Source organism: Chaetodon trifascialis, chromosome 9, assembly GCF_039877785.1.
Source record: "Chaetodon trifascialis isolate fChaTrf1 chromosome 9, fChaTrf1.hap1, whole genome shotgun sequence".
NCBI lineage: Eukaryota > Metazoa > Chordata > Actinopteri > Chaetodontiformes > Chaetodontidae > Chaetodon > Chaetodon trifascialis.
In genome coordinates, this window is record NC_092064.1 from 27170107 (window position 1) to 27241988 (window position 71882).

The following is a 71882-nucleotide window of genomic DNA, read 5'->3' on the forward strand; positions in this document are numbered from 1 at the left end:
GACCATCGCGACGGGCCAAGTGGCTGGAAACTCTAAAGATGGAAAGGTACTGTGGAAACCACGCTGACATCCTCACAGAGCGTCTCTGTTTCGCTGACTGCTGCACACTGACAGTTTACTTTAAAGCAGGAATTAAAAAGGCTAATAGCACAACATTTACGTTTTAATGGCTGTAAACAGGAAGAAAACAACAGTTAAACTCTTTCACCAGTTCCTCTTTTTACCTCATCCCACATTTTTGCTTCTGCATATGAAGTGAGTTTGTTGGACGCGCTGCTTCTTTGTGTGTCTCTTCAGCTGCTGTCTCCTCATGTTCGCGTTTGGGACTCTGTGAGCCTCAACACGCTCCATGTGATCGGCATGGGAGTGTTCGACAGAGCGGTCACCTGCGTGGCTTTCTCCAAGTCGGTAAGCCGAGTTTCACATCCTGCAGAGTTTCAGAGTTCGGTTAATAGATTTCGTCTTTTTGCTTGATGGAGATCGAACTCTTTGCTTCTCTCTCAGAACGGCGGCACCTTCCTCTGCGCTGTGGACGATGCCAACGATCACATCCTGTCGGTCTGGAACTGGCAGAAGGAGAAGCAGCTGGCTGACGTCAAGGTACCCTGACCCCACGACCCTCCGGTGCTGATGCTGCTCGTACAGCTGTGTATGAATGAATCGGGTAGAGACACGTGTCTCCTGTCTCTGCAGTGCTCCAATGACTCTGTGCTGGCTGCTGTCTTTCATCCCATGGATCCCAACCTGATCGTCACTTGTGGCAAATCTCACATCAACTTCTGGACCATGGAGGGCAACACTCTCACCAAGAAGCAGGGCCTGTTCGAGGTACAGCCGCTTCAAACACGCACCACGCTACCCTCCAGAGAAAATACTCTGCATGTTATTTCATAAATCCCACAATCTCTCTCTTTCTAGAAACACGAGAAGCCAAAGTACGTGTTGTGTGTGGCATTTGCTGAGAATGGAGACGCCATCACAGGAGACTCCAGTGGAAACGTCTACGTCTGGGCCAAAGGTAGAAAATAAATAAATCTAAACCTGAATCTCTAAATAAACACTGAGAGACTGCTTCACTGAAGTGTGGACGTGTTAGCGCAGCAACAATAATGTACAGCTTTCATTTGATCCATCAGAGACAGGCTGTCCTCTGTTTGAGTCTCACTTCCTGTTTGCTCTGATTGACAGGCGGTAATCGCATCACTCAGCAGGTGTCGGGGGCCCACGAGGGCGGGATTTTCTCCGTGTGTGTTCTGAAGGATGGCACCATGGTGTCTGGAGGAGGGAAGGACCGCAAGGTGGTGCTGTGGGGCCACGACTACAGGAAACAGGCAGAGATGGAGGTGAGACAAGTGGAGTGTCCTGTGAGCAGTAAAGGACAAGTTCCTTTCTGTCCCGTCAATCCCTGCAGGGTCCATTAGAGGAGGACACAGATAAAAACCCACCAACTGTTAAAAACACATTTACAGCTGCAGTAACTGAGTTTTGTAAGTCTGAACAGCTTTGAGCTCTGTCTTGAGAGTGTGTGAGATGCTTTAACAGGAACACACAAGCTTTCTTTCAGTCTGTGCTGCGTGTGTGTGTGTGTGGGTGTGGGTGTGTGTGTGTGTGTGTGTGTGTGTGTGTGTGTGTGTGTGTGTTCAGGTGGGCGAGTCCTTCGGTCCTGTTCGGGCTCTGGCTGAAGGCAAACCTGGAGAACTCTTCGTAGGAACCACCAAGAACGCCATCATCAGAGCTGCCTTCCCCGACACGTTAACTCCTATTGTACAGGTATACACACACGCACACACACGCACACACACGCATGTTTCTGGTTTAAGACGAGCACGTCATTTTGTTGCGAATACCTCGTGCGCACATCAGCCGCAGGTGTGTTAAATAAGATGTGTTTCAGGGTCACACAGATGAGCTGTGGGGTCTGGACATCCATCCCTCCATGGAGCAGTTTGTCACCTGCTCCCAGGACAGACAGGTTCACCTCTGGGACACCAACTCCCATCAGCCCCTCTGGAGCAAGACCATCGAGGTGACTGGTCTTGAACGTTAACTGTGATTAACATCAGGATGTGAAGCACCGGCAAAAGATTTTGCAATTCAGTCGTTAATAATACAAGTCGTAAATTAGATTAAGTAATCTGTCTTCTCTGCTCCGTCCTGCGCTCCAGGATCCAGGGAGGTCTGCCGGTTTCCATCCCAGCGGGGCCGTTCTGGCTGTGGGGACCATGACTGGAAGGTTGGTCTCTCTTTAGATTTATAGGCTGAAAACATGCAAACGTTCTTCGACTTGTTTTGTCGTTTCTGCTCGATTTAAGAGACATAATCTTGACTTCGGTGAACTTGTGTCGAGCATTTTTCACGGATTTCTGACGTGTGTGTGCTGCAGGTGGTTGGTGCTGGACACCGACACGCGCGATCTTGTTTCTATGCACACGGACGGCAATGAGATCATTTCCAACGTCAAGTACTCTCCAGGTAAAACGTCACCTGTTCACTCACAGGCAGAGAGCAGCTGCAGCTGTATTACTGTCTTAACTCCAGGCTCCTTGTGCCTTCAGACGGTAACTTCCTGGCTGTTGCTTCCCATGACAACTTTGTTTACATCTACGCTGTGACGGAGAATGGGCGAAAGTACAGCCGAGTGGGGAAATGTACTGTGAGTATGCGTTCCTCAAATAACCACCTCCTTTCACAGTTCATGAGCATCTGGAATAAAACTGTCATGCTCTCTCTTTTCCCCAGGGCCACTCCAGCTTCGTCACCCATCTGGACTGGTCAGCAGACAGCCAGTACCTCGTCACCAACTCAGGAGACTACGAGATCCTCTTCTGTAGGTCCTCCTTCTCCTCTCTGTCCAGCTTACTCTTTAATTTAGTCAAAATATGAATTCCTGCTCAAATATTTAAACTTGGCTCGCTGTTTCAAGACAAAATGTGACTTGTTGCACACATCACAGAGCTTGATGCCATTTTTTGTCCTTGCAGGGGAGGCATCCAGTGGTAAACATGTGACCAACATGGACACAGTGCGCAACCTGGAGTGGGCCACCTCCACCTGCACTCTGGGCTTCAACACCTTCGGTACGTTGATAAAAGTCCTGCAGTGACGTTTGCATCATCTCTGCCATTTCACATCCGACGCCTCCGCAAAACCTGCAGAAGTCCGTCTTTCTGTGCATCCACCCACAGCTGCTTGGAAATCAGTTTTTGTCTCCTCCTCTGCGCTCTGACTTTTCAGTTCTGTTGGTGGAGAAACGTCCAGATTGACCTTTGATCAAACCGCCGCGCAGCGTTTCACATGTTGATGCATCCTGACACAGAACATGAAGTGAATCTGAATGTTCGACTGCTGTCTCAACCTTTGACTGACTCTCACGCTGTTGCTCTGTGCATGTGTGTGTGTGTGCGTGCGTCTAACTCTCTCTCTCAGGAATTTGGCCAGACGGAGCAGACGGCACAGACATCAACGCTGTGTGCAGGTCACATGACGGCTCCCTGCTGGCCTCTGCTGATGACTTTGGCAAAGTGCACTTGTTCTCCTTCCCCTGCTCTCAACCAAGGGTCAGTCATGTCACACACAGCACATCAGCGTCAGCGTCAACAGCTCACCGCTTGTCTGCTTTTTGAACTTTGCCCTGCTCTGCACACTCTCAGAGCCCAGCAGCCACTCACGCCGTCATTAAGTGCTAACGAACACTGAAACATAATGAAAGCTCAGCAGAAAAAGAAAAGAGCCGCACGGCTTTCGTTGTGGACCTATGATGTTTTACCAGGTGTTTATTTTGTGCTCACAAACACTCAGGTTTAGGTTTACAGGTTCAAGCTTTCAGCCAGAGCCATTTAAACTGCAGCTGTAAACTTAATTGTCCGTTGAGACAAGCTGGCTGTCATTAGCGCAGAAGCTGTAAATACTTAAGTTGATTTTGTTTTCAATTTTCTCAGAATGAAACACACATTCTGTGACTCAAGAGCAAGTTACAGTTGATTATGTCTATAATTACTGCGTTTCACTTCCTCCCTCTGCCCTGCTCACATGTACAGGCTCCGAGCCACGAGTACGGTGGCCACAGCAGTCACGTGACCAATGTTGCCTTCCTGCACGATGACGGTCACCTGATCTCCACCGGCGGGAAAGACACCAGCATCCTGCAGTGGGTGGTCGCCTAGGCGTCGCATGCCATCCTCCCCTCTGATCCCCACAGTCAGGGACCGTTGTCCCCTCTGACCCCCACCTTTTCACTGTTTTATCCTCCTGCCACCAGGGGGCAGCATCTCCTCTGTGCCTACTGGAAATAAATTTAAAAAAACCACACACATAAACGCAACATGACCGACCCGCTGATGTCAGATGAGATGAGTATCCTTGTAATAAATGACATATTATTTAGTGTCCTGCTGTTTGTAATAGAATGTAGAGAAAATGACTTGTTGCCATGCAGGAAGTGAATCCTAACAGGTCCCAAAAAATCCAACTACTGCAACACTAACCCAGCTGGAAGCTGCAGGTGGTGACCACACAGTAAACCTGTGGTTTTAGCGTTAGTACTAACTGTGCCTAAACTGTGTTTCTCTAACCCCCTTTAATGGGAATTCCACCTATTTTAAAGGACAAATGTGTCAGAAAGTTCCTTAAATACAAATCTGTGCTGCATACTTTACAGTTTTGAGTGCATGTAGTTATAGTGAGTTAGATTTATATTTTAGGGTTTAACGTTGGACTTTTTCCTCCCATTTCAAGCAGCTACTGGCGTCCCTTCATTTCAGTAAAGAGTGACAGTGTAACTGATTACACATCTGAAATACTTTCATATCATTCTGAATGCATGGAAGCCAATGGATTCTTGAAAATGAAGAAAAAAATAAACTGAAGTTTCTTTAAACCAGCGGCGAAATGCTGAGCTGATGTAAAGTGTTCATTATTAGAAATATCAGGTAAAATGTAACTCTGCGCCCCTGATTAGCCAGAAGTGACAGATAAAGCTTCGAAGTGGAGCAGGGATGTAGAAAAACAGAATGTAACCTCGTCAAGATGCGAGTCAGTGTTCCTCCATCAGCTTCAGGCTTTAAGACTTTGTTTGGACAAACTAACAGACGCTCACAGGAGGACTGTCAGAATCCCTAAAATGGGTGGTGTTCCCCTCCATCCAACCCCACTGCCTTGTCAGCTTCCACTTTTCCTGATTTCCAAGCTCTTAAAGTGCGGATTGTTTGTAAGTGTTACAGGCTGTTGCTGGAGACTCTGAACGGTACAAAGTGGCTGTTTCGCCTCTCATTTCGCCCCCTCCCTCCCTCCTGGGCTCCTGATTGTACTGCTACTACTACTGTAACTCTGCTGAGAGGGCACTAGATGGCATTACAGTGCAAGAGAATGAGCATGACTGAGGCCGCCCTCCTCCTGTAGATGCTGTGTATGTCGCAAAGGTCTATAAAGTAAATATATGTATTATGCAGTATATCCGAGTGGCTGTGTTATTTAAGAATTAACTGTAATGATGGATGTTATATTATTCTCGTGGCACTTTTAGCGATGACAGAGGGTACTGTAGGCTGCCGTGCTGTGGAAGTGAGCTTGAGCTGTGCTTTGCCTTCTGTTTTGTTAATAAAGTTTTTACCCAGGTACCACTCAGCGGAGGCTCTTTTTCTTTTTTTAAATTGGTGGGAAAAGGTACAAAAAACAGGTGCCCTCCCCCGTGAGGGGAGGATGTTGTGGTGACAGTTGTGTGATCTATTGACAGTCAATACGTGTGCGATGGTCAGTTTGTGGCCAAAGGTTGCTGGTTGAAATACCCAGGTCGCTCAGGGTAGTCTGGGTGGGTGCGTGGTAAACAGAGGCGACCTGCAGCAGGAGGCTGGTGCTGTGAAGACCCCGCCTGTGACGCCTCCTCTCTGTTTCCATTAATAAGCAGCTAAAAAACCTTTTCACCTGCCTTCTAAAGACCAACAGAGAAATCTACAGAAACCAGAGACGACACGGATAAAAATGCTTTCTGAATAGATCAGCTGACTTTTCAGTGTGTCATAGTGTTTGAACAGGACTATAGATGAGAAAAGCACAAATGACACACGTCTGAGGGCGAGCAGCAGCGGGATCCAACCGTCTGAGAGCCGAGTGTCTTATTTTTCTTGAATATAAGAATACAAACACAATGAGTTACCATAAAGAGACATAACCTCAAGTCAATAAATCTACAAAACCTACAATTTTAAAAGTTCACTATTCATTCAAATTCATCGTTTTCTGGAGACGGCAGCATGCAAACGAACATTTCACCTGCTAAAAGATACTTGTGCCTCTGGTTTGCACAAATCAACAAAAGTGCTCATAAATCAAAAGATGAACATAAGCTGCTGTATTATATCATGTTTTATATCATGTGTGTTACACTTAGAGCTGTAACTCAAACTGCTCTCTCTACATTCAAACCGTAGTTACGCTTTTGTCTTTGGAGGGAGAAGGAGACGAGGAGACTGAGGTCAAAGGCAAAGAGGAAGTTTCCAGTGTTTATCCAATGTTCAACAGGCTTAGAGCAAGGTTAGGTCACGCTGACCTGTTGACTGTCAACAGGTCAGGGTGAGGGGCTGGAGACCCCGGGGCTCCTCACAATAAACTAAAACATGAATGCCAAAGGTGGTCAGGGGGTTTGTAGAAGGTCTGATCCACTACAGCTTGAACAGGATCTTAAATGCATCACGTTTTGGGTGCATTTAAAGAGTCTCGTCGCATTATCAGCTGCTCAGTGGAAAGAAAAACAGTATGAAATGACACCTAAAACAGTAAATAAGAAAAATCTGCTGTGATAAAATAAACTCCAGGTTAGGTTAGGGCTTCAGGTTATCTTATTTCTCTGATAAGGTCCATTTCAAACTTCCACTTTTCCCATTTCTTTCTGTATTTCGAGGCAGGAAATACAAACATGTCCGAGCAGCTTTTGTGAGCTTTATGGGATGTACTGACAACACGAACAGTACAAAAACAAAAGGACTTTCATACAGCCCCAAGGCAGAGCCCAAGACACATGATACCCTACACTTAAACACAATAAACATTGACCTTTAGGACGAGGGTGACACAGAGGACAGAGACACGGCTTCCGACAAGGACACTAGCTCTTTTCAGAGATGGAGGATAGCTATATCATTAGTGTTTTGGCACTTAGAGGGTGACTGTAGTTTGTTTGTCTATCTATCCTGAAGGGCAGGGTCATGCACAGTGCATGGATCTTATCATCCTCTGTCTGTCTGTTTAAATGAATTATTATCATTTAATTATAGCAAAAAGAGAAGGACAGTAAGAAGGCCTACATTTACTCAAGGAGTGCTCTGAAGCACAATTTCCAGGTAGGTTATGATCTCCAAAAGGCATAAAGTTCAAGATGAAACACCCTCTTCAAAGCATTATGTTTGTTTGTAGCAGAAGTCTGGGAGACCAAGAAACGTCCTGAGAGAAGGAGGATCGAGCAGACCCTGAAGTGGTGGTGTGCAGCCACACCTGCACAAATATGAGCTGAGAAAACTTTCCTGCGTCCTGACCCCAAAATTCATCAGATGTTTGCAAAGGATCATCTAAACAAGCCTGATGCATTTTGGAAACAAGTTCTGTTGACTGATGAGGTTAAAATACACAATGACCAAAGGCATGTTTGGAGAAGACAGAGTGCACAACGTCACAAGACGGTCACCTCTCCAACTGCCGAGCACGGGGTGGGTCCATCAGTCTGTGGGCTTGTGCTGCAGCCGGTGGCACCGGGAACATTTCACTGGCAGAGCAGCAAATTATGCAATCAAGCATCACAGCGTCTGTAAAAAAAAAAAGATGGAAATACGATGGCTTCTTCAACAGCATGATGATACCAAATGCACCTAAAAATCCACGATGGACCACCTCAATAGGCACACGCTGAAGGTTTTGCAGTGGCCCTCACAGTCCCCCGACCGAAGCATCATCTAAAATATGTGGACAGAAGTCAAAAGAGCAAGAATCTCATAGACCTAGAAGCCTTTTGAAAGGAAAAAATGGGCGAAAATCGAAAGAACTGAAAGACAAAAAAGCCTTTACAAGCAGGTCACTTTGAGGAAGGACTCAAACCAAAGCAGCTGTGAAAAACATCGAACAGGCGAGCAGCTAGCGCATGGTCAGTTAAAATGGCACCATTAATTATGAATCAACAATCACAACTAGCTTGAAGCTAGCGTGCATTTCCATGGAGGGCAGGGTTAACTCACCTGTGCAGAAAGTCGCTATGGTTTGGTTTGTGTCCCAGCAGGAGTTTTACAGTTTCACTTCCACTATCTTTGCTTCTTCTAGAGCGCAACCAGTTAACTCAGCGGTGGCAGCAGCACATTCCACAGCGTCCTGAGCTTTCATGCAGAATATCATCTATGGGAGATTTATTGCAAGCAAACATTTGTCCACACTCCCCTCAGATACCAAACAGCTATGAATGGATACAAACACATTGTCTAAAACTGTTTCCAAGCTCGCGTCCAGTCACATATAACACATCACTGTTTGAGGCTAGTTTTCCTTCAGAGAACATGAAGGCAAGAGCTTCTCAGAATTCATGGTGCTCTGCATGTCTGTCACCAAGAGAAGGGTAATGCCATATGATTTTGGTTATGATCATAAAATATAGCAGATTAATACCTGCACTTTTCTTTGGTAAGACCTTTCAACACATTTGTTTCATCAGGTTTTGAAGCAAATACATCTTGATGAATAAATGCAAACGCTGCCTGCTGCAATAAGCATTCAGCCTTCATACACGGCCCTCGCTCGACCATGCGAACAACCAGAGTCACGAGATTTCAGCCGTTGGTAGCTGAGGGCTGGAGGCTGTGTGGCTGCAGCTCACTGTGGCACCAGGTGAAAGAAGAAGCTCGATTCCCTGGCAAACACTGAAGAAGGGGACTCAACAGTGAAATGGATTCAATGCAAATAAGTCAAGACGTGTGCTGTAGCTTATTGATTTTCTCTGAAATAGAGCAGTCTGCTCTGGTTGGCGTTTTCCTCACTGAGACAACAAGATGATGGAGTGGGCCACATATTAGAGGAGAGTAATGCAGCCGTGCTGTAAGTTTCTCTCTGCTGGGACCGATGAAGTAATAATATATTTGGCATAATTCAGCTCAGTGGACGGGAGCAGACTGATGGGTAGACCAAGCAGCAGACACTGAAGATCTCAATCTTTTCAAAAGTATTGATCCGAACAAATGTGAGATGAATAAGTGTCACTCCTGCTACATTAAAATGATCAATTGTTCAAACAAAAAGGCTGTTTGGAATTTATACAGCGTCAATGAGGCGTTCGCGTTACCCATCCTCATCTCGTCTGCGAGTGAGTTGAGTTTCTCCTGAGGAGGGACGAGCCATGAGAGCAGAGAATAGCTCGAGATGTTCTCAGAGACACTTCATCAGAAAACGCAGTGTGGAATATTCTGACAGTCTGGGGTCCCGACCACAAAATGCACAACCCTGAGGCTGCCACACACACACACACACACACACACACACACACACACACACACACACACACACACACACACACACACACACTTTTTTACTCTGGGACTGAAACAATGGAAGGACGCATGCTGTGATGGTAACTACAGGTTTCACTTTAGGACAGCGACACAGAAAATCTGAATCACAGCGCAGATACACAAATTATTTGTCCCTTTCATTTAAATTACCAGCTATGTTTATAATGCAGGGAATTAAGGAAAATCTATCTGACTTGAATTTTCATCTCAAGCACCAAATCTTTCGTCGTGTTTTGAAGGAGGTGTGTTACAGTAGCACCTCACGCGCTGAACCTCGGCATCACACATCAGTTCATCATCTGTGCATGTGCTGCGGTTTCGTTAATACACCGCAGCATCTGCCAAGATGTTGTGTTTGGATTAATGCAAACACCAATTAATATTCCGGACACAGTTCCATAACAACACGAGGCACAGGATGAGCGAGAGAGGAGTCAGAGTGATTAAATGAAAGCTCGAGTTTAAGAAAGTTTAAAAAACTACACTATGATGCATCAAAGTGCAGGCGAGCTTTCTTAAAGCTGTGAGACATAAAAACACTTGATCACTGTGTGAAAAGATGTGATTCAATGTATCAAAACAACCCTTTTTATGGACATTTCAGATACTTTAGTTATCAACAAGATCATTTAAATTTCACTTCCATATAGTATAAATATATTTCATGGAGACCCAAGAAGAATGAGCTGTTTCAGCAAACGCCCTAAAATGACATTTTCAAGGCCTCGAGCAGACACAGTAATGAGGGAAAAGAGGAAGATGAGGTCTGCAGACAGTTGGAGGGATGCATGAAACCACAGCCTTTTCTCTCCTGGACTTGATGTGCATAAGTAAACTGAATAAAACAGAATTAAATTAATTGTTTTTGTACTGCTTAAAGTATGAGCTTTAACACTGGGGATGCATGGGAAAACTGTGAAGTCGAGCTGTAGCGTAGAAGCTGTCGTGTTGGCAAACAAGTTCAACTGTTCGCAGCTTTATTTGGGAGAATTCAGCCTCACTGCATGAGAGCAGGGAAAAAACAGAAAGAGAACAGGATGAAAAGCCAGAAAGAGGGAGTGGAGGAGAGGAAGAGCTCAGGAAGAAGGTCAAGAATGCAGATCGTGTCTAACAGTCTATTCTCCGCACCACCAGGGCGTCTGAGCTGCTGCCGACGGCCCGTTGAGCAACGTGTTGATGTATGGGGTGTTGCTGAATAACAGCGGTTTGTCAGATAGTCGTCCTGCAGAGCGGAAAAAACATGCGTGAGAATCGCTTCATGTCCAGTATGTTTCCACTGCCTGCTGTTAAGAAACAGAGCACTCTGTTACTCCTGCAGAGGAACTGCTCTGTCCAGCTGTAGAAATGCATGCAGGTGCAGACACATTTGCAATGTTTAACCTTCGAGCTTTGGATCTATACTGTGGTTGTTTTGATTGTCAACGGAAAATCACTCACAAGCACCCAGAAAAACCTCAACACAACACACGTTTCAACATGATGTGATAAGTCGGTCGGGGCAGCGGTTCATCCCTAATGGCTTCCAGGAGGTCAGACCTCCTTGAACTCGAGCAGTGTGAACCTAAACAAACTAAAGGCAAAAATATAACTGAGTAAACTTCTCCAGCAAACTGTTTGCACCGACACAGCTTCACACAGTGTCACAGAGACCAGCACTGACCAGCGTGGTCTGAGTTCAACAGACGAGCTGGTGGCTCTGTGACACTGCACTTAAATACGGTGGCACCTCGAGCTGAATACTAACATCCTGGCAACAGCAATGCTAACAAGCAGATGCTAAACGGGTATAAAGTTTATCATGTTTGGCATCTTAACTTAGCCTGTGTGCATGCTAGCATTTACTGATTACTGCTAAGCATAAAGTACAGCTGAGGGTGACGGGAGTGTAATCTGTTTTGCAGGTATTTGCAGGGTCAGTTTAGTAATTGAACCACATTTTATGACAATTGCTCCAGAAGTCATTGAGAGCCTGGACCAAACTGGCGGACGGACGGAGCGACCAACCAACCGGCTGTAAGCTGCATACTGTGGTTTACACACCTTGTAGTGTAGTAGTCCTGGGCTGTTGATGACTATGAGGATCATTCCAGGCTCCCCCGCCTCACACACAGTCTACCTGGTCTCCCTGAAAAAATGCTGTGCAGCCCAGCAATGAAGATGAAGCTGCGTCTTTCATCTCTGAGTTAGACACCGTCTGTCTCAACAGAGCTGGCTCAGGGCGATGGGTGTGGACACGTCCATGTGGACAGAGCTATTCATGGTCCAGTTCTGTCATAATGTGTCGCAAACCGCCCTCTGAGGAGTCTAATAAAGGTCTGAGTTTTTGAGGATCTCCCTATTTGGTTTCTACTAATTTGGTATAGTAGTGTCTAAATATAGTATATTTTGGGTCTAATGAGGCATTACATGTGGTGTGTAATTACAGAATAATTTAGCTGTATGGCAGTTTGTTTGCAAAATTTCTGATGTCAAATGGTAGTCCCAGCTGGTTCTCCAGGTTTGGGTGAGTCAGTCTCGCGCTGAGCTCAGTAGCAGGTTGTTGCTTTGCAGCTCAATGATTTCACGTCGTAGGCTGTCAGGTCCATCAGCTGGTTCCCTTTGTTCACTCTTCATGTCCTGAAAGCTCTCGCCGAATCCCTGAAGGAGGCTTGAGCAGGAACATGCTTCTTCTTTGCAGCTGCCACAGCTTGAAAAGCACAGAGCTGAGACGCGGCTGGAGCTTGAGGTTCAGCTCTGGGATGTTCTTTGCAACGTCCACCATGAAGGTCAAGTCACACAGATGCACAATTATTCAGACAAACAGACACTTTGTCTGGTGTTAGCAGCTCTCAGCAGAAACAAGACCCTCCTTCTGAATGCACTTTTAGCTTCTTAGCTGTTAGCTCGCTCGTCAGACTGTGGTCTGTGAAAGCTGCTTGTTGGGCGTCCAAACTCCACCAAACGACCTTATCGAACTATCAAACCTCACAGCTCGTCCTGTTTAGCATGTTTGCAGCTGTAGTGACTCTCAACATGAGTCTTTTTCATCACTTTCAGCGCATCCCCAACAAACTAATTTAAACACTCTGGTTTGCTTTTAACAACAGTAAATACTAATTTGTCCATTTTTTCCCCTGGAAAACGCAACACTCAGCAGAAGGAGTGAAGCTCCCCACAGCCAGGCCCTGCAGCTTCCTCATCGGGTGATCACACATGGAACTCATTGGGAGAAAAGCAAAAATGCATGTAAATCGCTCCTCCACAGTAACAGCACCATCGTCTCCCACCTCTCGACTCCACATGAGCCGGGGAGTGGTCTATCACCAGAGAGCTTCACACTCAGGACACTCGTGTTCAATCACTTATCCCTGTTGTTTCTCAGCATGAACTGCTGCAGCTGATATATTAACATTAAATAAACAGTTACTGAACTATAACTGATAGCTGTTAGTATTTTTACTGGTCTGTGAATTTGTTATGCTAATCTCTAATCCTTCCAGCACATACACATATCCAAGCCTTAGGATTAGGAGAACTCAAACTCACAGCATTATCTTGGACCTAACAGATGTTTATAGTGTACACGTGTTAGATATCGTCACCATAACAGTCGCTTTGCGTCACAGCTGCACGTGCAAAGCACCGTTCATGCCGTCGTCTGGCGTTAACCCAAGACGCTTCAGCTCTGCAACATTTGATGCTCTGTGCAACAGCTCTGAACGCCCTCTGCTGTCTTTTCATCGTGCACGTGCACATGACTAGTGCACGCGCGCGCACACACACACTCCATTCAGCGGAAAACAGGAAAACTTCAAACTGTGTCGTCTCTTGTTAGAGTTTGATCAGGATGCTGAGTTGAGTGTTGAGAGCTCTAAAACTTTTTGACGTACAAAGACAATATGTCCAATGTTTCACTGATTTTGGTAAACATGTTAATTCTAAACATGTTTCATAAAAAGCTTTACAGATTAAGACGTCACCTCATGGATCACTTCATGGTTCTGCTTCATTTACATTTTAGTCCAGAATCAGGTTTGTGTTTCATGTTCTCCTCTCCCCGGTCTCTCCCCTCTCTCTTTCCCTCCCCCCTCTCTCTTCCCTCCCCTCCCCTCTTTCTCCCCCCCCTCTTTCTCTTTCTCTCTCTCTCCTCTCTCTCTCTCTGCCTCTCTCTCTCCCCTCCCCCCCTCCTCTTCCCCCTCTCCTCCCTCTCTCTCACTCTCTCTCTCCCCTCGCTCTCTCTCCCCTCTCTCTCCCCCCTCTCCCCCCTCTCCTCCCTCTCTCTCTTCCCTCTCCCCTCTCCCCCCTCCCTCTCTGTCTGTCTGTCTGTCTGTCTGTCTGTCTGTCTGTCTGTCTGTCTCTTTCTTGCTCTCTCTCTCCCGTCTCTCTCTCTCTCCCCCTTCGCTCTCTCTCCCCTCTCTCTCCCCGGTCTCCTCCCTCTCTCTCTCTCTCCTTCCCCCCTCCCTCTCCTCTCTCTCTCTCTCTCTCCTTCCCCCCTCCCTCTCCTCCCTCTCCTCCCCCCTCCCTCTCCTCCCTCCCTCTCTCTCTCAGTCTGCCGGCTGATGCCGCACTGTCCACACTGTTTTGCGCTCCAGGCTCTTTATCGTGACCACCGGCTGTTTCTGAACGTTTCTCGCGGAGGTTGAATGAAACCAGGTGCCTGAGTGAATTATCTCTTCGTGGATACGCGCAGTTTTGAGGGGCCACAGCAGGAATCCGGGATCCTGAATGTGAGTACAGCGTTGCGCTTTGACTCGGCCGTGTCTTCACTCGCTTCTTCGCAGCAGAGGGAGAAGTGTAAGAGAAACTGTCACCTGCTGCAGAGATGAAATTCAGCGCTGTACGTTGGAGGATGAACGCGCACATTCAGTACGCGTACTTTTACACTGATTGGTCAGCTGTAACATGTACTTTATGAGCGTATACTGGAAAAACACAGTACAGCATACAGTAACAGCAATGTGATTTACTAGTTTTTACAAATATCTATCTATCTATCTATCTATCTATCTATCTATCTATCTATCTATCTATCTATCTATCTATCTATCTATCTATCTATCTATGTGTTTTCAGTAGTTTTTGGGATTATTGCTGGGAGTTGGACATTAGGTCAGTATGTCAGCGTATTCACATCCCATAACATTCAGTCAGACATCGCTTCATGTTTAGGATCTGGATTAAATTCTCCACAGTAAGTGAGCATGATGTTCTTACTGTACATACGGAACCGTCAAAGGGGTTTATGACATCAAAGAAAGTCAAAATGAAGTCACAACATGCTGCACATGAGCGCCTTCGCTGCTCTTTCCCCTGACATTGAACTCAGTTTGGATTCCGCGTCTGACATCACCAGGCCGCTTTTCGCTCCCATCAACTTCTCCACAAACCAAGTCAAATTGCATTAGTAAATGGAAAGCGGGATGAGCTGGAAGCACTGATGTTACAGTACGGGTGTGCCTGCATCAGCTGCAGGGCTTTTGACTGCAGACAATTAATAAATCATGAGACAGGACAACTAAATCAGCCACATGTGTCACTGGACCTCTCTGACTTGCTGCAGGGACCAGAAATTGTTCTTTTAGATAATATCTGGAGCTGCTGTGCTGCTTTAAAAAACCTTTTAGTACGTAATTTATAAAGAAGAAGTGGCCTACATTGAATCTTGAAGTTAAAGGAGATTGCTCATGTCACAGTTTTAGCTGACTAGTTGAAATTTTGCCATTTCAGCATGCTGGAAAACGGCGTGTACATCTTAGATCTTCACCTCTGCCAGTGAAGTATGAGGGAGGTTCAGCTTCAAGCCTCAGCCTGTCTGCCTGTCAGCGGGATATCTCAAAGCAAACAGACATGGCTGAGAAATTGGTTGATGAGAGTTTGATGGTGATCCAGGCTTGCAAGCGGATCAGGTGTTTCACGCTGGGCACCTTCCATCCCGTAGCTTCACCTTTAATCGCTTTGTTTCGTGTCACAGCTGTAAGTGCACCAGTCTCTGGGCTGGCACGCACTCTGAATGAGAAGATACGGATGTGAGAGTACAGCAAAGTTTATGAAATGACGTGTCTTTGAAGGATTATTTCCTGGTGAGAGTCTTCAGTTTCTTAATGTCTGGAAGAAACAGAGGGAGGCTAAACGCAGCACACAGCTTAAAGGAGGATAAATGGAGTTTGACCAAATCAAATTATGGAACCATGTTTACTGTCATGGGTTATCTCACCCTTTGGAAATTGGTTTTGATGCTCTACAAGAATGAATAGCAGCATTAGCAGCCACTTTAAACAGCTGAGGAACAACGTTCAGTTCTTATCATGAATCAGTTCAGTAAAAAGTGTCTTGTTTTGCTGCATGTAGAAATGAATAAGCGTGTTGTATTGTGGGTAAACGCTGGAGCAGATGAGCCTCCTCGGGCCAGGGAGACAGAGCGACTCCGGGAAAGCATCGTGCTTCATTGAGCTGCAGGGAAGTGCTTCAGCAGACCTTAATGGTCGTTTTAGTAAACGGTCGGCACAATGAATCCGCTGTTCCTCCTACAGAATTCCTGCTTTCAACTCCAGCACTTGTAATATTAAAATGAGTGGAATCTCCTTTTCTTCTTCTGTGTCTGTCTGCTCTCTTTCAGTCCTCTGTGAAGTCAGTTTGTCCTCTTTCTTCCTTTTATTTCATCATTCCACGTCTCTCTCTTCTCTCCCACTCCCTTGTTTTTGTGTTTACAATTTCCAGCTTTTAACTTGTTTCCAGCCCAGTTATCAAATCAGAAATAACTGGCAGATGCAGGACGCAGAGTTTACGTTACGCTGAATTTCTTTGTGTTTTGATTAACTGCATTGTTGTTATATTCATTTTAAGTAAACCATCCACTCCTCTTCCTCACCCCCCACCTCTTCATCCCATGTACTGAACTATTTCTGACCCCTGGAAAGATAATCTGCTCTGTTTTAGCTCTGACCTTGAAGACAGAAGGATGACTGTGGTTAGCTGAAGGCCCCAGCTTCACTTACCTACCAGTCCTTTGTACCACTCCCCAACCAACACGCACACACACACACACACACACACACACACACACACACACACACACACACACACACACACACACACACACACACACACACACACACACACACACACACACCACTTCCTCCTCCTCAACGCCTCACCCACATAGGTATCTTTCTCCTCCCTCCTTGTTCACGGTGTCCCTCAGAGGTCAGGCAGAGGTGTGAGTGTGTTCACTTTTGGGCAAAGTTTGGGAGGTGAACAGCTGACTTTTCACTGCATGATGATGTCCATGGAGCTCAGAGGAAGAACCCTCACGACTCTGGTGATCCTGCCACCAGCAGGTCAAAGTTTCCAGTTACTCTGTGAAATATGCCAAAATCTAATAGATGGATTAGAAAAATTGGATCAGGAAAGGAAAGTCAAGGACAGGAGACGAGACCAGAAAGAGAAGACGAGTGAGTGTGAAATTTAAAGGACAATAAAGTAGAGGAGGAGGAGAAAGGAGAGGACAACGGGAGAGGAGGGCAGCAGGAGAAAGGCTGGGATGATGGATGAGGGAGCGGACAGGAGGATAAAAATGGAGCTTCAGAGGAGGGGGGAATGTGAAAGAGAGAGCGGGGATGCTGTAATTGCTCTCCAGAGGAGTTCTGATAAGCAGCACTTAAGAGCCTCTGTGGTTAAGTAATCACTGTGATTAAGGGCCAGAGCGGCTTCTGTGTTAGAGAACAACGTTAACAGCGAGGCTGACTGGAGGATCGACACCCCGTGGCACTGCGTTATCACATTATACTGTAACTTAACAAAACACTACAGCGTTGTACAATGTGGAAACCACAGACTGTAGAAATGTGTGAAATGTGAGTTTGATGTCATCTACGTTGGCATTTTGGGTGTTGCTTCTAAGGAGTGAGGGTAAATACCTGCACAATTGGTGCTACATATGTAAATGACCCTCACAGCTTCCCATCCAGGCCGCAGAACGTTAACGAATTCAGAGAGTGTGCGTAACAGCAGCACGCTGACAGGACGCTAAAGTGTTTTTGTTTCCTTCCTGGGATCTTTACACTGATATAGGCTACTAAAACAACACTGATTTCTAAGAAAGTGAACATACTGAACAATAACAGGCTAATTAGGCCTAAATAAACGTATTCTTTTGGATTTACAGTGCGGCCCGCACAGTGTCTGCTTAGAAAAAAGCTGTGTGTGTGCGGCAGAGGGTCAGATTTCAGTCACTGATGCTGCGTTCACACATGCAGAAACAAAGCAGAAGGCGCTCTCATGGAGCTGTGTGTTGTGCTGAGCTCATAAATTACACTCTGCTGCAGCTGGACAGTTGTTTTCTACTGTGGCCTCTGTACACATGAGGAAGTTGTTCATTTCCTACTGCCGAGTACAGAAAAGCCGTGTTTGCAGTCTTTTCTTTGCCTCGCTCCTGTGTTGTTATAACTGTTTTAATACGACCTGCGTGATGTCCTGCTGGGCTGCAGTGATCCGCTGGTGGAGCAGAGTAGAAAACCTTCTGTTTCTGTCCAGATGAACACAACTGGCTCCTGCATGGTTGTTGCATCACAGGGCTTTTGCATGAAGTTTAACCGCTCTCAACCTTCCCCTTTAGCGCCACTTGGCACGTTTTAAAGAGGCGGTTTTCTTCCCGGGTTTAGCTCCTGGCGCAGGACTGAGTTAGCTAACGGGAACACTAACATGAGCAGAGATGCACGGCTTTCCCTGACACCATGATCGAGGCTATATATAGCTGGTTATACTGTACTGGCTGCAGCAAAGCAATTTAGAAACCAAACAATAATGCAATCAGACAAAATGAGCAGCATCACTCAGTCTGCTGTAAGTGCACAGCAGTAATGTGTTGACATGATGTGCAGCTGTAATTGATCTACATTGAGTTAATAACGCTTACTTGGCAAGTTTTCCCCTCAAACTAAACACACACACTGAGGTGATGGATGAACAAACAGATTGTTTTTATCCCGCTCGGGATGAGAAACCTCAGCTCGCAGGCTCACGGCTCACCTACTCGGATAATTGTTGCAGAGACGCTGAGAGGTGTCACGATTCTGGTCTGTTAATTAGAGGGATGACTCATGAGCGAGTGAAGGTGACAATGGTTTGAGTCACACACACCCATCCAACCGCACACGCACACACGCACACACGCACACACACATCCAAAACAGTCCAGCGGTGAGGAGAGCTACGAGTTTAATTGGAGGTCTGTGTGCAGAGTGCTGTTTTCGTGCTTCGTCGTGGGCGACTCTGCTTTTGTTTTCCCAGTTGAAAGCTCATTTGCATCAGCAGCAGCGTCTCCTGCAAACCTGTGCTTTGTTTGTTGTCATGGCCGTAAGACAATCGTTTGTCCACCATACATCAGACACAGCGTGGACTTTGTGGACTGTTTCTGTGTGACTCTGAGACCTCTGAAGGAGACTTTAATAGTTAATCAGTGACATCAGTGAGGTGACATCTCACTGCGCCATCACTTCATCAACTGATTCATGATAAGAAAATAAGTAGCTGCTTCCAATTCATCTCACTGAAAGGGTCAAGAATTAAATCCTTAATTAGCATCAATGCGTCATTAGATTTTCAGGTCCAAAGCTCGAATTAATGTCGGTAAGTGTCGAGCTGTGTTTGTCGCACAGTTTCATCATCTCAGAAGTTAATGCAAAACTTTTTTCCTAGAGAGATGAAACTCATTAAAGCATATTTTTAAATTAATTTATCCAGCCATAATTAGTCTTTGTTGTTCTGATTGGCGCTCTCTTTGAGCTAATAGCTCAAGTTTAAAACATAGACAGAAGTCAGTGGTGAACCTTGAACGGCCTTTATTTTCTTCTACAGTTAGAAGTTATTTCAAACTTTGCATAAATGACAGAAGTGAAGTTTGTTTTCACTGCAGGGATTTCAAACTGAGCATGAGTCCAGTTTCAGAGGTGGTGGTGGTACAGACAGACTGATCTGAAATAGTCTTTGTCTGCTTTAAATCACAAGGCCTGCGTTTTAAGGTTTGTCCACTCTGAAGACAGGTTTCAAAAAGCTTTGTTTTCAGGTTAGAAAAACACCTGGTTAGTGTGGACAAAGAGCCGACATGGAGGTGATGAGAACGGGATGCGGCCAGCTTTGGCCGCATTCAGACGCAGAAACACAGGCCTCTCATTCATTTGAATGGAGCCAGTCCATCAACACCAATCCAAGACCACCTGAGTGAAAAGTTGAACCAAGCTAAACATCAACAGCACAGCGTTGTCTGGCCAATCAGATCCACTCAAGCGCCGTGTGAGTATTACAAACGATCTCAAACTCTCACCGGTAGCTTAAAAACACACCTCTGCCTCCACCTCTGTGTGTCCCAGTGTCTTAGCACAGTTTCCTAAAGCAAACTGTTGCCAGATTTGTTGTGGATCAAGGTTTTTTGGCGTCCTGGCTCTCTCAGAACAATGCGGTGTGAGTCTCTCGCTGTGGAGCTCGTCTCTGTGCAGATGAAACGATACGGCTGATGGCCTGCAGGCTGAGAGGGACATTTAAACAAAAGAAAGAGACGCTGGGTGACCGAGATCACAAGTGTGTGTGTGTGTGTGTGTGTGCGTGTGTGTGTGTGTGTGTTGGACTCTCTCTGCCGCTGTCTGTGTGTTTGTGTAACTGCTGATAGTCTGACGCCGCGTCTAAATGCACCCAGGGTGTGATGAGGTCACTGCTGTCTGTCTGTAAACACTGTTAGCCCTGTTAGACTCACACACACACACACACACACACACACACACACACACACACACACACACACACACACACACACACACGCACACTCAGATGTCTCCAGTGTGGAGACAGCAGCACCTGTGGCCAGCATTAAAGCAGCTTCACAGGGTCGATAACCTCCATCTCTGTGCACTTTCCTCCTCTCTTCCCTTCTTCTTTCCCTCCCTCTCTCCTCACTTTTCCCGAGATCATTGACTTTCTCTTGTCCTTTAATTCTCTCTTCTCTTCTCTGTTGTGTTTCTCTCACATGATCTTTTTTCCACTTCTTCTTCTCTCTCATTTTCACTCTCTTGTCTCTCTCTCTTCGCCTGGATCTAAAATTATCCTCTCCGTCCATTTGGCTCTCCCTCTTTTCCACCTATCACATTATCTCTCTGTCTCTTCCCACCTGTCTTATCTCTCTCATTTTCAGCCTCTTTCACTCGTCCTCTCTTTAGTTTCGCCTGATCAATATTTTTGCTCCCGCTCTTCTTTCTCCCTCTCAGTGTTTGGTTGTTCTTCCACTCGTGTTTGAAGCCCTGAACTTTACTTTGACTTGCCCGCTGGCCTGAAGTTTCAGATGGACTTTTTCCTGTGAAATCATTTTCTCGATTTCTTCTCTCCAGTTGCTGGTTCGAACCTGGAGCCTCGTTCAGCTGCTCTGCTTCAACACAACCCAGTGAAATGAGTGAAAGGGCTTTTCCACGCGGTGCTGTTGTCTGTCTGAACACAGACTTTCGCTGTGGTTGCATTGACCAAATGTGCATATCTGCTGGAAAAGAGTCTCTCTCCTAAGTATGAAGGCTTTGGATCAGAAAGGCAGATTAAATCAGATTAGTGGTCATTAAAAATGTGACTCTTGCTCTTAAACCTACGTCTGACATGAGAACAAAGACTCTTATTATTAAAGCTTCTACAGTGATTTACATTCAGCTGTTTAACTGCTACGATTCAGGAGGCAGGATGAAGATGATTAGGTTTGTTGAGGAAGAGGTTAAAGGTGCCCAAAGTGAGTCTCCCCCCACAGTCTCTCATCAGGGCTGCAGCTCCAGGCTGCTTTTATAACAGAGTATTAAATTATATGCATTTCAGACGTAAAGAAAGCTTGTTTTGCTTTTATTATTGGTTTTACTCAAAAGGGATTTAAAAGAACTCCAGGGGCATAAAAATCACAAACTTAAATTATGATGGGCATCCGGAGGAGCAGCGACACGAGGAAAATTTGTTGTGTTATGTGATATTTAAAGCAAATGGATTATTTTTGATCACTGCGAGAATATTTCATATAAAGTCTTGATGGATTTATTCTGTAGTTGGACGGCCACTCTGCCAGAGCTGGTCCTGGTCGGTGCGAAGAAGGTCCTGTGGACATGAAGCAGCAATGGGGACAAAGACGGCAATAATGGAAAAGTGCATGCTCTTTAGCTTCAGTCGCCATTCCTCCAACATGGCAGCGCGCTCCCTCTTAACATACACTCAGAATAAGAATTCATGTTCTGCATGGAAGTCTCACGGAGCCGGCTGTGATTTGCTGTATATTTTCCATCATAAAGGCAGCTGGCAGCTTCGCGAGCGCTCATGATTTAACCTCACGGCTCTTGACTGGCTGCCAGCTCTTCTCTCAGCCGCGCTGACAGAGAAGCCCGTTTGTTTTTAATGAAGATGAAAATACACTCTTCATACTGAGAGGCTTTTCAGTTAACACAAGCCTTTTGTGTTTTGCAGAGAAGAGGGTTCAAGCACATTTTATTTTATGGCTTCATTTTAGCGACCATGTGACTAACTGCATAAACAGGCTGCAAATAACGGGTATCATATTGTATTTGCTGGCTACACCATGTCTGGCATGTTCTACATTATGATAGCTCGAGGCAAACGCGTGCACATCTATCACAAATAACATGACTCCATAATTCAGCTCTGGCAGGAAAACATCTTGTATTTCTTTTATATCCTGCACTTCTCTGAGATTACATTAAAGATAGCTTTTATTACCCAAAAGTGTTCTTAAACCACAATCTGTCCATTTCATTGACCTGAAATTCTGCCTTTTAACATCGTACCAAATGATTTTATGAGCTGAGTTCGCATTATTTATTTTGCACTGCTGTCTAGAAGATGTCAGGATCCATCTGTATGAAATAAAGGATACAGTAATAACCTATTAATGCATCAGTTTTATTAGAGGCAGTGTAGGCTGAGGTCTTGATCATCATCGTGATGAAAACATGATATTCACCTGCAGGACCCAAACTGTGACGACCAGAGAAAACAGACCACATCAGCAGCAGTTCCAGACCAGGATATGAACGTTAGCACTTATGCTAACCAGATTCTGTTTGACTTCATCACAGCTGGTCTCTCTTTTCAGCCTATTCATCCTTATATCTTTCCTATATTTAGCCACATTATGTTTGGAAATGTTTATAATTTCAATGAATTTAATATCCTGGCAGGACAAACCTGATGAAGCAGTTCATCTGCGTGTACAGTTACTGCTGTTAGAAGACTCGTATGAGTATATTTTGAAACAGCTGATGCTTTAAAAGCCTTATCAGTCCTGTAAGACGTCTCTTGATTCATGCCAGATAGTTGTAACCCACTTGATATCAAAGAGGACAAAGACTTGTGCCCTCTGTGCCCTCACGTCACTCGCCACCACCAACCAGAATAGAACCAACCAATCAGATGAAAAGAGACAAAACAGGAAGTGGCACAGGAAGCAGCCGCATCCTGGTAGCAGACCGGTGCAGGCCCTAATCACACACACATGTTTGTACTTGTAGACTAATGAACCATCATTGGCGAAAAACCTCCTCTAGCCCCCAAACTCACCACACCACTACCAACCCTCAGACCCTCAGACCTCAGACCTGTTCCTGAACGCCTCATTTAACTGTTGCTTTGTTTAATTTAGGTTTAATTTGTCATCTCTCTGTTTTTTAATAACACTGTCATGGATTATTATTCGAGTGGCTGTTTTGTTTAAGTTTTGTGTATAATTGTGACTTTGTGAGGTGTGTGTGTGCATATTGTTGGTGCCCATTCTAGTCAAATCCCATCTGTCAACGCATATAAGTCTCACACACTCACTCATCTAGACGCCCACACATACCCTCGACTCGACAGAAATTCATACAATCATATGCATGCTCCCTCTCTGACACACACACACACACACACACACACACACACACAAACAAACACAGAGAGCTCCAGGGGGATTAGTCTGGCAGGCAGCGCCTCAGAAATGAGTGGAGGTTTTCTGCAGCCTGTCATTAAAACTGCTGACACCTCCACATCCAAACCTCCACTGAAATATCATTTGTCTGAGGTGCAGCGAGCGGCCGAGGACTCGCCGCTGTCCCGCCAACGCGGTGGACAATATTTCAGATGGACAGGCGCGCCTTTATCCTGCGAGTCAGGTGCAAGTAGAAAGGAAGGTGAATATGATCGAAAATTAAGATTTACACAATATCGTAACAGGATTTGATGATTTCACCTTGATCACGTTTTATGAGTTGAATTTCAAAAATATTCAACTTGTCAGGGTCAATTGGGACTCAATGATCAGCTGTTTTAGATAACTGATAACAAAGAAAAAATGCCAACCACACACAGACCGCAGGATCACAACCAAACACAAAAACGGCCATAACAACATATGGTCAGAGTTTAGCGGTTGGAGATGGACTGTCTGGGGGAAATTGACACAATCGTCTTTTGTTCTAGCTGTGGGAAAGAATTTCAGGCTCAACAAATTGAGTTTGAATTTGTCAATGTGCAAAGCAAATGCTTTATTTCATAGGCCAGAGAATAAAGGGACAAAAACAACTTTTGCTCTGCTGTCCGCTGCCCTTTCCGTCTAAAAAGACTGAGCATCGCGCATCATGTCCAGTGTATTGGCTGCCGCAGAGAGGAGAGAAGTTAGTCATCCACACACACACACACACACACACACACACACACGCACACGCACACAAAGTGCCTCATTCATTTCTTTCCAGACATACAGTAACAAGCTCTGGTGATCTGATCAGAGCCAAATTAAGATTTGTCCAATAAAGCTCGATGCGGGAAATGTCACAGGAAAATGTGCCGCTTCTATTGAAGTCATTAATTTTCCCTGCGGGGCGTCGGGTCAAGTCCACGAGGGCTTTGAAACCTGGGCGGCTGCTCAGCCACCCGAGCATGAAATGAACAGCCAGGATTAACTACCTGCAGCCGTCGCCTTCCCTCTGCCTCTCTGCTTCACGCCCTGGGCTGCTTTTGTCCTTCCTGTTTTGTTTCTTTGATTCACTTCTTTCCTTCTGGTACACTCTTGTCTTCATTTCTTTTCCTCCTTCACACCGATGGCTGACCTCCATGTACCAGATGGCCACAGTTTCAGACAGTGTCAAGTACAAACAAGCTGCATGTATTAGAAAGCGTCTATGGCTACACTTTCTGCTCGTTTCTGATGTCAGCGTTACTTTTTCTCTTTGGCTTTTTTAGGCCTTCATTAGAGACAGAGCAGGTCTTGAACAGAGGACATTGTGTTTCATGGTTGCCGTCTTTCCCCTGAGCTGCACAGGCCGTTGAAGGCTCTTCTCCTTTTCTGTAACACTCAGCATATTTTGTGATCCAGCAAAGCAGAATGTAAACACAATTACTTCGTATGTAATGACAGAGGTTTGTGAAGACAATCATGGTTAAAGACATGCAATAATAAGTCTAAATGGATGTGTGCAGAGGAGGAAGGAAGTCATCGAGCTGTCCCACAGTGCACTGCATGGACATGTGTAGACGTTTGTACAGCTTGCAGACATCATCCACTCTTGTCAACGAAAGCAACGGCGTCTCCAAAATCCAAAATAACTATCTTAACTTGCTTGCTGATATGCATTTTGTGTACATAATTGAACTTTTAGTTGAGTAGCTTTTTCTTGTTCTGACAGCACCACCACCTGCTGATGTACATCACAGAAATCTGGCGTTCCACCAGTGTTATCCACAGGTGAAATCCAACGCTGAGCTATGAATCGGAGGCGTGAATGAGGACATTTTTAGGGTGAAAATTCGATGAAACTTGGGGGCTGAATGAGTAAAGCACGTGAGCTGTTGTGGCACAAATCACATTAGTGTACATACCAATACTCTGCGTGACTAACAACAGAACCGTGTGGGTAGATTTTGACATTTCATGTGAACTAATGAGCTGGAAGGGCAGAATCATAACCTGCTCATGCAGTTAGGAGGGCTGTGCGACGCTGGTGCGGTGCACAGGAAACGTCTCCAGTCCCTGAAACATCGAGTCTGGACAGTAACTTTGACGTGGATGTTGGAGGAAGTTAATGATGAGGTAATAACGAAGCAGAAATGAAGAAGAACTTCTGACTTCAGCTCTTAAATAAATATCCCACTTTGTGCTGCAGCGGTCGTAGGTCACGTTCACAGCGTGTGTGTGTGTGTGTGTGTGTGTGTGTGTGTGTGTGTGTGTGTGTGTGTGTGTGTGTGTGTGTGTGTGTGTGTGTGTCTGTGTATGAAAATGAAGGACCCACTTTGCCTAATAAGCCTGTGTGGGTAGTAACATCGAGACACTTGATTCTTTCCAAATCATCCTGACACACAGAAGCAGCTTAGTGTCCTATCCTTTAGTACGGGTTGAGTGATTTGCATCAGGCTCACGCTCTATTGGTGGAGATGGATGGAGACCAAACTGCATCCTGTGGCTTGTTTCTAGGTTTTACTATGAACCAGTATGGCTTTGGAGCCACATGTTCAATTACAGCACTCCTTTTTAAAAAGGTCAAACTCTCAGAATAAAGGACTGAGAGGAAACCCGCAAAAGGAAAAGAGGTTCTGGTAATGTGGATGGTTTCTAGCAAACTGTTGGCTGATTCATCAACAAAGCAGCTACACAAAGGATCAAAGCTGTTACTGTGACCAGCACACCTTCGATGAATTTCCCATTGCTTCTCAGGCTCTCTTTGTTTCATTTTATGGCTTTGTGTTACTGTAAACAGGCTGCTTGTCAGCGGAGGGGCTGCGGATGAAAATGGAGCTGGTTGATTGAGTTTAGGCGTCCTGGAGCCCAAAATAGAAACAGGAAGTGAGCCCTGAAAGAGGGGCTGCCTCAGGGTGTGTGCTGTACGTCGCAGAGTGATGTGAAGTGTGCGGTGTTGCCCCGTCTGACAATGCGTCTTAAATTCCTGACATATTTCTCTGAGTGATTCATGTGACAGGAAGGAAGAACGTTTTTAGGAGCAGGACAGGTATAAATCTGCAAAGTCAGGGAAAGTTTGGGAAAATCAAAGCAGCGCTGAAGCTAGCTCCGCAAACAAAGTTCTGTTTCCATCGCTGTCATTCTTTTCAGCTGTAAGTCAGCTGCTTTACATTCAGTCTGTTATATATTCCTGTTTACTGCAGAGACTCATGAACGTTGTGTTACAATGTCTCTCTAAAATATTTAACCTCAAAACTGGTCGTTCACGTTGCCTTGGTTGATCTTGCCACTTCATAATGACGTATCGACAACACGTTTAAACAACGAGGTGCAGCATCGTAAAGAAAAAACACTGTAAAAGTCACAAAACACAGACACAGAAACAGTAAATATAAGAGTTGTAGACTTTCAGTAAACTTGGTGGCCCTGAGAAAACACATCAGTCACAAAACGGCCAAACAGGAAGTTTGTTTGTCCGTGTTACAGAGCTGAAGAGTGCAGTGATATGGCTTCCCATGTGAGTGTTTTCAGCATCACTGCTGCAAAATACTGTGAAATCTCAGAGCTGGGTGACACATTCAGAGTGTTAAAATGAGGGATCCACTTTGTTCAGGTCTGATCTGCTTCCAGGAGCTGAAATTGTATTAAACCAGTATTTATTTAATGAGCTGTATGCCTCACTGCAGTGGGATCACTGCTTTATGTGTCAGACAACATCATGTTCACCTAAAACATAACAAATAAATACACAGATATACATTTACTGAAGTGTTATTTATTGCTAAGATAATAAATGACTGATAATACATTTCAAACTGCATCAAAATGGGAACAACATGTAAACATTAAATCGCAATTCAGTCACAAACAAGTGCAAAGAAACTTGATAAAGAAACAAGTAAGCTGGTAAAAAATCAAAATAAACAGAATTCTTTATTTGTTATCTATATTTTTAAATCTTTTCCATCTCGCTTTCTCTTACTCTGTCCGTATCTTCTCTCCTCCTGTCTGCCTCTCGCTGTTATTAATGGTATTTATTTTTATTATGTTATCAGATTGGACCATGACAGTGGGCTTTTTAATTGATCAATAGACAAAACCGTCTGTCTGCACGCACACACAGAGGTGGGACAGCCATGTGATGACAGCGTGGGTCCTCGGGCTTCAGCCTCATGACTCAGCTCAGCAGCTGATGATGGGCTGGAGGCTGTTATCATGCGGTCGCTCTCTCTTGTTGTTCCCTGCTGCTCTCAGCAGCACTGTCACCTTCTCCAACTTGTATTGTGGTGACAGACGTCGTGTTCGGGCTGCGCCATAACAGCAACACATCCTGTCCTGATTATTATTTTCACTCGTGTTGTAGCTGTGTGACATGTTCGCTGACATGCAGCCGTTAAATCTCTCATTGGTGAGCTGTTGTGGAAAAACTTACAGGTGAAGAGAGCTTCTTCTGTTGTTCTTCACGGATTATTATCAGGACGAGCTGGGTGGTAACACGTATGTAGGATTGTTATTATCTCCTCTCAAACTTTAGAGACATCCCCCGTCAGTCCAACATTTGGGGCTCCCAGAGCAGAAAATTGGGGCATTAAAGCCAAACGTCACACAACACATTCAATGAGAAGGCACAAACACAAGCCTGTGATAAAAATATTTCACCCAAAGCCATCCAGCCTGTTACAAACCACAAAGAAAATCAATGGCATACGTCTCCAAACATGCACAAGGGGGGAAAAGCTGCAGCCGAGTGCGTCTCCGTCTGTCCTCCAGGAGGTTTAACTGACAGAGGGACACATGAAGGTTTAGAACGATGCTGGGACCCTGTACCTTACTCAGAGTTCAACACATGACGGGAGGCGATCCCATAATGTTCTCTGCTGTCTTAACCAAAGATTTGAGCCTCAAACTCAACCGTTGAGTTTCCAAACATCTATTGTTCCTCTATGAAAAGGAGGCACTGATGGATTCACAGAAACACCCTCCAGCTGAGCCCACTATCAATGTGGAGCCTAAATATTTGTCTGTCTGATGTCGTATTGCATCAGAAGTATGATCCCCCATTGATCTGGGCACTAACACAGCTCCTTTGTTTTTATGTACACTGGTGAGCAAATGTGTGCAAAGCTAATGTAGCTAATTGGTAGTGATCTACTAATTACTCCACCTCTGTACGCAGTGCACCTCTGCCGTGATCCTCAAAGGATTTCATGACATTGGAGGTTAAAGCGACTGAGATATCGGCAGTCACTGATTGTGTGATCATGTCAGTGTGTGCAGAACGTGTCCCGGTCTGTGCAGAGGAAGCCTCCGCTCAGCGCCTCTGTGCTGTCACTACATTTAGGGTTCTAAACGCTGCTTTACTGGACGATAGGTGGGGAGCAGATGGATGACAGGAGGAGGCCGAGCTCTGGCTGCGATATGTTCCAGTCACCCCGCTGGAACCAGTACTGGTATATATGACACAGCGTGCAGCAGCGTCCAGCTGAGCTTTACAAATATGACACAGGTGAGACTGTGTGACAGACACCAGCTGATGACGTCCTCTGACTGCCGCACTCTGCGGATTCACGCTCTGCAGGGACGCTGAAGTCAGATGCCATAGTCGTGCATTTGACTCCAAAGATGTTACAGAAACTGATTACCTTGTCGGAGACTGAGCCTTTCTAATAATATAGTCTGGTTGTTTGGTCCAGATATACCCAGTCATCTTCACTGTAATCTAATCTGAAGTCACTGTCTGTTGTGACTCACCTGTAAAGGGATTAGTCCTTTGATGGATCGTTGTAATAACTGTAGCCCTGGGCGGCAGCCGCACTGCTGGTGACAACTGTCTGTCAGCACTTCCTGTAGCACAGTGACAATTTAAACAAGGTGCATGGAAACTGTTATATCATCAGCACACTGTGTGATTAGCAAAATGTGTTGAAACTCCAGGGAGCTTTATTTAAAGAAGGAAAGCAGGTGTTCCCTCCATCATGTGAGCTCATTTTTAGAAAAGTCTCATTACCACAGCAAACAGAAAACGGCACAGACTTACAGAAAATTTCACTGTCTGAGTGGAATAAAGACAGTGAAGTGAGCTTTCTTAACCGTTTACCACCCGGTGTTGGGTGGCACTATGTGGAGCTATCACAAACTGCGACAAGATTATCACAATGGAGTGTAACTTTTAATATATGCATGAAAAGATTGAGTTCAAAGACAGACAATCTGAAAGAACTGGAGACAGGACAGCTCTGAAACTGATTCCTATCATCCTCAGCTGGACTGTAGAGCTAACACAGCGCTCTGCTGTGCTAGATTTAGGTTTACCAGGAGGATGCGACACAAATGACATTAGTAGAATTAATAGCAGAGGTAAACAGTAAGTGGTGGAAGTGCTCGTGGACGACTTTCCCACAGCGCTCTGTTGTGCTGTGCTGTGTGGCTCACTGACACAGAACATCTGGTACACCACATGCAGCAGAGCCATCATTATTTGTAGTTACACCTGTGCTTTTCCTGCCATGACTCGACAAAATACCTGTTGTGGCCTATTGAAACCAGCTTAAGCTACAGCAGACTATATTAAGGCTGTGGGACCATGCAAAGGGACACAGCTGCAGAAAGTTCAGCTCCTGCACAGACTCAGATCTCCGACTCAGGAAAGGACCTTTGGTATTGTTCATATTCTGCAAGGAAGGCTACACTCTTGTTAGTGTTAGAGTGTTTCAGAGCATGAAGCCTGACACGTCTCAATCCGATTTGTGAGATGTTTTGCAGCCAGTTTAGGACTGACGGCATCGTCAGCTCTGTGGCTGCCGTCCGTCCTGCCATGTCCGTCCTGCCTGTGTCTGTGTAACGCGAGCGCTGGTGTTTCAGCCGCTGGCCTGCTGCCATGTGACACAGCAGATATGTCTGAGCTCACCACAGATGTGTTTACGCTAGCACACCAAACTGGCTGTGACTATCGCAGGAATATCTTTTTTAGGCCTCAGGCAAGCTGCCGGTGAAGAAACAGATCGGTTTGGGGATGCATGAAATCGCTGAACAGAGGCCGCGGGGTGCAGATGGTGCTGATGAGGTGTTAAAGTGAACATCTCTTTTCAGCCCATCTGACGTTTTAGGCTCCTTTCAAATACTTTGCAGCTTAAAGCCAAATTTAAACTGCCGACGTTCCCTTCCTAAGCTCTCCTCTCCTCCACATTGAGTCATATATTTGTCATGTAACTGGTTTCTCAGGATTCTTTGCAAAAATAACACCTCTTAAACGAGCTGGAACCTACTTAGATAACGCTCACAGCTAATCTTCAGTGACTGGAGTCATTTCTGTCATATTTGCAGGTTTAAAGCTCGGGCAGCAACAACAACAGTCAATAAAATGCTCCGACAACAACTAAAAAAGGACAGGATCAGCTATCTGTGGCTGCCTCAGGCCTGTAATAAGCCTACCCACCTGTCTGCCTACGCACCTGCCTACCTGTGTGCACTCTGCCTGTGCACTCAGTGTGCTCGTCCTCCAGCAGGCATCCGACAATGCGCAGTCATGTGTTTGGAGGGAGGCCTGAATCTGGGATTGGATTTTCCAGTGTCAAATCTACCTTACGCTCACGAGTACAGTCACAGCTCCACATTTGGGTGGTGTTATTGTGAAGCGCTTGGGAGGAACGTCTTTACAAACCTCAGCTGTGGGTGTTTATTGGTGCGTTAATATTTTTTTTTGCTGAGCGCTCAGGGGAATTACAGTAAGAACTGATGAAGCAGCGCAGACTCCCACAAGACCTGCAGGAGGAAAATGAAATACAAACAACAGGCATTAACCATCTGGAGGCTGCTACAAACGCTCTCAAGCACATCCTCTATACCGTAAAAGATGGCATTAAGACCCACAGGTGGGCCTGACATTTCACTGAACACTCATTGACTGAATGATGCAACTGAATGTACGCATAAAATAGCCAGCGTTTCCCAGTTTAAGCGCATGTACACTTTATTTCTTCATCCTTTGTGTGTCCTGTCACAGGATCTCAAAATGTCAAAGTAATCCTCTAATCCTAAAACAGAGACTTCAGCCTGAAGAAGTGACAACCGGACAAAAGGTCTTCTCTCTGGTCTGAAACTCAAATTGGTCCCCACAAAGATAGAAGTACAACAAGAGGCCACACACACACACACACACACACACACACACACACACACACACACACACACACACACACACACACACACACACAACAAACCTCCTCTCCTTGTTTCTTCTCTCATCCACTTGTTTCCTCCCTCCTCTCCTTGTGTCCTCTCTCCTTTTCTCTGCTCTCCTTGTCTCCTCTCCTCTCCTCTCCTCTCCTCTCCTCTCCTCTCCTCTCCTCTCCTCTCCTCTCCTCTCCTCTCCTCATTTCCTCTTTCCTCTCCTCTTGCTGTGTTTATTGTTGCGGGGCTCGGCAGGATGATGCTGGGGCTTTTCCCACCACACTTTTGGGAGCTGACACCGAGCCGTCCTCCCTGCTGTTTACAACTCATTATGACAGTCCGTGTCCTCTGGGACATATGTCTCAAACAGACAAAATGACATGTCTGATGGCAATCGAGAGTGTTTTACAATATGCCATCTTTAATTTTAAAACCTGAGCTGAACAGTTTCAACAAAAACTGAGCACTGTGACCTTCATGGAGGTTGTATTTTATTACAGATAGACTGGTTTAAGATTAGGTTTAACCATGTGAACATGACAAACTGGCAGCTGAGTGTATATCAGCCATTTGTGATATAGTATTTTGCTTTTGTTTGCGCTCTATCATAAGCCTATGTGTTGCTGTAACAGCTGAGTTTTCCCACAGAGATCATCTCATCTCTTATCTTTACTGCTGCATCCATGTAGCCACAAGGAAAGTCTGCTGTAAAGCTGTTAGACTGATGTTTTCTCCTCCATAAAGGTTGTCAGTGGAAAGCTGAGAGTCCAGAGCTGTGTTTTAAGGTTGAAAACACACTGTAGTTAACCACTCAGAAATGTCCCATAAACACAGAAACAGGTCTGGTGTATCGGTTAGATACACAAGAAGAACAGATCTATCTGCTGGAGGAGCTGTTTCATATGGATTTTTGGTCCTGTTTCCATGATGATGCACAGAGGATGGCTGGGCTTTTTCCCTGGTGAAGCTGCTTTTTTGTATTGCAAAAGGCTGTTTTGTGCTTTGTTGAGTAATGCTGATGTATGATCTGAGATGATGATCCTGTCCCTGCCTGAATATGTTTCATATTTACATCGCAGTTGCACAATCCTCCAGGCGGTTGAGGCACCATCTGACATGCTTCAACAGAGGAATCGAACACCCTGACACAACTGCGATCAAGATTTTATTAGACTCATCTTAACGACGCCACGTTGCAGCAAACCTGCAGCACTGCTGTTCACTGCTTTGCTGCGGTGCTTAGAGGCCTTTAGGACACATGGCAGCACGTCCCAAGATGCAACGTGTTGACAAGTTGCATGTTTGAGAGTCACATATGTTTTCATTCTGGGAGAATCTCTCGCTCTCTTGCACGATCTCTGTCTTCTTAGATGGAAGTGTTGCTAGATGCAAGCTGAAACTTAACATCAATCATTTCTTATTTAATTGAGGTTAATTACTCCAGTAAAAATAGCAGCAGATAAACCTCTGAGCAACACTAGTTAGTGCTGACAGACACTGATCAGATTTCATTGGCCAGACTGTCACAATCGGTAAGATATCCTGTTGCATTTGTATTAGATATAGACGGGACTAATTCCTGGGCTAACAGCACTCAGACGTGTTTTTACATTTGGCCCAACATAAGATCAATACATGTGCATGATGTAAGAAAACAGACTAGAAATCTAAAATACATGTATATATGTATGAGCAAAGGTAGAGAATGACTCAAACAGTATAGACGGCTGTTTATTCAGATGCTCACAATGTGCACACAGCAAAGCTCAGTCCACTCAGTGCTATTTCCATCAAGCACTATGAGCATAAACAGCCACATTTCAAAGGATGAGCTACATTTGTGAGACGTCGTATCGGCCCACTAAATGTGATTTAAATCAGTAGGAAAGAATAACTCATCCTTCTATGTGTACAGTACACGGTGCTGTTGTGGAAATGATTATCATCCAGCTTGAGCCATGATAAACACAGAACAAACGCTGAAGGGAATCAAACCGTCCGAGCTCTCAGTGAGAACTGTGGAGGCGGCTCCGTCCCTCTGTAGCTGACGGTGGCTGGTTGCTGAAGCCAAGACCCACATCCAGCCCTTTCCTCCAGTCCAAACTGTCCCTGCTGTGCACTGGCAGCATGTCTATGGACGATGAGGGATGGAAGCGCACATTATCTCCTCAAAGGCGAATTTAATATCACTGCTGTGCCGTTGGGGTGACAGTCAATCAGTGCACCGCAGAACTGATTGCTCTGGTCTTACCAGCAAATGAACCAGTGATGTGACGTGAACATGTGCCTTTGATCTATGAAAATGAAACCCTGAATGTTCAAACATAGATGAGTGCACGCTCAGAAATAAAGGCGCAGGAGAACACGTCTTTCACAGATGAACCTGTCCACCACTAAACCATTAGATATGCCAGTTTTATGGAAAAATGTGTCCGCTGTGGGTGCAGGTTGTGATCCAAGTGACGCACAGTCAGATGAACACAACAAACTGCAGCTCCCAGCCTGAAATTACAAATATATGATACTCGAACAGAACGAGCTCTCTTTGAAACTCTTTTATGTTTGATCATGTGAAAACAGTGAGACCTGTGCACCTGAATTCATGCTGTCGCCTCTTAGTCACCATCACCATCATTATGTAAGAATAATACTGACTGCAGAGTGAAGGATTCTGGGTAGGATGGAGATGAGATGCTTTGGGAGCAGCCCTCACCCTCGGGGCTTTGTTTCTGTACAAATCTTTTCCCAATTTCATTAAATTCCCTCCGGATGTTCAAATATTCCTCCAGTAGTTCTTATTATTTTATTCTTCCTCAAGGGAAGCGTGCTTGTGACCAGAAGGTTGCCGGTTTGAGTCCCAAAAGGAGCTGGTGAACTCATTCTCCTCTTTGATCGCTAACAACCAGCACTAAACTGACATTTTCGACAATAGCATATGTCTTTCCTGCCCTCTGAGGACAACTGCAATCACAGGCAAACAGTTTGGATAGCTTCCTGTGAGGAAAGTACCAGGCCAAGCCGGGCGTGCACACCAGAGCCTGATTTATTTGAATAGACAGGATCCCAAACAGAACATTAATTTCACTGTGTGAAGCATATTTGCATTATTTTCATGTGCAAAACAAACAGCACTGCGGATTCTTCTCACTCACTCAGATCTCCTTCAGGTTGCTTCTTTATAAACTGGTGAGTTCACGTGTGACATCCAGACTGTATTGAAATGTGGGTGCAAATATGTCTGTTCCTTTAATCCAAGACAATTTTCTCCTTTGGGCGAAAAAAATGACCTTGAACTCTGAAGTAGTAACGTTGGAGGTACTTTCTGAGGATCACTTTAAGCACAAAAAGCAGGAAACATGAATAATTCAAGTAATTGAATTGTCGTCGAGGTGTCTGCGAGGTGCCTCACTGAGACAGAGTTTAATTTTACCGTCAGCTTTAAAAAGGACATCCTGCAGGGTGGAGGCATGCAGTATGTCACCAAAGGAAACTCTGTATTTGACTGGAAGAGAGACGCTTAGCTGTCGTGACGATGGACATAAAACTGCATCCTATTATTAGGTGGAATGTAGTAGCATCTGTGTCTCTGGTGTGCAGTATATGTTTTACGAGCTGTGTCGGGGTCTCAGTGGTCTCTTAATTCATGTAATTCAGGAAGTGAATTTTCTTGACGCTTGACACAAAAAGAATGAACTGCAGTACCATGAGTTCATGTTTTATTCGTCCCCGGTGCACTTTAACACAGTGTCATTGGTGTTGACTGAATTAAAGTACCTTAATCTGCGCTGTGGGCTAATAAACAGCTCTCAGGATCATTGTCTCACCATTATTACAGCACACATCACAGCTGGGATGGAGTGGAGTCCTGAGAGGCCGAGGCCAATGAAACCAATGAAGCCTCTGATACTGACAATAAAAAGATCAGAATCTGAGAGAGCAGGTTCCAGTCAGGTGACGTTCAAGGCCGAGCTCTCGGTTCACTTTGAAAATAAACTAAAGGGCGATGAACTTAATGAAGGCCTGCTAGAAGACTCCTGATGTCAAAAATGTGTTATAAATGTTGGGAAGTTGAGGTCAGGACCATGGGTGGGACAGCTGTCCTGTTTTTTAGTAACTGCTTGGCTGTAGCTCAAGTTCTTGTCCTTATTGTTCACACCAGACTATCAAGACAAAAACAGCACGGACACGTCCTCCACCTGGCACCAAGCTGGTTACCAAAACTCCCCTAAAGAAGTGAACTGTGAACAGACCTGTCAACGCTCCCATTTCCCAGGATTCTCCTGTATTTTTAACCTTTCTTCAAACACAAAAACACCAAAAAAAACCTGACTATTTGATGTTTGCTGCATTTGTTACAATCTGGTCATTTAGAGGACCCAAAATGCCACACTGAGACCAGAGAAAGTTCATAGTTTTCATAGGGACCCAAAACACCAGAATCACACAGAGGAGACAGAAGGCAGGGGAATGCAAGACAGGAAGGCAGGTAGCAGACGAGACCAGAATATACTGGCAAACACTTTCTTGAGCTCTGGTTGTTTACCACATAGCAAGGCAGGCGATACGATGAATACTGGTTGAAACCCTGGTGCTTAAATACCGTGCACGCAGGTGAGTCTTGATTGCTTGATTGAGTGCACCTGTGCTCAGGAGGAGGGGAGGCTGGGCCAAACCTGCAGTGACACAGACTCTAACTTGACGGACAGGGGGGAGACAGACAGGAGACAAAAGGAGCACAATGGGACAAGGAGTCATTCACTTGAACTGCACCAACCTGTAAAAGAAGAAGAAGAAACATTTACTATCTGACCACATGACTGTAGTCACTTAATGTAGGAACTCACTCTGATGTCTGAAAGCATGTGGGTGCCTCGTTGATTTACTGTGTGTGTCCTTGTCCACATGTGAGGACTATGTGGACAGTGGTAATGGTGGTGGGACATCCCAGTGTCGACAGGTCGACTTGTGTTTGGTTTATTTATAATCACATATTGCAGATCTAAACAAACCAAATTCAAATCTAGAGTGAAAGAGATGTTTCCTCTGTGGTCTGAGCCAAAGAAGATGAGGTGTAGGCGTGATGACACCCCCCGGGCTCGACCCTCACATGTCAACGATGCTGATAATGAGGCTCGGACACAAGGCTGAGAGAATAACATCGTTCACTGGAGATCCAGCTTTCAAATATCAAAGATGCGTTCAGGGACATTAATGATGGCAGCGCTGGTAATGAGGAAGCAGATGTCACGTTCAATGTCATGGGTGCGTCGGAAAACAGGGAACAGCAGAAAGCAGCATGCAGAGCAGTAACTTCAACGCAGCTCAGCGTGTCCTCGTGTTTCTATCACTGCTGATCAGAGCTGGAGCTGATAAATAACCACGACCACTACGAAGTCATTTGACCCGGAAATGAGTGCAGATTGTCCCATTTACCACTGAAGACTGCTGGTGGGTGTTTTATCCAGCGTGAAACGAGCATAAAACCGCCTGATTATCATTGTTTTGGTTTTGATCATTTTCACCAGCTTTGAGATTTGAATGAGGGTATTGAGGTTACTGGTGTGTGTGTGTGTGTGTGTGTGTGTGTGTGTGTGTGTGTGTGTGTGTGCGTGTGTGTGTGTGTGTGCGTGTGTGTGTGTGTGTGTGTGTGTGAAGCGTAAGAGGTGTGTTGACATGGTTCATAGTGTTGCATTACTGTCTTCCTGCTTCCTCTGTTTAACTGTCAACAGGAATGTTTGGCATACGGCCACGCAGTTACTGCCCAAAGACACACACACACACACACACACACACACACACACACACACACACACGCATGCACACACTCACACGCAATGAACGCAAGCACGCACGCACACACACACACACACACACACACACACAGAGGTTGGTACACTTCTTTAGAGCCCTCATTCTGAACCCCTTAGCTTAGCCTATTTTAACTTCAACCCCTGAAACCAAAGTTCAAAGAATAATTTCATTAAAAAGTAGATTCTTATTTTCATAGTTTCAGCAGTGAGTCGTAACGTCCGACTGTGACACAGGTGTTACAAACTGGAGGAGAAATTAAAAGGAAACTGTAGAAATAGGACCTGAGCTGTTGTAAACTTCCACCACAGACCTCCTGTACATGTTGCACACAGAGATCCTTTTCAAAGACGTATTATTAGTTACACCTCAGGTACGCTGACTTCACCTGAAATCAATGGAATACACAGCAGTTAACACTGTCAAGAGGTGAGGACTGGAGCTGGCGTTCCAGAACGTCTTCCCTCTCAAGGTCGGAAATTCAGTTTGGACACGGTAGTACAACACACACACACACACACACACACACACACACACACACACACACACACACACACACACACACACACAGAGACACAGTGTCTGCCTTTATATCTTCCTAACAGGGTCGGTGACTTCATCCCTGACCCTCAGGTCAGGCTCTTGTTTGTGTTATCTTCCCTCACGGCTCCACAATCTGAAGTGTTTCTGCACCGACGCAGAACTATTTACGATCCAGACAATTAAAGGGACGTTGTAGCAGAAAACAAAGCCAGCAACCTATCAGTTAGTTTCTCTGTGCTGCAGAACCTGAATACTGTGCTGCATAACTGTTGCATTAACAGTGTCCAGTGGTTGTGTCAAACAACAACAAAACACATCTGTACTATTCTTTTAACTCCACGAATGTATGATTATATGACTTGACTCATCAAGTCTTGTACCAGTTAGACAAAAGTGCTCTGCTGGGGGCTGACATTAATCTACAAATACCCAAACATGTTCAGTAAAATGTGGAAGCCTTTGTGTTGGTTAGCAAAGTATTTCTCATTAGAGTTACAGTTACACATAATGTTATCATGTGCTAATCAAAGTAAGCCTGTGCTGAGTCACATAACTTCATCTCAGCCTTATCAAACCACCAATGCAATGACGTTCACGACTCGATTTTGACTTGTAACGCTGCACTAAGTACAAATAAAAAGCCTCTCAAGCGTCTTTGGCTTGCCTTCATATCTCACGTTATGTTGTTTATTGTTCCTCGTCGCTCTGGGAGAGCTGCTCAGGTGGAGCTGTGACATTCAGAGTAACCTTGGTCAAGACCATGAGAGTCGAAGGTCTGAGCAATGAGGCGACTGTCGCAGAGAAATGAGGCTGAGAAGAGAACAAGAGTACAGGAAAGGACAGAGATGAGGCGTGTGTAGAGTTTGTATTAGTATTTGTATATGACGGAGAAAACATCTGTTTGTGTGTGATGCGTTAGGGAGAAAATGTGTGTGTGCGTGTGCGTGTGTGCTGACAGCCAGCATGATGTGTGCACGGCTGCCTTGACCTAATCTCCTCTGGCAGGAGATCAGACACTGCCGTGCTGCACCGGACAGCACAGAACAGGTTGATATAGGCCTCCATTGTACACACACACACACACACACACACACACACACACACACACACACACACACACACACATACACACATTCCTAATTCTTAAATCCCTAATAAACCTTTTGAACCGCTTTCCAGCTGTGAACTGAATCAGTTACAGTACATTTCTGCAGAACTATTATGTTGTACAAACAGTTTTTTTCCATAGAAATACAGTTTGAGCAAATCATCTCTTTAATACCTGCAAGACTGCACAGGGAGGCTGATGGAAAGAAAGCAGAAAAGCTGCCTGAAGATCAGTAACCCAGGCCTGGACTGGCCACTGGGAGCACTGGGAAAATTCCCGGTGGCTCCGACGGCTCTGATTGGACAGCAATGAAAAACCACATTAACTGAAAGAAAAACAACACAGGAGATGACAGTCACTGAGACCACACCGCCTCCACCCCGCCTGCTTTAAACCTGCTGATACGCTCGTGGTCAAACACGCTGTGACAGTATGAGGATGTGGATTTTACTGGTGAACACTGTGAGCCTTCAAAGCATAAAAACAGCCACTTGTATTGAGGAGCCGTCATTTCTAGGTTTAAGCTGACTGAAGCGTGTCGAGTCGCAGAGATAACAGTCCAGCAGAGAGCAGGACTCTGTGCAGGTGGTGCAACAGGTGCATTCAGCTCAGAGGCAGCAGCCTGTGGTGCCCTCTCACATTTAGCGTCACACTTCTTCTTACACACTTCTCGTTCCCTTTTGATTTGCTGATGCGTTGCTAAGTTGCCAGTAACTTTCTGTCAGTGACACGGTGTGAAACCACTGGCAGGATATGAATCATGCTGCCCACACACGCCTGCACAATGCACACAAAACAGAGACCCACCTGTGAAAACGCCGCTCCTTCGTGCCGCTAATGGTCGTAAACTTGAAATGTATGCTGACACTGAAGATGAAATAATTAAAAGAGCAGAAGCAACAATAATAAAACTAGTGGATAAGTTTTTCTGTGTGTATGTCACGTAGAAGGCCACGTCTGTCTGCCACCCTGCAGGTGAGCGTCGCACAACCTCTGTGACTGTTTGAGCTTCCTGACTCACAAACAGGCTGAATGTTTGACTGTCAGCTGCTGCGAACTGAACCGCCAGCCTAAAGGAAACACCCAGGAAGGCAAACACACACATGCTTTCACTTGCATGTACACACTCACGCACACAACCCCAGCAGAGAGTTGCGTGTGTGGGGCCATCGCATGCAAACGCTGCGTGATAAAAATCTGTAATTGACAGAACGAACCACATTTCTGGTGACAGCGTGGACAGAGATAACACAAGTGATGCCTGCTAAGAGGCAAACAAACAAACCCACGTCACCCCGTGTCACCCCCACATTGTTTGGGTGACTGAGGACCGACAACGTGCCCTTGAGCAAGACTCAGCACCCCAAAGCTCCTCCTCTGTAGCCAATGGACGGGCGCGGCCATAGAAGCAGTTTATCGCACATTAACTCAGTTTGTATTTAATCAGAAAGTTCATCGTTTGATGTGAGCGCAGAACCCCCCCCCCCCCCCCCCCCCCACACACACACACACACACACACACACACACACACACACAGAGTGGATTTTAAGTAGTGATAAGGCCGACTGGCAGTGACTGTGTCACTGGCATGCGGCCCTGCTGTTTTATCTAATGGGGAAATGAGGTCTGTCTGTGGCGCTCAGCGCTGACAGATGTGATCTCAGTTGTTTGACCGCAGGCTGAAGCAGGGAGACTCATTTTGTTTTAACGATGCTGTAAAGGAGAGCTGCTCTGCTAAAAACGTCAAACTGAGGATGAAAAAGATGCTCAAGGGCCGTAGTATTGTACTGATATTTCAGATTTATTCCGTCCGTCCATCCTTTCCATCACATCAAAACCGTAGATAAGTAAAAGTGAACTTCACTTCCCCAAAAGGACAAAAACAAAATGTTTTTAGTGCTCCTCATGAGACGGCCGAGGCACCAGAATCCAGCGCAACAATGCAAAGAACGGTTTTGAGGAGATTTAAAGGAAAAACAAGACAGTTCCTCCAACCTGACAGGCACTACCAGTCAAACCGTGGATGCTCTTATAACAAGAGTTTTGGGGGAAATAGGTCGAAAGTCGATGGCAGCAACTTAAATATGAGACCTCTTTGTAAAATCAACCCTGAAGATTTGAATACGTCTGTGCTGTGGCTCCAGTGTGTACGATAACAGATTACTGCAAAGTTTTGACCCAGTTCAGCTTATCACAATGTCCCCCAGCAAAGATTTATGGCCACAGGAATGACCTCACGTATCCGTCGTGTGTGTGTTTTCTTGGGGGTTTTGTGACTGCGCCACCGGCTCGGGCTCACTGTTCCACACCGGTGACCGTCACATTATCGCAGGCTGAAGCTGTTTCCTTCACACAGACGTCTCTCGGGCCGCTCGCTGGGACGTTTAACCAGGAAGCGAACGCTGACTGGCCTTTTCTTTGGAAACAGGTCTTTATGAATGGACTGTGGCCTCACAGGGCTGCTTTTAGTTCTGACTTCTTTAAATCTTTTGCATTTCTTCACAGTCTCTGGAGAATAAGGATTATTTCCAATGTTTTTTATGACCCCAGGGACCCTTCCTCTATAGCACTGGAACATTCATGGTCCTCAGAGAAACATCACTTATGTGGATATTCTTGGTCAGGAGGAATTCTGATTCCATGAACTATTGTCTCCTGCTTAAAATAATGAAAACCAGCCTTTTTTACTGTCAGAAATATTTCACTGCTGTGTGTAAAAGTTGCAACATCCAGTTGCTCTTCCAAGCTGAAAAACCTTGACGGTCATTTCTGAAATCCATTGAACTAAGTGGAATGAAAAAGAAGCTGAAACATACATAAACTGTGGGGGAATGCAGCTCACAGTGCAGAAGAACGAATTCAAGTGAAGTGATTGAAAGCACATGTGTGCTCATATCAGCCATATGCAAAAATATCAAAGCGTTCCAAGATGTACAAACAGAGGCAGAGCTCAGGGCGGGGACGTGGGAAGTGGAGGAGGGAAACAGAAACCCACTCCCACCCCACTCTCTCTATCTCGTCCACATATATTCAGGTCATGTTTAGTGATGGCTTACATAAGGCTCATCATATGTCCTGAGCTGTAGGAAGGTCTTCTTGTGCCTGTACGGTGTCAGCGTGTTCTGTGTTATCATACTGTACCAGACAAATCTCACCTCGATAAAACTCTGCCGCTGTACTCGCTGCATGAAGTCTTCCCCTCTGGGCCCCTGTCTTGCATTTCAAGTGTATGTCAGCCCATCAGGGCAGCAGAATTCAGCCTGTTAGAAGGCTGTATGTTGAGGGTGTGTTCACTCCAGGCACTTTTGAATGGTTTGTTTTGACTGTGAGAGACCAAATGCCTGACAACTGCAGGTCTGATGCTCCTTTGTCCACATGAAGGAGGCAAAAACACACCTGAAGCGCTGTGACAAGCATGCCAAACCAGCAGGCGGCAATATGACTGTAAGGCCATGTCAGCCAATCAGAAGCCTGGAAAGCGAGAAGCTGGGAATCAGTCCCTGCAAAGATGGCTCTTCAGAAACCTGTGGGAGGCATCGCGGACACTACATCCATGTTTTAAACTCTCTGTGTGTGACGCAGTGCTTTAAAGAGATCAACCCGAGTTACTGCACGCAGTGTAAGAGCAGGCCTTCAGGCTGCAGACTGGAGATGAAAGAGGCAGATCAAAATGATTTTGAGCCGTTATTTCAAGATAAAAGAGTTACACAACGCAGCTTTAACAGTCGTCTCTGTCTCTCTCTCGCAGATGCTCGGGAGTCCAGAGTAAATGGACGACCTGTCGGCTCCGCAGTGCTGAAGCTCGGTAAAGTCATTCCTGCACTTCAGCGCGAGCGTCCCACCGGAGTTTTATGTGTCATCGGGGCCGTGAGACACGCCCACGCACACACTGATGCTCAGCCTCTCCTTCTCACAATGGACCTGGCAGACCTCTAATCTCTAAAAGATTGATGAGGGCCCGCTCAGGCGCGGGAGGTCTGGCACAGCGTCGATAAGGCAGCTTTCATTTCACCACATTTTATCCCTCATTCCTTCCTTTCTTCTCCTCTTCTCGTCTGTGCCGAGGGACACGGGGGCTGGCTTTGAAGTGTGAGAGAGGATTATGACACATCGAGCCCCCCGGGTGTGGAGGACAGTGTTTTAAACAGGAACCATGAAATGCCCTGGAAATGACACTCCTGTTTTCTTCTGCTGCTCCGTGTCAGACGGCCGTGTGGTAGCCGAGCAGGACGCCAGAGTCGGCATGTCACTGTCAAACTGCTGGAGCTGGAATATAGTGAAACTACAGAGGGACACTCAGAGCTGAGAGTAGCTTCACACACCTGCAAACACACAAACACACTGAGAGCGTTCCACACAGGACAATGTGCAACATCTCCTTCTGTGATGTGGACAGTAAGGTGGACCAGTTCTTCCAGCCCACGCTCTACATCATAGTCATCGTTCTGGGGCTGCCCACTAACTGCATGGCTCTGTGGGCTGCCTACATGCAGGTGAGGAGGAGACACACACACACACACACACACACACACACACACACACACACACACACACACACACACACCAGCACTGGCTTGTAATGTGTTAGTCGAAAACAGTGCTTTCAAACGGTGGTGGAGGAAGCATTCAGATCCCTTACTGTAGGAAAAGTATTAATACCACACTGTAAAAAATACCCGTGTACAGGTTAAAATCCTGTTATCCTGTTCACGTTACTTAAGTAAAAGTATGTAAGAGCAATCAGGAAAATGTACTTAAAGTATTAAAAGTACTCAAAGCAGAAAAATGTCCACTGTGACTGTTATACTCATACATTATATCATTATGTTGTTATTGTCTCATTCATACGTTCTGAACTATTTTTCTACAAATGATTATTTTCATCGTGGATTAATCTGCTGATTATTTTCTCCATTAATTAACTGATTGTTTGGTTCGTTTGTAAAAATTCAGAAAATAGCAACGAACCTTGTCAAACCTCAAAATATCTCCACCAGGCTTGAGCCTTGGACGAACAGGCTCCTAATAATCACTTAATAGTAGTTTTGTTTTTTATTTTGTTTTGCTGATTTTCTCAAAATTTGGTTAAAATTTGTGGTACATTTGGATGGAAACCAAGCTGCTGACTCCTCAGTCCTCACAAAAGACAATCATTCATAACCAAAACTGTCAAATAATTGTAGTAGAGTAAAAAAAATGCAATATTTCCAGCTGAAATGCAGTGGGATAGAAGTAAAAATAGGCCTGAAATGTGTCCTTAAGTACAGTAAATGTACTTTCGGTAAAAAGCTAAACCTAAATGGATTCTATATGGGAACTGATTCGGTGCTTGAATAAGCATTTGTGTTTCTGTTTCTACAGACTCATAGATAACACACTTTTCTCTTTGTAACAGGAGACTTTGATGGAACATGTCTGGCATTGCTTGCGACATACAGTCAACAGAGCTCTGGGGATATTTTCCCATACAGCATCAAACATTTCCAGCATTTCCCACAGACTGACAGTTTGCTTTGGCAGCAGCTGGAGAGATTACTATTGACTTTTCATTCAAGCAAGCTCACTAAGTCATACTTTTTCAAACACAGCGTTATTAAAAGTGACAGTTCAACTTTAGATTATTGTTTGGCTTCTCCAGCTTTTCTTCATTCAGTTTGAGCCCTGGCACAGATACTCTGTGGCTCCATACAGCAAAGGTGCGCAGGGTCACAGGTACATTAATGTTACTGTAGGTCCCAAACTCGTCATTAACTATACAGTTTATACACCAGAGCAGTTCTGCTTAAATGTTAACACTGTGATATCAGTCCTGCATGGACAACAGAGCTGTAGCTGGATTTCAATCCAAGCGCTGACAAATCAAAGAATCTCGAACATTATTCGTATGAGACACTGAACAAAGGTGAGACAATCAGACGTGAGCAGTTCTCTCTCCATGTTTCGCGGTTCGACATGCAAACAGTGTGCAGCTGATGGAAACTCACAGATCATTTGCATTTCACTTTCTCTCACACTCTAAACGTTTGCATAAAAAGGAAACAGCCTCGTTATAAATCTCACACGTCTTCATCGTGTTGTCCTTTATCTTCATCCCTCCACCATCTGTCACTCCTGCCTCTCCATCCCTCCGTCTCTCCTCTCCGTTCTTTCCTCCCTCCAGGTCCGCCAACGCAACGAGCTCGGCATCTATCTGATCAACCTGTCGGTGGCTGACCTCCTCTACATCACCACGCTTCCTCTGTGGATCGACTACTTCCTGCAGCACGATGACTGGATCCACGGTCAGGAGAGCTGCAAGCTGTTCGGCTTCATCTTCTACACCAATATCTACGTCAGCATCGCCTTTCTCTGCTGTATCTCACTGGACCGGTACTTGGCCGTGGCATATCCTCTGCGCTTCGCCAAGGTTCGACGAATCAAAACAGGTGTGTGTGCTTACAGACGGCCTTTCTTCTTCTGACATGATATGAAAACAAATGATGGTATGTTAAAAGATGGGTGTCCTTAATATCAGACATTTGATAGAAACTACAAACCTTTACTGTAAGTTTGGCCACAGAGGTCATTCGCTCTGATGGATGAATCTAAAATAAAGTAATCTTCCAATGAAACCGCTCAGTCAAATCTGACCTCGTCCTTGCAGGATAAAAATATGACATTTGATGATTAGTTTGCCAAACTGTTCTGCTGCCGAGCCTGGAGAGGATGTGTGTCTTCAAGTCTGACATTCCCTGACATAACAGGAAACTCAGTTTGTGCAGAGATAACATCATCTCCATGTCAAAAGAGAGGATATCTGCAAAAGTCCTCACTTTTAATCAAATGCAAAAATGCAATGATACGCACCTGGAGTTCAGGAACAATGCCCACGACATAGAAATACAAAATAATGAAGTTTAGGAAGTTGTTTTTTTTTTTTTTTCTATCCCATTGAAAAGCATTTTGGATGGAAACTCTTGGCTCTTTCATAAAGTACAGCCTGCTGTTTGGTGAAATGAAGTCTGTGATTCCGAGAGCTCCCTGTTTTCTTTCAGTGCAGTGCAGCTTTCACACAGGCTGCAGCAATGGAAGTCACTGCCAGGTCTAATGTTCCTCTCTCGTCTTCTTCCTCTGCTCTGCTGAATGTCCTGCAGCCATCCTGGTCAGCGCCATGGTGTGGATCATTGAGATCGTAGCCAACTCCGCTCCTCTCTTCCACGACGAGCTCTTCCAGGACCGCTTCAACCACACCTTCTGCTTTGAGAAGTATCCCATGCAGGACTGGGTGGCAGGGATGAACCTGTACAGGACATTTCTGGGCTTCCTCGCTCCATGGACAGCCATGCTTGTTGCCTACCGCGGGATCCTGGCAGCAGTGCGCTGCAACGTCTCGACAGAGCGTCAGGAAAAGGCCAAAATCCAGCGGCTGGCGCTGAGTCTGATCCTGATCGTTTTGCTCTGCTTTGGGCCGTACCACATCCTCCTCCTGGTGCGGAGCGCCATGTTTCTAAGGAAGCCGTGTGACTGCGGCTCAGAGGAGAGCCTGTTCGCAGCATATCACGTATCTTTGGCCCTGACCAGCCTCAACTGCGTCGCCGACCCCATTTTGTACTGTTTCGTCAATGAGGGGGCTCGGCACGACGTCGGCCGAGCTCTCTCTGCTTTACTGTCTGCAGCTTGCCACAGGGGCTCCTCTTCCTCGCCGTCACATGCCGACATACTCAACGCAGGTTCAGTGACTATGGAAACGCCGCTGTCAGCAAAGAAGCAGCCTTGTGTTTATGCCGATGGAGGCAAGACGAGCAGTTATAAGACGGAACTCGTGGCTCTAAAGGAGGAGTGCCTGCAGATGACCATCCTCAGTGTTAGGAAGTGACCTCTGCGTGGGGCTAACTGCAGGGCCAGACTGCTCAGCTCAGTGGATGGAGGAAGCTCATGACACTGACTGGGTCTGATGACCTCTGGAACCAGGCGCATTCATGAGGTTGTAGATGATTGCACCAGAAAACAAACTGTTGGGTGAATGAAAAATTAAGAAATACTTTGCAATTGTTAGATCCTTACCACTAAGTCGGGCCTGATAGTTGCACCTGAGGAGGTCATGGAAAAGGTTTAAGGTCTTTATTCTGTGACCGCGTTGACAGACTGACAGTTCAGGCTCAGTTCTTTGTTGCTGACTGTGTTCTACTCTCATTACTTCAAGCTGTAGTTTGCATGCATGCTAATGTTAGCATGCTAACTTGCTATCATGAATGAATCCCAGTGTGACGACGATTCAATCATTAGCCTTAGAGGAATCCTCGTGAAGTGAAGTGTTGGAGCAGAGGAGTTTTTTACTCTCCTGCTGACACTGAATGAAAAGTCGCCAGATTTCAGCCTCACTGGACCGTGAATGTCCCAAATCCCACGCCGATCCATCCATAGATGGACCAAAGTGTTGGACCGACAGATGAACAGACCAGCTGACATCTCCACTGTCGTGTCACTGCTGCAACACGGATTTTATCAAATACAATTTAACAGACTGGACATTTGTACAATTTCCAGCTGTTCCAGGACTCATTTGCAATGCCTGGGAAGACATTTCTGAATATTTAAGTGGAATTATTTAAGCAGACCACACTCTGCATGGCTGAGTATTGTTGCCTGAAAAGAGGCACCTTTGCATTCACACCCAACTGGACAAAGGGTGGATGTAGGAGATCGGAGTTTGACACCCAAATGCACCACTTTGGAATATGGAAGAAGAGCAGAAGGTTAATAAAAAGATTGTAGATTAATGGTCAAAAACATTTTTAATGCTTGTTTTATTAGTTTTCTTTGAAGGAAATAATGAAGCTTTTTGAAGTACCTCAGCTCATAAACTGTGATAGCGAGAAGGCTTAGAGAAGTGTCTCTTATGTAATGTGAGCAATGTCTTTTTCTTTCATTTTCAGCACAGACAGCGAAACAACTCCACAGAGAAAAACCTAAACCAAAGCCTTTTACTGCAGCTGAGAGCAGGAAAGCAGTGCCACAGTGCAGAGAAGCAGATAAAGTTTGTTAAAACGTGACAGCATGCAGCAGCTGCCAATGATAATTAAAGTACGGCGACGAGCGTGATGGTTATTTTATTACTTTTTAAATTAAATCTTTATTGCTTAAACATTGTGACAGCCTTTACTCTGCTGCCAGACAACCGTCTCTCACCCTCCATGAACCCCCCCGACATGCTGGGCTTTGGTAAAGGCGCCACACAGCCCACCTGATGACTGTTTACATTTCTATTTCAGACAGATGCCTTCTAACTTAAACTGTCCCGAACTTCCTCAGTGATGTACAGCACGCTGTTTTCCATTTTCAGTCATTTTCTTCCCATCACTCACGTGCTTCATTTCCCCTAAAATGGCAGGATTTGTTCATTCCTCTTTGATGCAGGCGACAGCATTTAAAACAGCAACGTAAACCGATCATCGTGATTTATTTCGAAATGAAAATGTACAGCAAGCATGCCTCTCTTTTTGTACGTGAAGCTGATTGTTCTTAATGTAAATATAGCCGACCATTATAATCCGCTGCCAAATTTTCTGAAGTCATGATGTCGAGTGAGAGCTGTGAGGGCCTGCAGAAGAAGAAGACATCTTCAGACACGTTCATGTATGTTCATATTTACCATAATTTAACATTACACTGGCATGAGTGATTGTCCTTTTCCTTGTTGGCAGCTTGTTTTTACTGTAAATCCAACACAAAGTGACCAAATAAATTTTTTTTAGCATTCAAAGCTGTTGGGATCTTAGTTGCAGCTTCTACCACATAAAGAAAAAAGTAAAGTAGTAAAATGAGCAGAAGCATCTGCAACAATAGTGCAATCCAACAATTCCTTTTTACATTTTCTTGATTCATTACTGTTTTTGTGAATCAGAGGTCATACATGTGAACCATCCTCGTGTGGAGCATTATGGCTCAGATAAGTCCTTTCTGACACTGATTTGTGTCCATGCTGCAGCTCCACTGGCCAACAATTATGTGTCAGGGATGAGAAATGTTTGTCTCGATGATCCCAGCAAAACCATCTTTTCTGTTGTCTGGCATGAAAGCATCAGTGCAATGATGTTAAGGCAGATTTTTTTTGGATACTTTCAGCTTGTTAGTGTTGCCCTGAGCGCTGCTTTGTGTACCATTGCTCCGGTTGTGGATCTGTATGTCAGTCTGAGAGGAGGTACCAGGCTTCATAACGTGTATGTGTTCATCAGTGACGTCAGTGAGAAATAAATTATGCATACGAAACTTTGCATCCACGCGTGTTTGTTTGGCACCTGAAAGGCTGCATGGGATCGAAGGGGGACTGTTCATGACCAGATTCTGTTTTTTATTTTTAGGTATTGGATATGTTGTCATAATTTCTTACTTGTGCTGGCACAGAGGTGTTATTAGTGACTGTTTTGCATGTACTTACTTTGAATTTTACCTACAAATGAAGACAAAAGACAATCTGACTAAACTTCTGCAAGTAAACTTAGTTTATTGCCCGCTGTGGTCTTTGTGGCCTGTGATTGGTCAGGTGTGTAGAGGTGCGAAAGGCAGGCCAGCCCTCTTTTTTCATTCTTCACGTTACTGCTTTTACTCCAGGAGAGACTGTCTGAAAGCATAACAGCGCCCTGCTCAGTGTCATTCAGAACAGCTGTAAACACTTTCGGTTTTGGACGGGATGGACGACACGTTATGAGACCAAGTCCGAAGCACAGTGAGATCTTAAACCAAGTCTATATCAGTGAGGCGGCAGGAAGTGCTTGTGCATCGTTCTAATTAGAAGTCTGCAACGCCTCCCTGCAGACTTGACGAATCCAGGCTGGGTTAATGTGCGCTAAGTGCTATCAATCACAGACTGCGTATTCCTGCAACACTGCAGGCATCCTGTGGTAACAGATCACCGCACTGACCAGCAGAGAGAGAGCAAGTCTGGGAGACTGCCAACACAAAGTCACCTTCATCAGTCTTCACTTTGTCCTATTCTTGACTCCCAGAGCGATACAGCTAATGAATGTCATGAAGGACAAACTGCAGGATCTGTGCATGTGTGTCCAGTGCATGTGTTTCAGTGCGCGCTGTGTGTGCTTGTGCATTTATCTTGGACGATGTGTGTGCGGGTGTCCTTTCCATTGTTACCCCCGTCATTAGAGGGAACCTTATATTTACGACCTGTCCTCATGGGGGTGGGCACGTTTCCACGCTGTTATACAAGACAGGACAGTGTGTACATGTAGGTGCGTGAGGGAGAAAGAAGGGAGGTAGAAATAAAAGGAATGCATGTGTAACATACAGGGACGAGTACCTGTAAAGGTGGGAGTTATTGTGCATGCATGTGTATGTATGTGAAAGAAAAAGAGGGGAAAGTGCTGGCACACGTCTTTCTGTCTGGAGAAAAGAGAAAGGACATAACTGGCTCTCTGTGGGAACATTGCCTCCCGCCCTCTACGCCTCACTGGTCACCTCGGCTGTATGTCTATATATAGCAGCTCACCAGAGGCCATGCCGTCATTACCAAAAGCTGCTCACCTGATTATTAGAGTGATTTATTATCAGGTAAGGAAGCAGAAACACCTCCGGGACATAAAGGATGATTGTGCTGTTATTTTCATGAGATATTCAGATTTATTCCAGAGTGCAGCTCAGCAGCAGCAGCGGCGGCGAAACTGGAGCGTACAGTTCACCTCTGCAGTATGAAGCTAATAGTGACTGAATGACAGTGACGAAGGATGGAGACGGAGATGTTTACAGGTCATTCAGTTTAAACAAAGCAACTTCAGCATGTGGGACAATAAAGATCTGAACTGAGAGGTTGAAAGAAACTAGAAAACTCTGGATTTCGTGTCCCGTGTGAAACCAGAAGTGAAGGTTGATTTCTTTTGTGACTGAAGTAACATACAGAACTTAATGTACACAAGCAAAGTACATCACTAAAGTACTTATTACACAAAAACATGATCTTAAACCTAACCATGGTTTTGATGCCTAAACCTGACCGGAGTGAGACAATTTGGAGTGTTGGGAGTGAAAATGTGTTCTTAAATCCTTCATTCCTACAAAATTAACCCACTTTCAACCTCTGTGTCGCCCTGGTGAGCCGTTTATGCCTCCCACAACTGTGACCAATGTGACCTAGAATCCATATTTAAGACGCATGTTATTTATAATCTAATTAGTAACTCATTCAGTCGTATTTCCATCCTGGCAGAGGAAGCAGATCACCAGCCCCTGAACAGCCCAGACAATGGCACCACGAGGTAAAAATAGGCTCATATTGCTGTGGGATGGCAACCACGTACGGTGCATCGTGCAGAGTCCAGAACTAAAGCCCTGATTCCTGACTGACAGGCGTGTATGTTTTTAATGTCATCACATGCTTGGAGAGGCGTTCAGGGTCCTCGCGGGCTTAGCAAAGTCTTTTTAGCTATAATGACCCAAATCACCACATTAAAAATCACACTTAGATTTCTAAAGTTTAATGGGACAACAAATATAAGCTGCTGAGTTAATATTAATGTCTAAGTTGAGAGACTGAGGATAAATTATGCTAAATTATGTTTGGAAAACATAATTGCTCCTAATTTTTCTAATATAAAAAGTTATGAAAAGAGACTTCCTGCTGATGAAATTCAAGTTTTTATTCATCCCATGTTCAGAAACACTTTTAATTCTAATACACCATAAACTGCCTTTTGGATCCCTGCACAGCTTATTGCTGCTCCCTCCTCTTCTTGGATCAGTTTTTAATGCTTTTACCATGTGAGCATTTTGTAAGGATCTGTATTGCATGTATAAAAGCAGCACTTCTGATGCATTTGTTTATATTTTTAGATATTTTCTATGCTGGTTGCTGCAAAAAGAACTTGAACTCAGGTGAGGATGAGCTGCCTGTACACGTCAGACTCTTCAAAGCCATCCAGGAGCTTCTCAATAAACTCCTGTATTTATTAAAATAATCCACAGCCTCATTATTCACATCCGGAGCCACCGCACATTTGAAAAACAAATTCATGGCAGCTGAATCGCACAGAGACTTCAGGCTCGACCAGGCATAATTAATCCTCAACGTTTGAGGTCGAGACATTTGCATGATTTCAGGAATCTGCAGGCGAGCACAACCAAACACATCCACAATTTAGTCGTGTTTATTTAGCATTTAGCGTGTTTGTCTAACATTTGACCGACACACTTAAAGCAGATACTCTTAAGACTCTTAACATGTTAATTTTATGTGAGCTTTCCCTTGGCTAGCTTGTTTACTCACACTTAAATGATCCCTTACTTTTCCCGGAACAACTCTCGTCTGTCAAACACAGTTAATGTGGTTGTTGAGGAGAGACCGGAGTTCACAACAGAACCAAAACAGAGAACAGGAAACAACCAGCCAGCACAAGAACCCAAAACCCCCCACTGACAGACGTGGATTAGCTGCTGGCTGCCTATTAAAGATGGCAAGGATGAAAACATAATTGCTTGGCTGCCAAACTTTACATTAACCTCCATAAATGCTGTTATTTCCAGGTGTGAGGAAAAGAGCAAATAGCGATAGAAATAATGAAGAGTCCCACATCTGCAGAAAAGGCAGAGATATCTTTAAAGAGTGGATTGCACCTATAAACAGACCTGCGTCCATGTCAAGGTGAAATTGCTTCAGTGAATTACAGTGTTCCCTCACAGCATCGAGCAGTGAGTCACCGAGCTGCCGCAATCTCCAAGAGTAACAGGACTGACATGACAGTGCGATTGTTCGGAGGAGGGACGATACCACGGCGGCCAAAGCAGCCACAGTAGGCTGATGATGTCTGGACACTCAAATCCGATCTTGTAATAACAGTGCAGACAGTCCATCTTAAAGATCTGATGTGAGAAACAAACCTGCAGCCTGAACAAACCGAACGATCTCTCCCCCTCAGCGTGTGTTAGTGTGAGTGTGTGTCTATAATCTGCATTTACAGAACGTGTTGAAACTATACCCACATGCAGGCTTGTGAGGTCACGCAGGTTATTGTGTGTCAGGTTGTTATTTGATAAGATAAAAAGCAAAAGGAAATGAAACAATGGCTGTTTCTGCTTCGGCTTCATGAAGTCATGAGGGTCTGAAGTCTGACTCACGTCTGGTGTTAAACATCAGTCAACCTCTCCTCCATCGCCTCAGCGCCTGAATACACCACCAATATCTCTCTATCACACGTGAGAATGAGAATAATTGACTTAGAAAGGAGGATGTGTGTCAAGAAGACCCCAGTTCAGAGCCACCACAACACTGATATTGCTTATATCAACTTTAATCTCAGACTTGGCAGCCCCAGATAAGCAGCAATGATACAGATTCTCTGGTAACGCACAGTGAATCAAAGACCAATCAGTCACAGGCAAACCAAAATCCAGGAAGCGTAAGGCAAGACTCGTGTTCAGGGACAAAAGGCTGAGATTTCTACCGATGAACAGGAGAATTTCAAAACGGGCAGATTGAGCAACGGGAGCTCAGTCCATGAGAAACTGCCGCATTGGAACGAGTGAGTGTGGCAGAGCAGCTTAAATACTGCACTGATTGCTATGAGCCTCAGGTGTGTGATCAGGTGAGCGAGCAGGTAGGCGTGGCTGAGTGTGGAAAAGTGCTGATGGTGCAGGTGAGCAGATGAGAAGTCGATGGCAGCAGGTAAGAGGACTGAATATACTGTGACAGATATCTTCTTAATGATTCATCGGAGGGTTTAAACACCGTTTCCAGATCCTCTATCCTCCTCTTTCACCAGCTCAGTTTCTCTGCCCCGCAAGCAAACGCTGCAATTTGCTTTGTCATTTCTTTGTCACACCTCATTTAGCAGAATAAACAAGCTATTTTAAGTTGAATAAGAGATGGTTTGTGACAGCCCAGCCTGATTTTTTTTCACAGACATCTGTGTTTATTTTTCAGATTTACCAAAATCCTCAACTATCTCTTGACTCAGCACAGTGATCAATCACAGTGGCAGCGCATAAACAGCTGGGCCAAATGTCAATAAAGTCAACGACAAATTCAGTTCTGTTGATACAGAATGTAAACCAACACCATTTAGCAACTACTAAAGAATTTAGGCAGTTCAAAGAAGAGTCGTTTTCTAAAGAGCGTCGCATGAGGCGGCGGGTCAGACCATTAGCAGCTGTGACGCAGCAGCTTCAGTTATCTTGGCTTTACCCAGAATGTGTCCGACACCCTCACTAACCCCTGCAGATGTTTCCCGACCGTCCGCTGAGCTGGTGGTCTGTTCCTGACTGGGAATCCTGCTCTGATTGGTTGGCCTGAAGAGGAAACGATAAAATGAGCCCTGAACTGCAAAGCCAGCCCACTTCCTGTTAGCAGATAGTCCCCATGGTGGGGACACAGTGAGAGTCCAGCTGTGTCAGCACAGGGTCTGTGAATTTCAGAAGAGGGGGGCTGAGATGAGACACTGGGACTGGGTCTGTGGTCACGGTACTGAGACTGGCAATGCAGCGGGGACTGGAGACTTAACCCTGCAGATAGTAAGAAGAACCCAATTAGAAACAGGAACAGGAGATAGAGGTCTGGGGATTGGTCGAGGGATTGAGACTGGGATTAAGAAGGGGGACAGAGACTGGGACTGGGCCTGCAGAATGGGAAAGAGTTTAATAAACAGGATCGAGACGTGACTTTTGACTGCTGCTGGCTTGACGTTGGTATGAGATGGATTTAGATGAGTGAAATTCAGAGAAAGACTCGGACTGGGATTAGATTTTTTTTACTGAGCATGGAGCATGGCAGAAAAGCAGTGACTGGAACTGAAACTGGGACTGGTTACTGGGGTGGAGGCTTATGGGTGGGTTACAAAGGCGTAATGTCAGAGTGGGAAATAAAGCTGTTTGGATTACAGTTCAAAGGATCTGATGATTCCAGTAATCAATCGAGAGAAGAATAATCAGCAATAATCGTCCAACTGAAGTTGGTACGAGGCTTCAGCCGTTGTTTCTGCAGTGTTTCCTTCCTGAAAGGGACTGAAAAGATGACTAAAAAGCTTACTTTGGAAGGTGTCTTCTTGATTTGCCTACCTCATGCTGGTGAAGCCTGATATTTGTATTGGTTGAACCTTTTCGTGCCTGTGATGACAGGAGGAAAAATCACCAGCAAAGCTTTCACTGAACATACGTGAACATATGTGGGCATGGGAGTATTGTTTTCAATGTTTTCTTTTCCTTGAACACACACGCAGCAAAGCTTTGGGTGTGGCACTTCCAAAGGTGCCTCGTCAAGTAACACTCTGTCGATGGGAACGCCCCTGTTATTGTTAGGAAACACAACTGGGTCACACCTCTGCTGCAAATAGAATCTGATTGATCGACTGATTACACACGTTTGTTGGATTCATTTGCTGTGAGATGAAAAAAATCCACGACCTTTGGGTTCGTGAAAATGCACCATAAACACTGAATGCACTGAACCTGCAGCTGCTTCCACAACAACAAACTTTCAGCTCTAAAGGCCTGATGAGGGGACGTCGTTCCACCTGGTTTATCTGCAGGATGAAGTGATCGATGCCTAACACAGTTCTGGCTGCAGTGTGATGAAGCCTGCCTGCTCAGCTTTCCTCTTTAAAAATCATGCTATTGATTTTCTCCTCATGATAGGTAAGAAAGGATGGATCAGTTACGTCAGATGAACCTGCCTGAGCTGTTTAGTCGTTTTCCCTTGGCAGGAAATGACACAGGAAACGCTGCATGTTCAAACTGTTGCATCTCCGTCCTTTGACCAAACTTAATTCTCCTGTCAGGTTTGGTCACTTCCCACGAATCCTGTCTGATTACAGAAAATCATGACTCACATATTACACATTATTATACTTCCTCACAGCGCAAACTTTCCAAGTTAGCGCAACAATTAGAGAAATACTTCTATATAAAGTCATGTGTCTGCATTAAGTACAGAGCTGCAGTCAGGATGTGGCTAACCTAGCTTAGCATTAATGACTGGGAACTGAGGGAAACAGCTAGCCAGGTTGCATCAGGGTCTAAATATCCTGTTTGGAAATCAGAATGGGTTTGGACAGTTGAACTGTTCTCGGGATCCTTTTGGACCAGCTCTCTTTTCACAAACAATTGTCTAAGATTTAGATGCAATCCTAAAGAGACTGGATAACCTACCAGTCAGAACTGGTCTGAATAAACTTGAGGATAATCAGACATGATTCAGGTCTCACTGAGGACCCCCAGCATCCCTCTGTGCTGCTGGGATTTGAACTTATATTTCCAGGCGGGAGTGGAGGGAAGCCCAGGATGTTTCAGCTCTGCAGAGCTGCTGTCTTTGTTTATGAGCAGAGGGTTCAGCGTGGATGTCTTCAGACTGGAGCAGCGTAAACCAGTAGGCACAGAGGAGAACGTCCAACGTAAACTGCATCCGCTCAAGAAAACAAACTGCCTCCATCGTCTGCGAGCGAGCGAGACAGACAAGAATCTCATCCCGTTCCCTGTTTACAAACACAATTTCCCCTTTTTCTCCTCCTGTTCCTCCTCAGACGGGCTCGGGCTATGTGCTGATCAGCGACTCAGCTTTGGTTTATTTTCTATCCAGAATTATCTAATCACTAAACCAATAACCAGGTTTATTTCCAGCAGCTGATATAATCATATCGTTTGGCCCACGCTGCTTTACAGTCTCTTATTTCTGGACGTGGAGACTCTTTCAGGCGTAGAAATGTTTTGCTCTGTCCCGCAGCACATTTGTTGTAATCTTGTGTTTTTCTCTGAGGAGCTCAGCCCTGCGCTTCTCATTTCCCATTTTCAACCTTCAGAATTCACGGGGTGGGATTAAGTGATTAAGTTTGGCTTTTTTTTCTTCCTGAAATTCATTAACAGTGATTTGTGAAATGGAAATAACACCACATGACCTCAGCAGAAGAGCTGACTAAATACAAGAGGCTTTATTAATAACAAAATAAATATGAAGATACGAGCAAGGTCATCAGAAAAATACAGATCACCCCACCTTTCTCCACTAACTGGAGGCTGGAAATCTTTTTAAATGTCTGCGCGTGCAGATTTATTCTTGATTTGTGTGTAAATCTACACTTTTATATGAGCAGTTTACAGTTTACACATGATGACTTGAAACCATGCAGCTGATTGAAACGCCGCCTGTGAGCCGAGGCCGGACTCTCGGCCCCATACAGCACAAATGTGTGTTTTTATTTTTTTCTGTGAAGAACCAATAAGAAAGGACGTTCTCACGGTACCCAGACTGGACCGATGCTGAACAAACAAACTGGAGTGGTAAAAGAATATCATCTACATGACCGCCATGTTTACCTTCCCTCAGAAGACAAGATGGCCGACAGGCGTCGTTACTGCGCTGCATGAACAGCACTTATGTAAGAGTCAGATTACAGCAGACTGAGGATTGTAATCTGATTACTCTCTCAGGTTGCAGATAATTTAGGAAAATGCAGGTGATTAATCCTAATTAATGATAAGATACTGTTTGATTTATTAAATTATTTCAAATTAAACTGCTAATAAACAAAAACCCTAAATAACAAAATACTACATTCCTGCATCAGTGCAACACATTTTACGTTGTTTAACAGCACAGCTGAGGGAGTTTCACTCTGTGGTTACACGGCTGTAAAGCAGTGGCTGTAGAATTAAAAATAAGGCTGTGAGTTTTGTTTTCCTGTGAAATATTATAATACAGGTTCATCCTCTCTGCTGCTGTATCATCTGTCTGCAGCACGTTAACTCTCACACATCAGAACAGGAAAAGTGATGGAATCAATGAGGGACATGTTCTGTTGAACACTAAAACAAGCTCAGCCTACATTAAGATCAGTCCTCTAAGAGAAACATTTGTGCAACGATGGAAGAAACCACTGAGATCTGTATTTGCTGGGAACTTTCTTGTACTCAGTTTTATAGTTTGGATTCATGATGCACTGAAACTTGGATAAGAGCACCATCCAGTGTATGAAGAGCATAATGACAGTGGCACTTGTACTTGAGCAGAAGCAGCGGAGGTTGTGTTTGCAACATCACTTGTAGCATTAGTGACTTTATTGCAGTGGATTTCAACAGTATTTCATATAATTATCATTATTATTATTACAATGTTCGGGTCCAGTCACATCAGGAGCCTCTCAGTACAACTGCCTGCTGTGATATCTGCTATCGTACTCTTTGCTTTAAGCTTTAAGTTGCTTTAAACAACATCAACAGCTCACGTGAGCAGCTGGCACATGCTGCTTTCCACCCTGTCTGTCGAGATGAGAGTCACACGGTGGGTCCAAAGCAACACAACATTATCAGCTTGAATTGTTTATATTATTTATTTATTTATTTATTTATTTATTTATTTCTGAAAATGGCTTGGTTACATGTCATATTAACAAACATATTATGTTTGATAAAAATCTCTTCAGTTATATTTTCTATTTAAATTTTCTGTGTCATTGAACGTTTTACAATAACAGTGTGAACAGAATAGCTTTAACAGTTGTGACAGTTAGTTTAGTGGTCTGTGCCTTCAGTACATGCCTAACGCCTGATGGGACCAGTGAAGACACTGCACCCCCAGGTAAGGATGAGTTGAATGTCTCCATATTTTTGTCCATATAGATTCATACTTAAGGTATCTATACATATATTTTGGATATATATCTTCAAATTGTGGCCATCTACTGTATTTATCACTTCAGGCTCTGTGTAATATCCCAATTAGCACTGAAATCCGTCATTTGAGCTGTAAATAATCCACTGAAGTGCCCGATTGGCGTGTTCAGATTATCATTGGCTATTCAAAGTGCCAGTTATCTGCAAAATCGGCTGTGATTGGCTCAATCTTCACAGAAGAAGAGAAGGAGGCCCTTCTGCTTAACTCAGACTGTTATTGGCTGCTCTAGTACATATGCATGTGTAGCGGATTGTGATTGGTCAAATTTGAAACCTGGCGCCAGTTAGTACACCTTTGCGGAAGTTTTAACGAGGAAAACAATGAAGACAAACTAAGAGGAGCACCTCGCCTGCTAATTCAAAAGGGGAAAACATGTTTCTGTGGATTATTTTCATGTTTTGGACTAAATATTTTTATCCAGCGGATTATCTGGATCTTTGTGGATGTTAGCGGACCGTTTCTGTGGAATTATGATGGTGGATCGCCGACAGACGTTATGGGTGAGTTACCGCCATCTTGTGTCAATTTTAGAAACGGTTAGCTGCTGTTGGTCTTTATTCTGCCTTTTGTGGTGACTGTGTCTTAAAATTGTTTGCGTCGATCCATTCAGGAGAATCTTAGCTTGCTAGCAATGCGTGAGTATAAACGTGAACATAGCTTTTTTTGTCAGTAAACAATAATAACGGATCTTACGGCCCACGGGTGGGTTGTTGGAACCATTAGGGCTACTGGAGTGTTTTGTGTCTGTGTGGCGATGCAAGGCAGCGCATAGCATAGTTTCCTGTGTTTGTTGCCGTTGTCATGGTTACTGTGGTCAGTGAAGTTGCCACAGAGCCCCCATTCTGCCCTAAAATACACGTCCTCCTCAAACTCATTGGCAGCCCGCCATGTTTAAAACATCTTCCCTGTCTGTTACTGTTGCCCTGACAACGTAACGCTTAAACGTGCCTTTCATCTATACCGAGAGACTCAAACTGTGCAAACTTCAACATGTGTTAAAGTACTGAATAATCCATCACACGATCATGACTGTGACACATGAAACAACAAACATAACTTGTAATTTATTAACTTGACCTGATCCAAAACAGCTTTTCTGGTAAAACCTCCTGAAGCACGGCCATTAGATTTTTTATTTTTTGGTAATTGTTGCATGCAGCATGTGCTGAAATCAGGCTCTTATTGTTACATAAATAGACATTTAGAGCCTGATGTTAATGTAAGAATAACGTATAAGGTTAAAAAAAATCCCAATTTAAGTGAGTTTCTATAATACTGCAAATGTGTATTTTGTGCTCAGATGGTGTTAGCTTGCATTTACACTTAAGCTTACCTTAGTCTTGCCTGGTTTTGACAGTGGAGCTCATCTACGCTCGTGTACATGAGCTGTGGTTGTATTTACTGTTAGCCGCTACTGTGCACGATGCTCCTGCTGACCGCTGACACAAAGCCAGCTCTTAACTCAGTTCATCCAGCTGTTCTCATCTCCACACCGGGAACGCGTCTCCTTTTCAAATTTTACTGCCGTATAGAGACAGTTATGTTTCCGTCCGCAGCCAATTCCCTAATGGATTCCCAATATGTTGCACAGCTGTGGTTGCTGAGAGATTTGTGACGTAACTACGAAGGTTCCATCGAAATTTGATGCTGAAAGCGGCTCGAATATCAGCACAGGCCTGATTTCAGTGTCACTGAACAAAGGGAGTAATATCAAAAACACAGAGAGGCTCATTGACCAGATGTGTGTCAGTCTGCTGCAGCAGAACAATGACGGGCAGCTGGCCAGACACACGAGCTGCTCCTCTTCATCAGGAGAGGAGGTGGAAAAGTCATGTTTCATACTCTTTCCAAATGTGAAATAATGCCAGTTTTACCTGCTTCTTGGTTTTCTACTAAGAAGGAACTAAAATCCTTAGTGCTGGACATGTTCATTCATATTTTGGAGCCCCGTTATCTTTCACTGTGTCTCCCTCTGTTACCTGAGATTAAACACCACAGTTAGGTCTATGTTTTAAACACCCAGAGTGGTTAAAAATCAGCCCGAGAGCAAGCAGTCATTAAAGCATTACGTTAACAGTTTAAGATCAAGATGTTTTTTCACCCGGGCGACCCCTCGCCATCTGTCCACAATTACCATAATCACATACAAACCTCAACAGCACTTTGTCTTTCCACTGTTTTGTGTGTCGTCCGCAGCTGGGAAAGAAATTTTTCAGGTGTGAAATGCACTCACCTCCTCTGTATTACTACGGCAGCAATTTGGGTGAACATCCTGTTGTGATTATAGGTTGAGACATCCATCAACACTCAATCATTTGCAGTTTTGAGACATTGAATGATGAAGAGTGTTGTCATCACTACCCCTCCTCCCGTGTGGAGTGAAGAATCGGACAGCTCTCTTGTAAAGACAGCTGGCACACTGCTTTGGTACAGGAGTTTCTAAAAATACAGATGTGCTGATTGGAGTAGTGATCTTTATAAATAACATACACTTGTAATCCTGCTTCCTCTGCTGCCGTCAGGCCGTGTTGGTGTCGGTCATAAATCTTGTGTGTTGGCTTGAGTGTAATCAGACATAACAAAAATAAAGAGCATCACATCTGTCTCCTTCCAATCTCACAGAGTGGCCGGGCCTCCTCGTCTTCATCCACTCTTCCATTGATTCCTGGGACTGGGTGAGTGCCAGGTGAGAGGACAATTATGCAAAAGTGGAGGTGGGCGGGGACAGACTGTTACACCGTTAGTGGTGGCTGGTTGGCAGAACACTGGACGTGAACAAGATCTGAACAATGAGCTTCATGTTTTGGCTTTTCTTCCACAGTGATGACAGAATGTTTTAGAAGTGAATGAGGTGATATCCTCCCAACCGACGGTGGACATGTGAGACTGGGGCTGATACTGACATGAGATTAAGAGCAGATGAACAAATGATAACCGTGTAGTGGCTGATATACATTATTGTAAACCATGGAGTGTTTGGCAAAGATCCCTTAAATTTGTTTATTATTTTTAAATTAGTGATTTGGAGGATGGGTTCACACATTTTTTTTAAGTCTGTCTTAGAACAACACTCACATGCTCATATGCACTTTGCAGGAGTGTTTGGTCGCTGTATTGTTCCTCTGCAAGCGGACTGCACATGTCAAAACCGGAATATCTGCGATGAGCCAATATCAGCTGTTACAAAAGTCTCACTTGTCCATGTATGAATGATAAGGTCAAAAAACATAATGAGAAAAAGTCAGCTGCAGTGAAATCCAAAAAAGGATGACTGACGTAAATGTGTTGGTCTTCTAGCTAGCTACCAGCAGGGGGCAGCAGAGGCCCAACATCTGTGAACCACACAGCTGGTTTTCCATCCCGAATATCCATTTAGCTGCAGTCAGCCTTGACCCAGTGTTAGCTAATACTGTACATACAGTGCTAAACTCTGCAGAGAGAACAGGTGTGGGCAGGTCACACCTGCTGAGAACGACCTTGCCCTTAAAGAAAACCTGTTTCTGCAGCCTTTATGCAGTCTTTGTTTGAATTATTGCGCTACACAAATAGCAACAAATGCTTTTTTCTTTTTTTTTTAAATTACAAAGCTGATAATCAGCTGGTGGGATGAAATGTTTGCTGAAGGGTTTATCTCATTTTGTGCACCAGGTCACATGTAAGAACCTTTTGGCCACAGGAGGTTTGGGGTTTGGTACAGCAGCTAGCTCATGTTTCCCCTTTTCTTTCCAAAAAATTTTAGTTGAATCACTGGGAATTCCAGATTTTGGTTCCAAAATTAAAAATCAATCGCTGTAAAACTGATTCTGCGAGTGTAAAACTCATGTGGAATTCTGAAAAACATTTGCTGCTGGCTGAACTGGAGCTTTCGCCTTCAGATTATGACACAGCGGGATAAAGTGAGTTATTACCGTAACCTTGCTTCTTCCAAATTGCATGTGCTGTTCAGGATAATTTGTGGCAGCTCTGCAGGCTGCTTTAACTGTTTAGGGGTCAGCGTCCACAGTCGAACAGGAGCGTGCACAACCAGATCTCTGAAAGCCATCTCACTAACATCTGCTCATAGCTCCAGCCTAATAAAAACTCAAGAATGCTGCTAGTCTCTGTGCTTTACTGCTTATGGGGCTACTTCACTTTTTCCATATGCTGCAGCAGCGGCAGCGGCAGCAGCGTGGACGGTCTGGCAGTGTGGGACCCTCACAGTTGAGCTTCCAGCAGATTTTGTCTCCGCTCCAAATGTATGAATGCATGTGTCCAGACGAAACTGTGCTACGCTCCACAGACTATGCAGAGTAGCTCATACAATTAGGTGCCGGCATCCAGGCCTTTTGTCCCTCTGAGCGGCGCCTGCTATTTGTGGTGCAGAATCTGTTTCAGACTGCAGCTTGGGATCCATCTGCCTCCGATTTGCCACGTATTTCCAGAGCGGGAGACCTGCGTTGCGTTTCTCATGGTGATGTGAAATAGTGTGAGAGAGCTGCTCTGTGTGACTCTCTCTCCCTCTCTCTTTCTCTCGGTGTGTGTGTGCGTGTTTGTATGTATGTGTGTGTGCGTGTGTGTGTGCACAGGCAGCACAATGTCACCTTGACTACAATCTACTGGAGGCATTGAGGGCGCATCGCATCCGTACGGCACTGGACAGAGGAGGAGAGAGGGAGTAGAAGGTATTGCGTGTCTCTCAGAGTGTGTGTGAGAATATGCCAAATGTGTGAGTGTGTGTGTGTAAGAGAGAGAGGAAGACTGAGGCGGGTATAGCTCTCTCAGACAGCTCACAGTGCTGGAGGATCCCTCTTCAGATCCAGGCGGAGCAACGCAGAGATGTCAGGCGCAGCACACACAGGTGGGTCACACAGCAGCTGAGGGGACAGGTGAGACAGGCCGGCCGCTCAGCTTTCATGCTTCCTGCGTTATAGGGACGTCTTCAGTCAGCACGCCGTTATGATCACGCAGAACTACCAAACCTGTCAAATCTGGGGGGGGGGGGGGTTTGGTGCAAGCCGAAGCTGAGCAGGCCTGCAGTCTGGCCTGAGGGTCATCAAGGTTGGTCAGGTGCTTTGGAAACAAAAATCTCAAATCTGGGGTTGTGGGGAAAAAACACCAATATGAACCAAACATGTAGGCCTGTTAGATTTTTTTAAAAAATGCTGCTCATCTATATCTTTTCCTCTTTAAAAAAAAAAAAAACACACACACACACTCCTTAACTGTGTCCAGTTTGATTCACTGGCTGGTTTGTACACTTAGTAAACTGAGGGCGAGCTCTCCTGCAGGTCTCCAGGTGTGCTGAAGGCTCCCTTGGCCTGCTGACGGGCAGCGCTACAGACCTTCAGACATCCGCAGCGGGACCTTCGGGCTCCCGTTAAACCATAATTGCATTTGCCGCGGCTGTAACGGAGTCAACCCCGCCGCCGCATCCTTTCCTCTGCGTCATGTGACTCCACCGGCCGAAATCTGTGTCCTGCGCGTTTTGCCGGAGAAATGCATCCTCGGCCAATCGCGTCTCGACGGAGGCGTCGCTCTCCTTCTCATTTCTTGCTTTCTCTCTCGTGATGCCTTCAGGTGACGTCGAAAACAAGGAGGCCACGGGTTGGTTGTGGCTACAACGTGGCACGCCGGGATTTTGTGTTTGAACTGAGCTCAAGAGATGAAATGTTTGCTCGATGCAGACTTGGTGTTACTTGTCAACATGTCATTTCTTTTACTGCAGCAACATTCATCTGACTTTTGTGCAAATACTTTGCATGACAACCTGCAGAGTGTCCAGGCCATGAGGTCAGTCTTTGCAAACACTGGCTTTGTTCTGGCAACGGTTTATCCTCTGGGGTCAACAGCCAGTGCTTCTGGGCTTCTAGGATATCCAGACCAAGACTTTCTCCTCTGTGCCGGTTATTGTTTACAGTCCAGTTTGCAGCTTCTGAAGCTATCAGACGCCATTTAAGCAAATTTTGACTGCAAATACTTTTTAAAAAGCTAGATTGTCATCAGATGATAGCCAGTGTGTTCCGTCTCTTTTGTTGTCCACATGGACTGTTTACCTGCATGCAGCCAGAACCAACTGAAATATGGTTGGTCAATATTTCTCAGATTACGAGCACAAACCAGAACACTTTCAATACCAAAATCTTGCCCCTAGCCTACAGATTCTGCATTCATATCCAGATATCTGTTCATGAAGATTACCATGAAATAGTTAAAGACCGCTGTAGGTAGATGACAAGCTTTTTATATTTTTAAATTTATTACATTAGACCTCGTTCTTGTAAATAAAAAGAACCAAACTGGACAAAAACATTTCCCCGAGTTAGTATTTTAGACTTTTCTATCTATTATTTCGTGACAAAAGGGCACAAAAACGCACAGACAAGTCCCACTTTTACATTAAATTATCGGACAACCGGATTTACGGGATGTCCATGAAGGCAGCGCAGGGCCCTGTGACGTCAGCCGCTCCCCTGCGCTCCCTCTAGCAGCCAGTCAGAGAAGGGATGCTCTGAACGCAAGACTGCAGCATCTTCACCGACAGAGAGCGAGCAGGAAAAAACGTCTCCTTGTCTGTGTTCGTCCAGCTCCGCGTCTCCGGACCCTCCTCAAACACCCCGTCACCTCTGGGTGTCTTCATGATCGGAGCCAGGACAGGATAAGAAGACAGAAATTAGACTAGCCCAGCAGTAACGCATCGGATTTTTTGTATTATTATTGTTTCACCGACATTTCCTTCCTTTCTTCTTTCTTCGCTTGATTTCACCTCTTTGTCTTTCGGTTGTGTTTTTTTGTTTTCTTTTATTTATTGTTCCGTTTCGCTGGCTGTTGCAGAGGAGCGCCACCATCCTGCACTGCCTGACATGAGTACGCTCTTTTATCCGGTTGCAGCGGAATGACACACATATCCTAGCCCGCATATCACAAGGTTGATGGAAGATTGACGCTCTATTTGCACGCTTTTAGTAGCCTAGCTCACGCTCCATCCGCAGAGCTTTCGGATTTTCCCCCCTCTGAGTCGATCATTTGCCGCTCCAGCGTTTCTTTCTTTCTGTCCCTGCGCAGCATCTCTGTACGCACGGCGCACCACAGAGAAACGCGCAGCTAACCTTCCCCGTCCGTAAGAAACAGGCGTATTTTCCAATTCCTAAATCGCTCTCGCCTCCTCTAAGGACTCATCTGCACGGCTACGCTGCGTAAAAAAAACGGGAAAAGGGGGGAATTAACCGCAAACGCAGCCCAAGCATCCAAGAGCAAGCTTGAAAATGATGGCCGGCGGAGCAGTACAGCAAAACGGGATTTTCTCAAATCCTCACCATCACAATCAACAACCACACATGGAGTCCGATCCCCCGGACTCACGTAAAAGACCCCTGGAGACTCCGACGGAGGCCAGCAGCACCAAACGCACAAACACGGGAGGTAAGAGCAGCGATGGGGATGCGGGGAGCTGTTCGGGTTTCGGTGAATGTTGCTTCGTCCTGAGGCAGGCAGAGAGAAAGGGGAGCAGGTTGATCTGATTCTTAGCGTACACAGCGGCGTGCTACAGCCGCACGCTCGTAGATTTGTGCTTCACTTACGCAGTGATATAAATATAGAGGGCACGATTTATTCTCCGCTTTCTAACCAGTCGACAGTCATTTTCCATCAGCATGAAAATAATCACTGGCCGCCGCTTTTGATGGAAAGGAAACAATGAGAGGGACTGAGGGGGATTTGGAGGGAAGCCGCCGGTTCCCTCCGCGCACATCCTGCCTCCCATAGCCTCCTTAGATCAGCCGAATTGGGTGTTTTTATTGCGTCTTAAGATTCACGCGCAGCCACAGCGGCCATGCTGGAGCCAAAATCAGGATGTAAACAAGTGAAAGCCAGATCGGGCTGGTGCGTGATCGCAGGCTCTCATCCCGTCGACGGATGACCTTGTGATAATCTCACACATCAGCCACCATTGCCGCTTTGTGTACAATTACACAAGCGGATAAACAAGCGGACTCATATCAACAGCAGGCCCGTGGCGAGCCAGAGAGAACCAGGCGAATCCAGAGCAGCTCAGAATGCGACAGTGTCTCTGCGAGGTTGCAGCATGTCAGCGCCTGTATATTTTTATCATTCTTTGCTGTCCTGATTTCAATAACCTGCAGCTAGGAGGGAGAGATTTTTCCTCTAAATTGTCCAATCATGTTTCTTCATTATTCTCTGGTTGGATGAAATATGGATATGTCACCATGGCAATCACCATATTTGGTTTTTGTTTACATGCTGTCATGCGCCAAGCATTCCCATCATCCAGCATTACAACCATCAGTAGCCTATCCTGGCCATGCACCCCATCATGGACATGTGGACATACACTACACTTTGAGATGTGTTCCTTACACGACACGAGGAGTGAGGACATGGTGAATGTGAATGTGAATGTTCTGTTTAGACGAGCACGGACTGTTAAATCTGACTGTCACTGTGGACACGTTGGCCTTTGATGCTGTGGACGCCTCTTAGGACAAAGACAAATATGTCAATGTAAAGACCATGTTGAGAGAGTCAATCATTTTTGGGGTTAGATGGTCATCTAAATGTTGATTATTTAAAAAAAGCAAAATTTTTAGGTGACCTGCACCTTTAATGCAAAGATTGATGTTGTAAATCTACTGAAGCTGCATGCAGCTGTTATATAATGCTGAATGTGAGTAAATTTAACCTAAGACCTTGCCCCAAATGTTTCCTGTCAGGGCAGAAAAGTCATTCTGAAAGTGAAAGGACCAGTGTGTTAATTATCAGTCAGGTCAAAACAAGTTGAAATGAATGAGGGATTCCTCTGCAGGTGTGGTCAGAGAGGAAGCTCCATCAGATCACATGTGGTCACCCTACTGAGGTCTCATTATTGACCTGATCAGTCTTACAGAGCTCTAAATTTGGGATGATTTGCTGATTTGGTGCAATAGAAATGAGGGTTAAGTTAATGTTGTGAGAGCTTTAAACAGACCTGTGGAGTCTGAGCGGCTCTCGTCTCGTGGGACTCGCAGAGCGTCCTGAGATCAATACGTTTTCATCTTTCTGTAGATCTTTGGGTGACCAGGCTGGGACACAAAAGAGCAGGACAGTCATTTTTAACAGTTTCTTCAGCTCCCTCCAGGAAAAATGACAGCTCTTCAGGAGTAATAATTAAACAGAGTGTCCGGCTGAGGAGGGGCGAGCTGCAGGTTAGCGAGCGGCGTTTAACTGCAGATCGATGCAGCACTCGGAGCACTAAAGGCCCCTGCACGCTGTACGTGAAAGCCCGAGGCGCCCCCTCAGGGGACCATCCTCCTGCCTGACTAACAGTCAGACGGCTCGTCCATTTAGACAAATGAAAAGGTTGGGACGATGATGATGATGATGAGGAGGAGTGCAGCCAGGCTTTTACTCAGGCAGGGAGGACAGCTGCCGTGCCGTCAGGTCAACAGTCCCTCAGCCGGCAGCATCAGGCTGATGATCAGACGACGTTTGGTTGAAAATGAACAAGTTCTCACACACACACACACACACACACACACAAACACACACACTTCCCTACAGCCCCTTTAGATAAATACAAAAGAGGAATCGGAGCTTGGTTGCAGGTCTTTTGTGGAAATCTTGCACTGACAGTTAATTCAGATCTTTTTTAAAAAATGTCTTTTTTTCTTAATTACACGGTCTTGACCTCTATTGTGATTGATATTTCTAACTTGAATTAATCAGCTGACACAAATGAGATTAGCCTGAATGATTCTATTATTTTACCAGTAAAACCATGCAGAGAGCGTTCACGTTTCTGGCCCTTGGTGCAGAAGAAGACATTCACCTTGTAGCTGTTGATTTTACCCAAATTGCTTTTCAACAGAAGATTTTCTGTGAGATTATGTTTTTGTATTTCTATTTTTAAACTGCTCTCAGGCTGCAGTTGTAAAGTGATAGAAGTCAAAGTGCTGCTAAGAGATCGTAATAATGGTTGTTTCTTTGTGTGATTAGTTTACGCCACACACTCCCCACCCCTGTGCTTCCTCTCTCTGTAGTGGCCTTCCTGCAGCCCCTATTTGAAACTGAAGGCATTGTATTCCCTCACCAAGAAACTGAGACTCATGGTAAGAGCGACTTTGATTTTGATCTTCTACCTGTTTTTTAATATTTGCTGTAACCTTCTTCAGCAGTGACAACACGTACATGTTGTGTTCTCTATGGCCAAACTGCAGAGTGACATCTAAAATTCAGAGCAGCGAGGTCTGACGGCTGCAGGGCCTGACGTTTAAATAGGATTTAAAGTAACATGTAACACCATCACTTTCTACTCATGATTCAGGATAATGCATGCCGATACTGTTTATATTGTGTGTTATCAATTCCATAACATCCATTTTCATGCTTTTTTATACAAATTCAGTGTTTCTTTTGTCATGATACCCAACATTACTGCGCAGATGAGTCCTGACGACCTTTGACCTCATGCTGGCCATATCATCAAAGCATTTCGGTTTGTGACTGCTGATGTATTGTTGAAATGTTCATTCTCTGACTGTCGCACGGCTGCAGCGATGAGTGTTTTTCCTCTTTCACAGGTAGTTTGAAACTTAACGTAGAGCTCTGAAAGAAGGAAGCTTTTAAATACAAATATTTCTCCTCACTGGATCAGAAAAATTTTTTATCCCACAACCGCAGCTTAAAAATAAATCCAGATGTACGATACAAGCAAAGGGTTTCCCATTCATGTCACTGAGATGAATGACATGTGAGTAGACGTTTATCCAAGTGTGTGTGCGTGTGTGTGAGGAAAATGGGAAACGACATTAGAGAGAAAGAGCTGGTCAGCTGTCAGACAGTAGGAGCGGGATGATGATATGGGACCACTGTAGCCCCTGAGGGTCATAAATCACAGGCACATCTTATGAAAAGCTGAAGGTCTTAAAGAAGAAAAGATCAATGAGGAGCTGCAGTGGCTGCTGTTCACAGCCCTCAACCCCCCACCAGCCCTCTAATCCACCAACCCAAACCCATTCTCACTGCGCACCCCCAGCCCCCTCACCCTGACCAGCAGGCTTCTCCCCCACATTAAAGGAATTCAGATCTCCCTCTGATCATGTACATATATGATCAGAGACATTTAATGAGGTTATTGTTAATACGTTTAGTATCAGAAGTTTAAAGTTGGATCATTTTCAAAGCCAGACTGCCTCATGATTGGCTAAATGAGAAACGGCCTTCCACTTTTAAGGAGATGTTGCTGTCGGCCAATCAGGGTTCAGTATTTTTACTGTGTATTTTAAATGAGACTACGTTTATTTAGAGAAAAAATCCGCAAAGAATTCATGATTTTCCAGTGAAGACAACCTGAAAGAAAATCTGAATACGGCAGCACTGCAGCTGAGTTCAGTGCTTTTAAAGAATCAAGTGGTCAGATGATTCAGGATATGAGGGTGTGAGGCTGCCGAGCACAAGCTGGAAATAAGACATTTATTTTTCCTTGAGTTACATTAAATCTGCTACTAAGGAATTTTTTCCCAAGAATGCATAATGCTATATTTTTTCTTGATGGAGAACAAACAGCATTCAGACCACGCAAGGCTGAAATTCCTCACCGACGCTGCAAACTGGGGAGAAAACCTGCTTGTATAAGCCATTGATAAGACTTATGTAAGTGCAAACTAAATAAATTGGGTGCTTTTTTTATTTTATTTTACGTAGGTGGCCAGAAAACGAGTGGGGAGGCCTACAGGTTTGAGAGTCAGGAGAAAGTTTGAGACGTGGACGTGCAGACCTTTTAGTCCGGTCATCACTTCATACGACGGGCACTTCTCTTCTTTTTTCTCCTCTGTCTCTAAGATATAATGCATTCATTTAGCAAATGGATGGACTGGCAAGCCGATGGTGGGAAGGGGAGGGGGGGCTTGAAATGCCCTTGCCAAGTGACATTAGGGGACTAGCAGCAGACCGGAAGATTTGCATGTGTGTTTGTGTCTTTGTGTTTTCTGTCTGACTTGAGTCGCGAAAAGCCGAGATGAAGTTAAATGAGAGAGATGAAGAGGTGTGTGAATGATGCATGGCGCTGCAGATGGATGACATGCATGCACACACACGCACACAGACGTACGTGCGTGCGTGCGGTGCATAGGGCCTTGGCGGCGTGAGACGGGCCCTTTGATGCTATTGATCCAAGTGTTTTCTGTGGCTCCTGGAGCTGAGCGGAGCATCTTTTTTTGGGTCATCCATACAAAGGAGAGCTGCCTTCCTCACATTGATTGGCTGTCTGGGCTGAGGAGGAAGAAGCCCCACATTTGGCTTTGAACACTCAAAAATAGACGCCAGGCGGGGGGGATTGAGGGGTCTTTAATACCACTAAAGCTGCAGGAGCGTGAGCCTGACGTTTTCTTTGAAGGGAGTCATAAGTTATCAGAACTGCTAGACGTTTTCTTCCAACATATACAGAGTTGTGTTTTTCATACGTTGAGAATTAGGCTGCCAGGCGGTCTTTCAGAGTTAGCCGCTTTATCCTCGCTGTCTTGTAGAACACGATGTCCTCCGCTGTGACACGCCTGTTTTGTTCATTCGCGAGCGTTCCTGGGCTGCGCTCCTCTCGTCCTCTTCCATTCCCTCCACCTTCCTCTCCCCCTCATCCATACTAATCATGCTCTACTCCAAACCATCACGACTGCACCCTCCTCTTGTCCTCCTTCACCCTCGTCCTCCCATCATTTCGTCCTCCGCCCACCCCCTTCATCAATCGCGGGCTGCCATTGACGACGCTCGCTCGGCAATCGTTTCCGAGGCTGTCGATCGATTCGCGGCCGCCGCCAGCAGGACTCTGCCAGTGCTAGCTGCGACTCTCCTTCTCCTCCTCCACCCTCTTCTCTTCCTCTTTTTTTTTTTTTTCAAGCCACTGCGTCAAAGTAAAAAAAAGAAGCCATTGTACAGGGTGGGGTGAAGGGGATGAGAGGTGGGAATATTCCCACAAAGGGAGGCGTGCGATTGGTGGAGCAAGACGCCGGTCACAGCTAGCTGGTCGCTCATAGGTGAGGAGAGCAGAGCGGCCATGAATATGGATAAGGGAGTGATGAAAGGGCCGATGCAGCGAGGACGACTAGAAGGGCCCCCTCCTCTGAATTAGCCTTGGTCCATGAACAATACACACCGGGTTTCACACACACACACACACA

General features: G+C 45.1%; 3 protein-coding genes across 6 annotated transcripts in view; all 3 read left to right on the forward strand.

The window, feature by feature from the left end:
* eml2 (EMAP like 2) overlaps nt 1-5618 on the forward strand; it is a 21103-nt gene extending 15485 nt beyond the window's left edge. For all 3 annotated transcript variants that reach the window (XM_070970059.1, XM_070970060.1, XM_070970061.1), the window contains 15 exons: nt 1-46; nt 298-408; nt 505-600; nt 694-828; nt 919-1018; nt 1189-1343; nt 1645-1770; nt 1895-2026; nt 2166-2233; nt 2384-2472; nt 2556-2653; nt 2740-2827; nt 2982-3077; nt 3427-3557; nt 4038-5618. The exon at nt 1-46 is cut by the window's left edge and continues 24 nt beyond it. In XM_070970059.1, the coding sequence (XP_070826160.1) occupies nt 1-46; nt 298-408; nt 505-600; nt 694-828; nt 919-1018; nt 1189-1343; nt 1645-1770; nt 1895-2026; nt 2166-2233; nt 2384-2472; nt 2556-2653; nt 2740-2827; nt 2982-3077; nt 3427-3557; nt 4038-4163 (1597 nt within the window). In that variant the 3' untranslated portion in view covers nt 4164-5618. The remainder of the gene's footprint in view (nt 47-297; nt 409-504; nt 601-693; nt 829-918; nt 1019-1188; nt 1344-1644; nt 1771-1894; nt 2027-2165; nt 2234-2383; nt 2473-2555; nt 2654-2739; nt 2828-2981; nt 3078-3426; nt 3558-4037) is intronic.
* Nucleotides 5619-14040: 8422 nt separating this feature from the next.
* gpr4 (G protein-coupled receptor 4) lies at nt 14041-49343 on the forward strand. The gene is made up of 4 exons (XM_070969650.1): nt 14041-14242; nt 42847-43591; nt 45259-45523; nt 46232-49343. The coding sequence occupies exons 2-4, from the start codon at nt 43463-43465 to the stop codon at nt 46951-46953; spliced, it is 1116 nt and encodes a 371-aa protein (XP_070825751.1). The 5' UTR covers nt 14041-14242; nt 42847-43462; the 3' UTR covers nt 46954-49343.
* A 15995-nt stretch (nt 49344-65338) lies between these two features.
* Nucleotides 65339-71882, forward strand: part of nova2 (NOVA alternative splicing regulator 2) — a 74718-nt gene continuing 68174 nt past the window's right edge. The window contains exons 1-2 of one of the 2 annotated variants that reach the window (XM_070969647.1): nt 65339-66138; nt 68751-68819. In XM_070969647.1, coding sequence (XP_070825748.1) covers nt 65982-66138; nt 68751-68819 — 226 coding nt within the window. In that variant the 5' untranslated portion in view covers nt 65339-65981. The remainder of the gene's footprint in view (nt 66139-68750; nt 68820-71882) is intronic. The other variant, XM_070969648.1, reaches the window with a different exon arrangement.

What these genes read in the sequence shown, in the direction of transcription:
- gpr4 (XM_070969650.1), top strand. Translation starts at nt 43,463, where the DNA reads ATGTGCAACATCTCCTTCTGTGATGTGGACAGTAAGGTGGACCAGTTC. An exon ending in TGTGGGCTGCCTACATGCAG is followed by an intron (nt 43,592 to 45,258) that starts GTGAGGAGGAGA and finishes TCCTCCCTCCAG; the next exon opens with GTCCGCCAACGCAACGAGCT. An exon ending in GGTTCGACGAATCAAAACAG is followed by an intron (nt 45,524 to 46,231) that starts GTGTGTGTGCTT and finishes AATGTCCTGCAG; the next exon opens with CCATCCTGGTCAGCGCCATG.